Consider the following 72,089-nt stretch of genomic DNA (forward strand, 5'->3'; position numbering starts at 1 on the left):
TATAAGGACTCCGGTCTGCTGCAGTGACAGTATTAATTCCAATGGAGCTCTTGGCCGGGAATGTGGGAGCCAAAAGGCTGATTAGCTCATTGCTGAAAGGCTGGCAAGCATGCTGGTTCTTGGCCTGGCCCCAAAAGAATGTGATGTGAACATTACACGCCATTAAGCTGACTCAGAGAACAAATGACTAAGTTTCCGATAACGAAGGAGAAGATTTTGGCTTGGCCATTCTTCATTCTGATGCAACCTGAGTTTAATGCATCGTGAGGAATGATTCCGGCCCAACCCAAAGAAAGTATCTCTGGTGTGGTGTGTGTGTTCTCAGCCAGTCTGGCCTCATGGCAGGGGCGGGGTGAGGAGAATTTTATTGCCTTTCTAATGTTCTACCAGCCATTCAGAATCCTCAGTGAGCAATCTTCTTCAATATCAGGCTATAAAATAGGTGATTCTGTTTATAGGAACTGTGCTATTTAAAGACAAGCTAGTTCATTAACGTCACCTGCCACAGTCCTGAGCTTTATGGAGCAACTCAAATATGGCCCACAAACAGAGGAAAATCTTCATACACCAAGAAAATGAAAGACATTAGAGGGTAGAGATCACCTAACCACACTCTGAGGGCATCAGAAAATAAGTCCCCTGGCAGGAGAGATCAGGGTTCTCCCAAATGACCCAAAGACTAACAATTCCATGTCACTGTCCTCAAGTGCATTATTCTTTCACTCTGGAGACTGTGTGTGGTGGGATGGGAGGGTGGCTGATGATGGCATTGAGACAGGAAAGCCGAAATTCAATATGCCCTCCCTCCACTGTACCCCAGCAGAGATCTCAACCACACACCCCTCCTCCTCACCTCACCCAGTTTCCAGAAAGAGACACAGGCATTCAGAAAGTCCAAAGGCACGCACAGCTTGCCATAGTGGGGACAAGAAGCCAGGTCCCTGACTTCATTTCTACCCCCAAGGAGCGGGGGGACAAGATCCACTCCCGACAATGACAGTGTTGTCCTGCAGGCACTTTTGCTCTGAGACAGGACATCTAAACCAGATGACCTGGGAGGAGCAGTAACCACTAACATGCCAACATGCTATGGTCAACGACACCCCAAGGCCCTGCAAATTCCTGTCTTTAGAAAGATTCAATCATGTTTAACATATTCTAGGCCACAAATCAGAAACTGAAACGTATGGTTTAAATTTTTTTCTAATGATGGTCTAGAAACTAAAAGGATATGCAGTTAATCAGAATTCCCTACTCCCTACTTCCTATAAGAAGCAGCTTTACTGTTCTTTCCATGAAGAGCCCTGGAAGCAGCCTGAGTTCCCACGCGGGAGAGGTGCTGAGACAGAGCAGGGAAGAGCACAGGGCACCCTCCCCCCAACCCCAGACACATGAGCCCCATGTCCCCACACTTCCACAGGGACAATTCCTTTTACATATAGCTCGCCCCGCCACAACGACCTCCCCGGGGCCTAGAGGCAGGCTTCTCTACCTTCGTTTCTCCGCTGGCCCCCAGTCAATGTGAGCGAGCCAGCTAACAAAGTGCTGCTTCCCGACACCAGGCCATGAAGGTACATTTCTTTCCAGAGGATCTAACCTGCCCTCCTCCGTGGCCAGCCCCCCTTCCCTCTGGCACAGGGCCCTCTGCACAGCTGCCCTGTCCCCTGTGCCGTCCATCTTCTTAGGCAGATCTCAGTTAGGATCTTGTCCTACCAACCTTCTCTCCCTCATAAATTCCTGAAAACACAAACAAGCAAACAAACAGAAACCTTAGGATCTGAAAAACTATCTACACTACCTCTGACCTCCTTCTTAGCACCTAGCACAGAGGTCCAGACGCCCTAATAACATCAGTACTTAATAAATGTTGCTGACTCACAGAATGGTCCAGGTTAAATCTCTCATTACAGAGCAGAACCTCCTATAGGGTTTTTGTCTTGAAAATCCAATTCTGATGTCAATTTCTAAAATTATTTTACTACATTAAAGTTGAAATGAATCCTTCAGACAATTTCCTTCCAAAGTCAGTCTTTCTGTTGAGCCTACTTTCCTATTAACTTCTATCTAAAAACAAATAAACAACTTACAAACAAAAAAACCAAAAAAAACAAAAACAAACTCAGTCTTCTCCCTTATTCAGTGTTTGGGGACAGCTAAATACCTCATCAGCATTCTGAGTTCTCACCAAACCTCCTGTATCTCTACTCAAGCACCACAATATCCTATGACACTAACCAGTCATTCTCAAACTTTTTGGACTCAGGACCCCTTTCCTTTCCTCAAATTATTTAAGTGGGTTCTGTCTGTTTTGACATTTACAGTACATGAAATTAACACAGAGAGATTTCAAAATTATTTATTCAGTAATTCATTTACAATGAATAATAAAGCCATTACATAATGATAAAAATAACATTTTTTAATAAAAATAACTGTATTTTCCAAAACAAAAATAAATCAGGGAGAAGAATTTCTGGAACTCTTTAATGTCAAGATTAATAGAGGACAGCTGGATTGTCATATCTGTTTCTGCATTCAATCTGTTATGATGCATTGTTTTGGTTAAAGTATGTAAAGAATACCTATCTTCATACAGACATGTGGCTGGAAACAGGAGGAGCATTTTATAAGTTTATCAGATTACTGTGGACATTCTTCTTTGATAGAACATCAAAACTTGACAAGTGGTCATTTCTTAAAGGTTAGTTGCAATGAGAAATCTGAAACTCTATCAATAAACTTTTAAGACTGTATTACATTAAAACCCATTATCTATCAACCTTGTGCCTTGAACAGATAGTTTGCCCACACATAATTGTTTTAACACATGTTTTAGTCATTTGGAAAATACTGGTCCATTGGGTTATGCAGATCTCCCAAATGTTAACACATTTAAATATATAAAGCAAAAAAAATCACATTTGTTGATAGTGACCACTGAGTTCATCCAGAAATATCTTTAAGTATCAGAAAGCTGTCAAGGCCACCATAGCAGATACAAATTTTCCAAAATTCTAATTTTTGACTGAAAACTCAAATTTTATCAGTTGCAACAAATACAAGCAGTTATCTCCTTTGAAAAGGGACAGGCTCACTTAGTTCAATTTTCAGACACTGTCTGCCAAAGGCACAAGTCTGAATAAGCACAGTTTGTAAGTTATTCCTTAATGTAAAAACAGTGCTCCATGAGAAGAGGAGCTAGTCCAGCTCCCGATCCAAAACCTGCACTGGCGCTTCTCCTCAGAACAATCGCTGCAATTCCATCTGTAGACGTGCCTCATGCAAGCTTCCAATTCTGTCTCTCAGAATATCAAAAAGACGTGCTCAAGATTTCATAAAATAATTCTTACTGCTTCCTCAAGGACAGTGTTAAATGACGCTGGCTTTTTAGAGCTAGTGGCAGCAGTAAAGGACACTAGGACTATTGGCAGAGTTTGCAGCCCCGCCGCGATGGCGCTTAGGCGCCAGCAGTTGTACCCTCTATTGCTTTGTGTCATCAGCTCAAATGTCAACACAATGAGAAAGGAAATAATGGCTCAGTACCCTTATGAAAACAGTTTTGACCTCACCAACCCCCTCAAAGGGCTTCCAAGCATCTCGAAGGCCCACAGAACAGAGCTCTCAGGGGCATCCCGTAGTGCTCCAGAGCTACATGGATAACACATTCCTGAGCTGGAGTCCCAGGCAGGCCTTCAGGGGCAAAGCAATGCCTCTACCACACCTGGCCCTGAGCCTGACCATTCTGGGGCTTCATCACCGAGAGCCCCAGGCCTACTCATCAGAGAGTCCTGCCCTTTCAGGGCAAAATTCAATCCTCTGTTTAGCAGGGACTGTGACTCCCTCACAGCTGGACATTCCAACTGATGTTCTGTCTAGAGGGTGCTGCAGGAACAGTGCAGAGCAGGGGCCTGTCTGAGGGGGTATGCCCACCTGAATCCGATCTGACACTGGGCAGACAAGCCCCACCGAGCACCTCAGCCCCAGCATCAGAGAGGAGGTGGGGGGAATTCTGAGGCACCACAGTGCCTGCCCACTGACCGGACCCCACATCCCACTCCTCCCACACACTTACTTCTGAGCCTAAAGGAAGGGAGGCCTGAGAGCCAGGCTAGCCTCACAAAATCCAGTAAAGCATAGAGCCTAGCCTCAACCATGCTCTGTTGTCAACATGGGAGAATCTCCTGGGACCCTGCACAGAGCACCAGGCAGTAGGGACACTCTACCAACTCTAGGGCATCACTGTTGGCCTAGGAGAAGCTGGCCCAGAAATACACGTCCAGAGGAGGAGAAATAAATGATGGGTGCCATGTGGGACATGTCTAAGAGCAAGAGGCCCGTGGGGATCCACCTGTGTCAGGGGAAAGGCGGAGTGCCATATGGGGGCTGGAGCCCAGGTTTGGGAGCTTCAGGAGGTAGGGAAGGGAGGTGGCCAAAACAAGGTCACAGATGCTCACATGGACGCTCATTCCTAGGCCCTGAGATGAAAAGCAGCTTTACACACCTTCTCTCAATATCAGCCTCCATGCTAACCCACATGGATTAACACCCACATTTGAAAAGACCATTAAACCGAAACTTTCAGATTCCTAAGTGGACCTAGAGAAGTGTGGCTACCTCAAGATTAACAATTTTTTAATTAGCAAAACAATCTGCTTCAGTATTATCTGTGTAATTAATGAGGTAATAAAGTCTAGAAAATGCAGCAACAGTTTAATCAAAAGGAGTTATGAAAGACATTGGTAAGAAACATAGTTCTGTTATAAAATCTCCTATTTTTTTAATATCCTATGTTTAAAATTCCATGAAAACTCAAACAACTGTCTGGGACACTAAATACTATTGACCCTTTCCTTGAACATGGATTTGAATTGCGCAGGTCCACTTACACATAATTTTTCTCTATAAATACAATATAGCACTGTAAATGTATTTTCTCTTCTTTATGATCTTTTTCCTTATGATTTTCTTAATCTTATAATTTTTTTCCTCTACATTACCTTACTGTAAGAATGCAGTATATAATACATATAACACACAAAATATGTGTTAATCAACTGCTATGTTGGGAGTGCCTGGGTGGCTCAGTCAGTTAAGTATCTGCCTTTGGCTCAGGTCATGATCCCAGTGTCCTGGGATCGAGTCCCGTATTGGGCTCCTTGTTCAGCAGGGAGCCTGCTTCTCCTTCTGCCTCTGCCCCTCTCCCTGCTTGTGTGCCCTCTCTCTGACAAATAAATAAATAAAATCTTTTTAAAAAAATCGACTGCAATGTTATTGGTCAGGCTTCCAGCCACCAGTGAGCTATTAGGAGTTAAGGTTTGGGGGAGTCAAAAGTTATACAGAGATTTTCAACTGCTAGGGAGGTCAGTCAGTGCCCCTAACTCCCATGCTGTTCAGAGTTAATTGTATTATGGATGATTATTACCTGTGTCATACTACAGATAACTATAAACTGCACTCTCTATGAAGTATGGCACCTTTGGACTGTTTCTTAATCACTTAAGGATAATTATGAAGAGCTCAGAACTCTCTGGAAAAACCCAACTCAGTAAAAATCACACAGCAACATGCTCACTGACCCTCTTCTCTCTGCAATGCTGTAAATTTTCAAGGTTGGCTTAGGTACGTTATATTAGGAGCACTTGGCCTCAAAGGATGAACTTAGTGTGCTACATAAATTATTAATCCCATCAAAGTACTTCAGAATGAAATAATAATGCCTTATCCACCCAGAGAGTTTTACTATTAAATGTGCCTGCATGTCAATCATCTCATTTCACTTCCACAGTGGCCCCAAGAAAAATAAATATAGGCCAGGTCCTCACATCCCCCTTCTTTCAAAGCAAAAACAGACTCAGAGCAAGAGGAGGGCCCCAGGGTGCCAGCTACCACATGGCAAAGAGCGGTGCCCTTGTGAGTCTTCCACATCATTGCAACTTGGATTCAAAATCATTCCTTCATCAATTTTATTTACCTTATTTATATACCACCTTATTCCCCCCAAAATTGAAATGTCTTATTTTTCCATCTTGTAAGAAATCAGAAAAGTCTTGATTTTCCAACGTGAATACAGTTAAACATGGGAAAGATGGACCACCACACTATGCCCTTGTGAGGATGTCGGCCTAGAAAGCTGCCAAAAGTGTACAGCTTTATTTCCAAGCGGTCAAGAAACAGAGAAATAGAAAAGGGGTCAAATAATTCCCAAACTAAGAGTTTAGATCAGAAATCTTCCTCTTTTAAATTCTCTATCATTAAATACATATTTCAACAGAAATGAATTAAGACCAAAATGGGTTCTCTTAAGAGGGGTGATACCATAATAAAAACCATTGTCAGGCAGCTGGTAACAAAGAAGCCCTGTTTCATGGATTGCAGAGCATTTCCTATGATCACCTGAAAGCAGATCGCAGCTCAGGGAGAAGAAAAAAGAGGGTGCCAGCAGTTGGAGTGACTGTTACCCACTTTACGGGTAACATAATGTCATAATGTCACATTGGAGAAAGAGACGACCATAGGCAAAAACTGGCCAACTTGAGAGAGACAGGAAAGCATCTAGAGACAGTCCAAAAACATGGGGTCACTTAGTGGGAAAAGCCACCCTTTCTGCACCCCAAGTGTAAGATAAAACGTGGAAAATGTCCTGAAAATCAAAGGCCCACAAAGACTCCTCAATTAAGAGAGGACTCAGCTGTATACACAGATCAGATTACAGGGCTTCTTTCCCACCCATAGCCATGCCTTCAAGACAACCCTAAGTAGAAAGAGACACAGGTACAAGAAAACAAACATATGAAATAGGCTGGAGGATCAAGACTTGAACAGAACTCTGGATCTAGTTATTAACACATGGAACTCTCAGAAGCACAGAAGAGAATTTGGGGGGAATTGTACTGCCAAAGAAAATTGAGCCTAAAATAAAGTCAATGACTGTCAAACCTCAGGTCTCCAAACTTCCACAAGCAGAAAGCAAGCTATGATTACTGTGCAGCCCCCAACCCCCAAGTTAGACATTCTCCCCAAGGCCCCAGCAGATGTGTCCATGGAGGACAAATACAAGGACACAACAGCCAGAAGTTCTTCCTGCCACACTCCCAGAGCAGAAGTGAGTGAATCTGACACAGAACATAGTGGGACCAAGATGGATCATGACAAGACCTTGCCATCATCACATTAGAACACAGACAAAGCATGAACGTTGTCCAAGCCGAAAAACACCAGGCATGGCCCTCTCTTGGCTAGTGTGAGTGACAGCTGCTTTCTTACCAATCACAATTATCCGCATTCTAGCCCAACCTCCCTAGATAAGAGTCATTGAGATACTCATAAAATGCTCCCACTTACTGACCTTTCTTGGCCCTTCCCTCAAATCACTCAACCAAAACCCAAAGTCCGTAACAGGTTCTTTCTAGCACTGTCTGACCTCAAAGCCCCATGGTTCCCCGTGGTGTGTGGTCCCAACCTGCCCCATCATAGGCTCAAGGTGAGTTCCTGGTGGCCTTTGATTACCAGTCACTGACAAGCACTTTCTTTCTTCCTTTCTTTCTTTCTTTCCTTTCTTCCTTTCTTCCTTTCTTTCTTTTTAAGATTTTATTTATTTGAGATAGCGAGAGAGAGAGAGAGAGAGAGAGAGAGAGCACAAGCTGCAGGGAGGAGCAGAGGGAGAGGGAGAAGCAGACTCCCGCTGAGCAGGGAGCCCGACGCAGGGCTCACTCCTAGGACCCTGAGATCACAACCTGAGCCAAAAGCAGATGCTTAACTGACTAAAGCCACCCAAGTGTCCCATGACAGACACTTTCATAATACTTGCTCACGGGGTGTCACTCTTGCTCTGGACTAAGGACTAATTTATCTTCTATTCCCTCCCTGTCAAAATGGAAGGTTGTTTTAATTGCACTTGTTCCAGCTCAGCTCCACTACTGTACAGGGTTAGCAGCAGGTAATATGTGTGTTAGTTCAGTCACCAAACCTCATGAGTCACATCTGGACTTGACTGTCTCCCTGGGAGAGTGTATAATGGTTACAAAAGTAGGATGTGCATGGGTATTTTCGTGGCCAAGGAGAAGACTGAGACAAAAATGACTGTCCACCAAACAGCTGCCAGCCATTGACTACACTTGCCAATTTCACACTTGCATTTAGGTGGGGCCATGTGACCAGATCTCACCAGTGGAATATACACAGTTATGATACATATCATGTCCAGGCTAACATGGGTAAGAACTGTGTGTCTCCTCCACGCTGTACTCCCCATCTGCCAGCTGGACAAAGGAAGTTCAGGCCCTAGAGGATGCTACCAACCTAGCGGATGGCAGAACCAGAACTATATGGAGCCAGAGCCAAATCATCATGCAGAGGAAAGCTGATCACTGATGAGGAACATCCACAATGGGCTGCTACTTTAAAGAGAAATAAATTTTCTGTGCAAAGTCCCAACATTTGGGAGATGCTGAAATTACCCTTAATAATCCAGAAATTGGGGGCTAGAGGCACAGAGTAAAAGCATGAATTGGACTCTCAGAAACCAGCCCTCAACTTGTGTTAGAACCACAAAGATCTAAACCCTAATGGTAAGATGTCCTGAAAAGCAAACCAGCCCTCCCAAGAACCACAGACTGATCTAAGGTTGGCCTTAGAATTAAGATGGCTCCTTTAAGACTGAAGAACCCTAGAGGTAACAAGTTAAAAGCTCCCCCAAAATGATACAATCATCCTAGGTCTCAAATTATCCCTCAAAATAACTCTGCAAATACAATGTCTAGCACACGCAAAGAAGTAAGACACCACAAGTAAGAAATAAAAGAAGTCACAGAAAAAATAAAAAAAGAAAAAACAGATCCACAAAGACATGAGAAGTTAGAATTACCTAACATAGAGTATTAAAAAAACTACACCTGCAATAACACAAAAACAAACAACCCCTTTAAAAATGGGCAAAAGACGTTAATAGATGTTTCTCTCAAGAAAATATATCAATGGACAATAAGTACATACAGAGATGCTCAACATTACTAATCATAAAGGAAATGCTAATCCATACGATAATGAATATCACTTCATACCCATTAGGATGGCTGGTATCAAAGAAACAGAAATTAGCAAGTGCTGACGAGGGTGTAGAGAAAGTTGGTTCCCTTGTGCACTGTTGATGGGTAAGTAAAATGGTGCCACTACCGTAGACAACACCATGGTGGTTCCTCAAAAAATTAAACATAGGATTACCATATCATCCAGCCATTCTGCTTCTGGTTATAACTCAAAAGATTTAAAAACAGGGTCTCAAAGAGATATTTGTACACTCATATTTATAACAGCATTATTTCAAAATGGCTAAAGCATGGAAGCAACCCAAGTGTCCACTGACAGATGAATGAATAAGAAAATTGTGGTATACACATAAATGGAATATTATTCAGAATTAAAAAGGGAAGAAATTCTAACACATGTTATGACATGTATGAACCTTGATGACATTATACTAAATGAAATAAGCCAGTCACAAAAAGACAAATATTATATGATTTCACTTATATGAAGTACTCAGTCAAAATCATAGGGACAGAAAGTAGAATGGTGGGTGCCAAGGGGGAGGAGAGAATGGGGAGTTAGTCTTTAATAGGAATAGAATTTGAGTTTTACAAGAAGAAAAGAGATAGATGGTGGTGATGGATGAACATTATGAATATATGTAATACCATTGCCACTAAACTGTACATTCAAAAATGGTTAAGATGTTAAATTTTGTTATGCATATTTTACTACAATTAAAAAATTGGAAAAAACAACAAATAAGCAAAAAAAATGACACTTACTATGGCCAAAAACATAAATGAGAGCTAAGAAGCTATAAAAAGTAACACAGTTTTAAATTTGTTAAGGAAAATCTAGAACTAAAAAGTAAAAAAATCCCGAATGGGTTTTTTAGCAGAGTAGGTGCTACTGAAGGGAGAACTGATGAACTGGAAACTAGGTCAGAAGAAAATACTCAAACTAAAGCATGGAGAGATCAAAATCTGGGAAACACAAAAGAGAGGGCATGAGAATACATCATGAAAAATCTAATAAACATTTCATTACAGTCCTAGCAGGAAAGAATAGAGAAGATGAGCGGAAATAATTATCTGAAGAGAATGACAGTGAATTTTCTAGACTTATGGAAGACCTCATACCACAGTTACAAGAAGCCAACATACCATAGGCAGGAATATATGGAACTCAGTGAAACTACAGAAACCTAAGGTCTGTAAGAAAATCCTAAAGAAGCAATAGGAAATGCACAGATTACCTCCAGAGGCACAGTTATAATGACTACTGACATCTGAACAGAAAAAACAAAAGCTAGACACTCCAACAGGCTGAAAGAAAATAACGCCAACAGGAAATTCAATATACAGGAATTAGTCTTTCAAGAATAAAGGTGAGAGGGTGATGTCAGTGACAACAGCAAAGTAAGGACCTCCAAAAATCCCCTCTTCCATAAAAGCAATGAAAAAAATAGCAAAAATTGTCAGATTCAACTTTGTCAGAAATCTGGGAATTTAACCAAAGGCTTACAGCAATCTGGGGAGCATTTGTTAAAGGAAAACGGTTGAATCTCCATAAGAACAGCACATCTATAGTGTTTTAACTTTCCCTATTCTCATTTTCCCCCAATGCCACCTCAGTTCTATAGCTGTCTTAAAACCCAACAGCTTGCAATGACAGTGAAAACCAGCAGTCTGGCAGTCACAGAAAGGGCCGGAACAGGATTAGAACTCTTTCAAAAGCCTTATTCCTGGAGAACTGTCATTACTTGACATGGCTATTAAGTTCCACTTGCAAGGACGTCTTTATTTGACCTGAATCAGAGTAAGACCAGTGTGAAAAGCATTTTCCTCAGAGGTGTATGTTAAAACAATTAGAATCAATTGTTTCATTTTATAACTACCTGAGACAGTAGACAACAGGTGCGGCAAATAATACATAAACCCAGAGCATAATAGAAAAAGGTGGAAAATGAGATGTCTATAGGGAATTTGAAGAACTCCACCATATTCCTGGAAATCTAGAAGGTCACATGTATACGTAGAGCTGTGCACATACTCAAGGTTATATGAATGCCCAGGAAAGACCTGAGACAACTATAAGCACACACACTGGGCTGACCTTGAGGCTCTGTACAAGTGGGAAGTAAAAGACTCAGGCAGAGCTGTAAAGTGCCTGATTAAATGTTGAAGCATACCCCAATATACACACAGAGCTCCTTGGGAAAGTCCAGGAGACTTACTGATTCCTGGCATTTAAGGAAATCTCTGTCCAATCCTTAGCAGATCACAAATGAGTGGAAATACATGTCACAGAATACAGACTTTGCAGAGTTAGTTCAGGAAAGTCACTAAACAAAACAACAAAAACTACTACAACAAGCAGAGGCACCAAAAATCCCAGGGGAGAAAGGAGAATCAAATTTTCAGAGTTGCCACATGTATTATTTAAAATGTTTAGTTTTTGACAAGTCATTATGAGACACACAAGACAGAGACAGACAGACAGAGACAGAGAGACAGAGAAAGAGACAGGCAATATGGCCCATAAACAGGGAAAAAGCAATCAATAGAAACTGCCCCTAAGGAAGCACTGACATTGGACTTACAAGAGAAAGACTATATATAACCTATTTTAAATATGTTCAAAGAATTAAAGGAAACCACATCTAAAAGATTAAGTATGACAATGGTGTCTCATCAAGTAGAGACTACTAATAAAGAGACAGGATATAAAAAGGAGCTAAATAAAAATTCCAAACTAAAAATTATAGTAACTGAAATGACAAATTCACTGGAAATATTAAACAGCATATTTGAGCAGTCAAGAACAAACTGGAGAACTTGAAGATAGGTCAACTGAAATTTTCCAGTCTAAGGAATAGAAAGTAAAAAGTAAGAAGAAAAATGAACAGAGCAGGTATTGAGCCCAATATCTCTCCCCTATAATACAGCCCATTGTATAAAGTGAATAAAGTCTTCCTTACAAAAAGGAGAAAAGAACAGAGCCTCAGAGACCTGTGGGACACCATCAAGCATACTAAATTTGTATAACAAAAGTTTCAGAAGGAGAAAAAAGAGAGAAAGGGGTATAAATTTCAGAAGGAGAAAAGAGAGAGAAGGAGATATATTTGAAGAGATAACAGCTAAAAAAAAACTTCCCAGATTTTGGGGGGAAAAAAATTACACATCCAAGAAACTCAATGAACTCTAAGAATAAACTCCAAGATGACCATACCTAGACACATCATAATCAAGCTATTCAAACACAGAGACAAAGAGAGAATCTTGACAGCAGCAAGAAAAGCAGCTCATCATTTGAAAGAAATCCTCAATAAAAGTAATAGCTGATTTCTCATCAGAAACTGTGGTAACTAGAAGGTTGTGGGATGACATATTCAAAATTATAAAAGACAAAGACTGTCAAACAAGAATTCTACATCCAGCAAAATTACCCTTCAAGAGCAAAGGAGAAATTAAGACATCTTCAGACAACAAAAACTGACAGAATAAGCTTCTAGAAAATCTGCCCTACAGGAAATACTAAATGGACTCCAGGCTAACATGACAGGATCCTAGACAGTACCTCAAATCCAGGTGAAGAAATAAAGAACACCAGTAAAGGTAAATACAGAAGTAAGTAGAAAAGACAGCATAAATATAATATTTGTAAGTTTTCTCCTATCTTAAACAAAAGAAAACTACACAGGGCAATAATTATAAATCTGTGTTGATGTGCACAGAATGTATAAAGATATACTTTGTATGACAACACAAATATAGCACAAAGTGGGGGAGGAATGGAGATATACAGAAGCAAAGTTTTGATGTACCACTGATATTAAATCAGTATGAATCCAAACTAAACTGTTACAAGTTGCTAATACTAAGAAGCCCCATGTAACCCCAAAGAAAATAACTAACAAAAAATAGCAAAATAAATAACAAATTAAAATTGCACACTAAAAAATATCTATTTAATACAAAAAGTAGTAATGAAGGACAGAAAACAAAGAGACATGACATATAGAAAAAAATAGCAAAATGGCAGGAATAAATCCTATCAGAATTGCATTAAATGTAAATGGATTAAACATTCCAACTTAAAGGCAGAAATTGTGTTGATGGGTTTTTTTAAGTTTTTATTTGAATTCCAGTTAGTCAACATATAGTATAATATTAGTTTCAGGTGTACAATGTAGTGATTCAACACTTCCTTACAATACCCGGAATTCATCACAAGTACCCTCCTTAATCCCCATCACCTATTTCTCCCATACCCCCACCCCTCTCCCCTCCGGTCACCATCAGTTTATTCTCTATAGTTAAGAGTCCATTTCTTGGTTTGCTCATTTGTTTTGTTTATTAAATTCCACATATGAGTGAAATCATAGAGTATTTGTCTTTCCTGACTGAGTTATTTCATTAGCATAATACTCTCTAACTCCATCCATATTGTTGCAAATGCCAGATGTCATTCTTTTTTTTTTAATTTGTTTCTTTTTTTTTTAGATTTTATTTATTTATTTGACAGAGAGAGAGCACAAGCAGGGGGAGTGGCAGAGGGAGAAGCAGGCTCCCCACTGAGCAGGGAGCCCAATGCGGGGCTCTATCCCAGGACCCTGAGACCATGACCTGAGCCAAAGGCAGAAGCTTAAACGACTGAGCCACCCAGGTGCCCCAATGTCATTCTTTTTTATGGCTGAGTAATATTCCATTGTATATATATATATATCACATCTTCTTTATCTATTCATCAGTCAATGGTCACTTGAGATGTTTCCCATACTTTGGCTATTATGCTGCTTAAAACAAAAACAAAAACATGATCCAGTTATACATAGGCAGTATACAAGAGACACTTAAATTCAAAGACACAAACAAGTTAAAAGTGAAAGGATGAAAACATGTATACCATCTAAACAATAACCAAAAGAGAGATGGGGTGACTATACTAACATCAGACAAAATGGTCTTTAAGACAAAAATTGTGACTAGAGACAAAGGACATTTTATAATGACAAAAGGGTTGATTTATCAAGAAGTATAACAATTATATATATATATGTATCTAAAAACTGAGCCCCAGAATGTATGCAACAAAAAATTAATAGAAACTGAAGGAGAATTATACAATTCACAATAATGGTTGGAGATTTCAATATCCCATGTTCAATACAGGATGGAACAACAAGACAGAAGATTAGCAAGGAAAGAGAAGATTTTAACAGCACTATAAAACAATTAGATCTAACAGATATCTATAAGGCACTCCATTAAAAAACCAGAAGATACATTATTTTAAACTACACATGGAACATTATTTAGGATAGATCAGATGTTTAATCACATCAAAATTTAAAAGAATTGAAATCTATATAAGTATGTTGTCTGACAGCAAGGAAAAGAAATTAGAAGCCAATAGTAGAAACTTAAGAAATTCACGAATTTGTGGAAATTAAAGAACATACTTCTAAATAAGCAAGGAATCAAAGAAGAAATCACAAGGGAAATGGGAAATACATTGAGTTGACTGAAAATTAAAACACAACATATTCAAAACTTATGAGAGGCAGTAAAAGCAATGATTAGGAATGTATAGCCATGAACACCTATGTTAAAAAGGAAGATCTCAAATCAATAACTTAACCTTCCACCCTAAGGAATTAGAGCAAACTAAACCCAAAGCAAACAGAAGAAAGGAAAAAACAAAGATTAGAACAAAAAGAAATGAAATAGAAAATACAAAGCAATGGATAAAAAATAATGAAACCAAAAGATGATTCTCCAAAAAGATCAATGAAACTGACAAATCTTTATCTGAATTAAGGAAAAGAAAGAGAAGACTTAAATTAGTAAAAATCAGAAATGAAACTACCAACCTTACAAAAATAAAAATGGATTACAGAGAAATATTATGAATAATTATTTGCTATCAAATTAGATAACCCAGGTAAAGTGGACAAATTCCTGAAAAGACACAAACTATCAAAACTGACTCAACAAGAAACAGAAAATCTGAATAGACCTAAACAAGTAAAGACGTTGAGTTAGTAATTGGGAACTTCCCATAAAAGTGCAGGACCAGATGGTTCCAATAGTGAATTCTACCAAACATTTAAGAAGAATTAACACCAATCCCTCACAGACTCTTCCAAAAAATAGAAAAGAACATTTCTCAATGCATTCTATAAGGTCATTATTACCCTGATATCAAAACCACAGAAATCACAAGAGAAAAAAAAAAAAAAACAAAAAACATAGACCAATATGCCTTAAGAATACAAATGCCTTCTTTGGAAAAATGTCTATTCATGTCTTCTGCCCATTTTTTAATTAGATTATTTAATTTTGGGGTGTTGAGTTTTATAAGTTCTTCACATATTTTGGATACTAACCCTTTATCAGATATATCATTTGCAAATATCTTCTCCCATTCCACAGGTTGCTTTTCAGTTTTATTGATTGTTTCCTTCACTGTGCAGAAACTTTTTATTTTGTTGTAGTCCCAGTAGTTTATTTTTGCTTTTGTTTCCCTTGCCTTAAGAGACATACCTAGAAAGAAGTTGCTACAGCTGATGTAAGAGACATTACTGCTTGTGCTTTTTTTCCAGGATTTTTATGGTTTCAGGTCTCACATTTAGATCTTTAACCTATCTTGAATTTATTTTTGTGTTTAGTGCAAGAAAGTGGTCCAGTTTCATTCTTTTGCCTGTTGTTGTCCAGTTTTCCCAACACCACTTGTTTAAGAAACTTTTTCCCATTGGATGTTCTTTCCTGCTTTGTCAAAGATTAATTGACCATATAATCGTGGGTTCGTTTCTGGGTTTTCTATTCTGTTCCACTGATCTATGTACATGTCTATTTTTGTGTCAGTCCCATACTGTTTTGATTAGTACAGCTCTGTAATATAAGTTGAAGTATGAAATTGTGATGCCTCCAGCTTTGCTTTGCTTTTTCAAGATTGCTTTGGCTATTCAAGGTCTTCTGTGGTTGGGGTTTTTGTTTTGTTTTGTTTTACATTTTATTTTATTTTTTTATTTGTTGATAAAAACTAATTTGGTATTTATCAGACTCATAATAAGAATAAATTTTCAAAAATTCACCTAGTAAAATTCCTTAACAAGCTTTCCCATAAAGAATTAAAATCATCTGTGGTGATGACTCACCATAGGCCTTTATTTTTTTTTTCTTGATGTAGTGATCCATGACTCATTATTTGCATATAACACCCAGTGCTCACTGCAATACGTGCCCTCATTAATACCCATCACCGGGCTACCCTATCCCCCCACCCCCCTCCCCTCTGAAACCCTCAGTTTGTTCCTCAGAGTCCATAGTCTCTCATGGTTCGTCTCCCCCTCCGATTCCGCCCCTTCATTTTTCCCTTCCTTCTCCCAATGTCCTCCATGCTGTTCCTTACGTTCCACAAATAAGTGAAACCATATGATAATTGACTTTCTCTGCTTATTTCACTTGGCATAATCTCCTCCAGTCCCATCCATGTGGATGTACAAGTTGGGTATTCATCCTTTCTGATGGCTGAGTAATATTCCATTGTATATATGGACCATATCTTCCTTATCCATTCATCTGTTGAAGGGCATCTCAGCTCTTTCCACAGTTTGGCTATTGTGGACGTTGCTGCTATGAACATTGGGGTGCAGGTGTCCCTTCTTTTCACTACCTCTGTATCTTTGGGGTAAATACCCAGTAATACAATTGCTGGGTCATAGGGTACCTCTATTTTTAACTTTTTGAGGAACCTCCATACTGTTTTCCAAAGTGGCTGTACAAACTTGCATTCCCACCAACAGTGTAAGAGGGTTCCCCTTTCTCCACAACCTCTCCAACATTTGTTGTTTCCTGCCTTGTTAATTTTTGCCATTTTAACTGGTATAAGGTTCTATCTCAATGTGGTTTTGATTTGAATTTCCCTGACAGCTAATGATGTTGAACATTTTTTCATGTGTCTGTTAGCCATTTGTATGTCTTCTTTGGAGAAGTGTCTGTTCTTCTGTGGGTTCTATACAAATTTTAGGATTGTTTGTTCTAGCTCTGTAAAAATGCTGTTGGTATTTTTATAGGGATTGCATTAAATGTGTAAACTGCTTTGGGTAAAGAAGACATACAGACGGCCAACAGACACATCAAAAAATGATCAACATCACTCATCATAAGGGAAATGCAAATCAAAACTACAATGAGATATCACCTCACACCTGTCAGAATGCATAAAATCAACAACACAAGAAACAGGTGTTGGCAAGATGTGGCGAAAGGGGAACCCTGTTACACTGTTGATGAGAATGAAAATGTGCAGCCACTGTGGAAAACACAGTATGATGGAAGTTCCTCAAAAAGTTAAAAATAGAACTACCTTATGATCCAGCAATAGCACTACTAGGTATTTACCCAAAGAATAAAAAAAATACTAATTCAAAGGGGTAGATGCACACCAATGTTTACAGCAGCATTATCTACAATAGACAAATTATGGAAACTGCTCACGTGGCCACTGACTGATGATGCATAAAGAAGATGTGATATATATACAATGGAATATTACTCAGCCATAAAAAAGAATGAAATCTTGCCGTTTGCAATGACACAGATGGAGCTAAAGAGTATAATACTAAGCAAAATAAGTCAGAGAAAAACAAATACCATATGACTTCACTCATGTGGAATTTAAGAAACAAAACAAGCAAAGGGACAAAAAAAGAGAGAGAGAGGCAAACCAAGAAACAGACTCTTAACTATAGAGAACAAACTGATAGTGACCAGAGGGGAGGTGGGTGGGTGATGGAGATTAGGAGTGCACTTGTGGTGGTGACTACCAGGTGAGGTATGGAAGTATTGAACTGCCACACAGTACACCTGAAACTGATATTATACTGTATGTAAGGTAACCCGAATTTAAATAAAAACTTCTTTAAAAATTTTAAATGTAAAAATCCTCAACAAAATACTAACAAACTGAATCCAGCAATATATAAAAAGGATTATCTACCATGACCAACTGGAATTTATCCAGGAAATGCAAGGTTGGTTCAACATACAAATATCAATTGGTATAATGCACAAAATTAAGAAAATGAAGGACAAAAAAAGTATGATCATCTTAGATGCAGAAAAAGCATCTGACAACAATACCACTCTTTTATGACAAAAACACTTAACAGAATAAAAATAGAAGGAAACCTCCCAAACTAACAAGGGACATCTCAAAAGCCCACAGCTGACAACATACTGAATGGTGAAATACTGAAAGCTCTCCCCCTAAGATCAGGAACAAGATTAAGATGTTCACCCTCCCCAGGACAATGCAACACTGTACTATAACCAAGGCAATTATAAAAGAAACAGAAATAAAAGGCATCCAGATTAGAAAGGAAGAGGTAAAATTATCTATATATGCATATTATATAATCTCATATATAGAAACTCCTCAGGAATCCACTAAGAAACTATTATAGCTAATAAATTCCATACTTATGGACTGGAAGACTTATATTGTTAAGATGGCAATACTCTCAAATTTTTCTACACATTCAACGCAATCCCTACAAAAATTCTAGCTGCCTTTCATGCAGAAATTGACAAGCTAATCCTAAAAATCATATGGAAATGCAAGGAACCAGGAATAGCTAAAACAACAGAAGAACAAAGTTGGAGGACTCACACTTCCCAATTTCAAAACTTACAATTCAACAATAAGACAAACAATCCAATAAAAAAATGGTCAAAAGATTTGAACAGACATTTCTCCAAAGAAGACATGCAAACAGCCAGTAAGCACACAAAAAGGTTACCAACAGCATCCGTTATTAAGGAAATGCTAATCAATACCACAATGAGATACCACTTCACGCCCACTAGGATGGCTATAATCAAAAAACTGGAAAATGACAAGTGTTAGTGAAGGTGTGAAGAAATTGGGACCCTCATACATTGCTGGTGAGACTATAAAAAGGTGCAACATCTTTGGAAAACAGCTTGGCAATTACTCAAAAAGTTAAACATACAATTACTATATGACCCAGCAATTCCACTCCTAAGTATATACACAAAGGAACTGAAAATATGTATGTATACAAAAACGTACACGTGACTTTTCATAGCACATTATTCCTAACAGCCAAAAAAGTAGAAACAACCCAAATGTCTACCTGTACGGTACTGATGAATGGAGAACTAAAATGTGATATATCCATACAATGTGATACCATTCAGCCATAAAAATGAAGTACTGATACACAATAGAACATGGATGAACCTTGAAAATGGTATACTAAGTAAAAGAAACCAGACATGAAAGGCCACATATTTATGATTCCATTTATATGACATGTTCCTAATAGGCAAATCCTTAGAGACAGAAAGTAGATTAATGGTTGCCAGGGACTGGGACAGGGAAGAATGGGGAGTTACTGTTAATAGGTATGAGGTTTCTTTTTAAGGTGATGAAAATGTTCTGGAATTATGTAGCACTAGTGGTTGCACAACCTTGTAAATATACCAAAATCCAATGAAGCAGAAACTTTATATTTTTTTAAAATTTTATTTATTTATTTGACAGAGAGAGAGAGGGAGAGCACACAAGCAGGAGGAGCAGCAGAGGGAGAGGGAGAAGCAGGCTCCCCGCAGAGCAGGGGGAGCCAGATGTGGGACTTGATCCCAGGAACCCGGGATCATGACCCAAGCTGAAGGCAGTTGTTTAACCAACTGAGCCACCCAGGCACCCGAATCAGAAACTTTAAAAGGGTGAATTTTATAGCATGCAAATTATATCCCCCCCCACAAAAAAATAAATTAAAAAAATTTTTTAAATAAAAGTGAAATCAAAATAGTTTTAGAAAGAAAAAAACAGGGAGCGTATCTACTACCAGCTGACCTGCAATAAAGAAATTTCTAAAGAAGGCTCACTCTTCAGGCAGAAGGGAAGCAACCCCAGAATGAAGGTCAGAAATGTCAGAGAACAATGAAAAGCAAAAAATGGACAAAGTTGTGAATAAATGTAAATGAACACTGATGGTACATTAAATAACAACACTGTTAATATTAGTATTTCATAGAGTTTAAAAAGAGCTTACAGAATTAAGACACACGATAATAAGCACATATACATCTGGAGAGGGTGAATGGAGTTCAAGTGCTCTATGACACTATAATCTCTGCACGGTCCAGAAGGCAGGTATAACTGCATTATCTGGATAACTTAATAACACATTATTTAATTTACATAGTAACCACGAAAAGAAAGAAAAATAAAATATAACCTCCAAAAAAGTGAAGAGAGTATAAGTTGAATGATTTTTAAAAATCATAATACTGTTTTAAAATAAGATAGAAAAATAAACACAGAACATGTGGGACAAGACAAATAAATAATAAGAGTATAGACTTAAATAGATTACTAATTATATTCAACATAAATGAGTTGAATGTTCTAGTTAAAAGACAAAAATTATCAGACTGGATGAAAAACAATCTAATTGTTTGATTATTTTGCAAGATACATACTTAAAGCTTAAGAAAACAGTTTTGAAAGTAAAATGATAAAAAAACAAAGATATTATGCAAATATGAGCCTAAAGCAATCTGTTATGGCCATTTTCATATTGGCATATGATACCATAGGCAAAGATTCATTACTAGAGATAAAGAAAACCACTGTTAATAATTAAAGTCTCAGTTCTTCAGGAAGACCTAACAATTTTATATTTGCATGCCCCTAATAGCAGGGACTCAAAGTATACAGATAAAAATTGACAGAACTTCAAAGAGAAATAAGACAAATCCATAATCATAATGAAACTGGGTAATTATCTTAGTAATGGATATAACCACCAGACAAAAAAAATACTAAGAAAACAGAAAATGTGAATAGTATGTTATAAGTTAGCTGAATGGAATGTATAGAACATTGAACCTAATTCTTTTCAAGCACACAGGAATGTGTGAGAAAACTTATAGTCCATATTCTGGGCCATGAGGCACATCAGCAAATTTCAAAGAATTAAAATCATAAAGAGCAAGATTTGGGGGCAATGAAATTGTGCTGGAAAAGAATAAGAAAATATGCGTATGTTTGGAAAATTTTAAATATTCTTCTAAACGACCTATAAATTTAAAAAATCATACTGGAAATTAGAAAATATAACTGCCTTCGTCTCCTTGGGCTGCTGTACCAAAACACCATAGACTGAGGGGCTTAAACGATGGACATTTATTTCTCACAGTTCTGGGGGCTGGGAAGTCTGAGATCAGACAGAATGCCAGCATGGGAGAGCTCTGGTCAGGGGCCTCTTCCTGGCTTGTGGATAGTTGTCTTCCTGCTGTACCCTCACATGGCAAGAAAGAGAAAACGAGCAAGTTCTCTGGTCTCTTCTAATAAAGTACTAATCCCATCACACTCATGACCTCAACTAAACTTAATTATCTCCCAAAAGCTCCATCTCCAATACCATCATATTGGAGGCCAGGGCTCAACATATGTATTTGAGAGGGGCACAATTTGGTGTATAGTATATACTAAACAATAAGGAAAATACCTCAAATCAAAGTCCGTATGATACAACTGAATCATTATTTTATAAGGAAATGTATCACCTTAAATACACATATTAGTAGGGGGAAAAAGCTGCAAATTAATAAACCAAGTAGTCATCTCAAATTGGAGAGAAAACAGCTACGGAAAAGGAAAATTACGGGCCAATTTCACTCGGAGACATGAATGCATGAATCTCAGGCAAAACATTAGTCACTGAAATTTAATCAATATATTCTAAGAATAAGCTAATATGAACACGTTATGTTTATACAGTGGTCATCTGTGAGTGACAGAATGAAATACTTTTATTTTGCTTTTGATACTAATCTTTATTTTGCAAATTTTCTAAATAAATACTCATTTATGAATCAGGAAAAATATTTTCAATATTTTTAAATTAATAATTTTCTGCTGATCTCTCATACTTATGAAGCCAACTAGTTCATAAATGGCAAGAAGAAAAGAGCAAGAGGTAGCTCAGAAAAGCCACTTAATTTGAGTAATCACAAGGCTACAAGACCTACTGCGTCTCAGTGTCTCTATTTGGTTGAGAACAAAGAAAGGATGGATAGGAGTAGAAACGGATGTACAAAGGTAGGGATGTGATAAGAGCAATTCGCAGGCTTTTTGCCCAGGCACTAAGGGAGCGATCTCATACACAAATGTGTCTATAAACAGAATCCATACTGCACTTTAATGAATAATTTAAAAGCACTTTGCAAATAGGGTTAAGAAAACAGGAACCTAAAATGCTCAAAAATCAATAGTTCTGTCCTATCCCAACCTGGTGAGTTACACAAACAGATGTTTGAGCTTTATATCATTTTTTAGAAACACTGGAAGCTGGGGGGCACCTGGGTGGCTCAGTCAGTTAAGTGTCCGACTCTTGGTTTTGGCTCAGGTCGTGATCTCAGGGTTGTGAGACTGAGTCCTGCATTGGGCTCCGTGAGTCTGCTTGAGATTCTCTCCCTCTCCCCCTTCTCTCCGCCCCGCTTGCACTCTCTCTCTAAAATAGAGTAAATAAATAAAATCTTAAAAAAAAAAGAAACATTGGAAGCTGGATGGTTAAGTATCAAAAGGTTTAAAAACATCTACAAGCTCTGACCCAATAATTCTGCCTTTAGAAACTTGTCCTTCATAAATTATCAGTGATACAAACAATGATTTTGGTATAGGTTATTGATTATTGATCAAAGCATTATTTATGATGATAAATATTTTAAAGCAGCATAAATGTCCAACTATATTCAATCAATTGGGACATCCACTGGAATAGTATGCAGCCATTTAAAATCATGTTTTATAAGACTATGATATGACACAAGAAATTCTCACTATCTAGTACAAAGAAAGAAAGCTGTTCATAAAACACTATGGAATGAATCCCAACTTAGGATATTCATATCATACCACACATAAAGGTAGAAAGACACAATGGCTATGGTCGTGTAGTAAGATTATGAATGTTTGTTTTGTCCTTTATACTTCCTGCTTGCTTCAATTTTTCTACACAAAACATGTGTATCACTTTCAAAAATAGAAAAAAGTTTCAAAAAATAATTTTTAAAAATTGCTTATCTCAACTAGATTCAAGTACCCTTCATCAATCCAAATCTACTTCTAGTAAGGGTAAAGGGGAGGTCAATAAAGAACTGATACATTAGTTTTCTACAGCTGTATAACAAACTGAGCAACTTAAAATTTACATTTATTATCTCGCAGTTTCTGTGAGTTAAGAGTCTGAGCAGGTTTACCTAAGTTCCCCGCCCAGGGTCTCACAAGGCTGCAATCATGGTGTTGACCAGGCTATGTTCTCATTAGAAGGCTCAAGTGGGGGGAAGAATTCCCTTCCAAGCTCACTTGGGTTATTGGTAGAGGTTGTTTCCTTTGCTGTAGGACTGAGCTCCCCTGCTTCTTACTGGCTATCCCTAAAGGCCACCCTCAACTTCTAGAGGCCACCTGAAGTTCTTGCCATGTGGGCTTCCCCAGCATAGCTGCCACCAAACAGAATCTCTAAATGAGTTTCTAGCAAAATGGAATTTTATATAATGTAAAATAATCAAGGAAGTGACATTCCATTACTTTTCCATATTCTATTGGTTAGAAGCAAGTCCTACTTCAATAGGAAAAGATTATACAAAGGCATGAATCATGGGGATCATGGTGAGGCCATCGTCATACAGTCATACAGTCTGTCCACTATATCTAGTCTCCCAGGGCAGAGCCCAGGCAAAGGAGGGAAACATGTGCTTGCATCTGAAGGCTCTTCTCATCAACTGACTACCCATAAACAAAACTGAACCCTGCTCTCTCTCCACAGCTGGAGCAGAATGGTACTGTAAGAAGTGAAGGGAGAGTTCATCATGAGTCAGAGTTAACACAGAGAATTTAAGCAGGGAGGTGGGAACTGTGCCAGCCCTGAAGGATAGTTAGGACTTAGATCCCTGGGAAGAATAAGAAAGGGAGGCTAGACTAAGGAGAGCTAGAGAGACAGAATTTCCAAGGCGGGCTTCTGGAGAGAGTAAGTAGGATGGTTTGTTCACAACAAATATAAACCAACATATTGGTAGTTTCACATTCTAGTCAGTCCCCTGATGACCAACATACCTGCAGACCTTGCACACTTGTAAAACTTCAAACAAGACCTAGAGAGGAACGCGGTTTGAGTTTTGGCTAACTGTGCAGTACTGACATCAATTAACCTCCAGAGTTTGGTAAATGTTACTAATATTTGTCCTGAGCTTCTGGGACATGGAAGACTCAACCTCCCTGCTCCATTTGAAACTAAGTATGGCCAAAAAGATTCCTCCTGGCCAACAAAATGTGAGAAGAACGGTACTGCAACCCTTCTAAAGCGGTAACTGCTGGTGTAAGACTCTCCATGTTCTAAAAGGATCCAGATCCAGAATATTTAAGAATCAATTTTGCCAAACTTCCAAGGAACAAAAATCCTTCCCTTTCAGAAACTATTACAGGGAAGATGAAGCATCACCATGATACCAAATCTGAATAAGGGCAACACAAGAAAAGATTAATATTGGTCAATACTTCTTAGGAAAATATATGCCAAAACTGTAAATGAAATATTACTATACTGGATCCAATAATAATTTTTTAAAATAGTCTGTCATGACAAGGTAATGTTTATCCCAAGAAATCAATGATGGCTTAAAAGTAAAAGATCAAAATATTTCATCTCAGTCACAACTTATTTTTTTCTTTTTCTTTTATTTTATATAAAGATTTTATTTATTTATTTGACAGAGACAGAGAGAGAGAGAGAGAGAGAGAGAGAGAGCACCAGCAGGCAGAGGGAGAGGGAGAAGCAGGCTCCCCGCTGAGTAGGGAGCCCCATGCGGGGTGATCCCAGGACCCTGGGATCATGACCCAAGCCAAAGGCAGACGTTTAACTGACTGAGCCACCCAGACGCCCCATCAGTCACAATTTAAAAAAGAAAAAACATAAAATCATCTAAGTAGGTAAAGAAAATCATTTGTTAACATTCAAAATCTATTAATGGTGTTTTAAAAATCTTTTATCAAACTATTAGCAGAGGAGACCATCCTTAACCTAATAAAAGGAATCTACCAAAAAACAGGAGCAAACTTCATATTTAAGGCTCTAAAAGTATTGCCTTTAAAGTGTAAAACAGCATTAGCAGAGCCCTATCATTCTACGCAACTTTGTCTAGTGTCCAAACGATGGAAATAAGACAAGAGATAAATAAAAGACTTAAAGGCTAGGAAGGAAGAAATGAAATTATCATTATTTACATGGAGAAATCAGAAACAGATCCACATGTTTGTAAAATTTTGTGTTTCAAAGGAAGCACTGCAGATCATTGGGGTAAGGATGCTATTCAATAAATAGTACTGATACAACTGGTTATGCATTTGGAAAAGTTTTAAAATTATATCTCTACCTCACACCTCACACAAAAATAAGTTCCAAGTAGAATATAAAAAGCAAACATTCAATTTTTTATAAAGATGAGAATACCCTATGACCTTGGGGTAGCAAAGAATTTCTTAAATAAGACTCAATAACCACAAACCATAAGGAAAAGATTAATAAATCTGACTACATTAAAATTAAACATCTGTTCATCAAAACAGCATTTTTAAAAGGATAAAAAAATAAGCATAAATAGAATCCAGAATATATAAAGGACTTCTAAAAAGCAGTAAAAAGGACAACCCAGGTAACAAATGGACAAACAATACACAAATACAATTTATAGAAGAGGAAACCTAAGTGGCCCCTAAATGGATAAAAAATCCTCACACTTACTAGTAATCAAGAAAATGTAAATTAAACAGTGAGATATTTCACACAAGTTGACTAACAACAATTAAAACATCTGAAGATGCAAGGGATTAGAGAGGCTGTGAAGAAATAAACCTTTGGAAAATACTTTGACGACACGCCTGCGACTGGAATTGGCCCACCCTATGACCCCTACAATCCCACTTGTACATGTAGACCTGAGTGCCCAGCACAGAGAAAAGGTGGGTCAGCAGGAAGCGGCAGTAAGCAAGGGTAGAGATTAGACAGACTGCTAGGAGAAAGACTTCAGATGGGAGTTAGGCCAGGAAAGAGTATTAAATGCCAGTCTGCCCAGGAGATGAAAGTAAGCATCAGAACCAAGCTCACCTGGGGCAACTTCTTCCCAACAGCAGCTACATCATTTTGTGTTCTACTGCCTATATCTGATCATGTAATTTCCTCTTTAAACTCCGCCAGCTAAAACTTTCTAGAACAGTTTCAACTTGTGTCAGGTTCCTATGGCTGCTCTAACAAATGTCCACAAACTCAGTGGCTTAACATAACAGAAATTAATTATCTTTCAGTTCTGGAGGTCAGAAGTCAGACACAAGGTCTTACTGGGCTAGAATCAAGGTGTAGGCAGGGCCGTGTTCCCTTCAAGAGGCTCTGGGTGAGTATCCATTTTCCCACGTTTTCCTGCTTCTACAGCTTGCCCACATTCCTTGTCTTGTAACCCCTTCCATCTTCTAAGCCAGCAATGACGGGTCCTCTTCCTCATTTCACATCACTCTGACACTAGCTCTTCTGCCTCCCTCTTCCATATTTAAGGACCCTCTGATTAGTTTGGGCCCACCCAGGGAAATCCCGAATAATCATCTCCTTGTTTTAAAATCAGCTGAGTAGCAACTTTCATTCCATCTATTACCTTAAATTCTCCTTGCCATGTAACATAACATATCCATAGGTTCTGGTGATTAGAATGTGGAGAGCTTTGGGAGACCATTATTCTGCCTGCCACACCACCTCCAGTCAACTCTCCCCCACACCTCTGAGTTCCAACACTTTCACAATGCCATCCAACCTTCACCACCACACATTCTGTTCTCCAGTTACATCAACCTTCTGGTCTTTTTGTAATCAATTTTAGACCCATCCATGCCCAATTACAATTCGCCCTTCAGGTCTCAGCCCAAGGCCACCTCCCTTCTGAAGCCTTCCCTGATTCCCAGCCTAAATGAATTACCCCACTTCAACACACCAACCCAACTTTCTGTGTATCCAAATTGCAGCACTCCGTGTGGCCCCCTGTAACCGTCAATTTACATGTCCTTTTGTCAGTCCAAAGTAGAGCCCTTCCATGATAAATACTACGTCTCCTTCCCCTGTGGGTTTTCAAATCACAGCACAGGGCCAGGCAAAGAGTGGGCACTCAGAGAGTATTTCTGAAGTTTAGAGGCAGAAAGAAGCTGCCCTGGGTTTCCCTCAACAAAACGGGTTACTCTTTCACAGAGTAATGTGAGTTAAGTGCACAGCTGATGGGGCCAAAGAACTAGTTCAGATGCTAATAGCAAAAACACCTTAACAATTCACTGCATAGTTTGATGCACAATTTACAATCATGTGGAAGAATCTCTGTACCCATTATTTCTTATTGCTAAACTGTGGGGCAATTCTAAAGGAACTGACAAAAATTAACCTCAAGAGAATAAAGAATTTATCTAAAATGATTTACAAAGATTTCCTCAAAATTATAGAAAAGAGAGTAGATGTTGCTCCAACACAGCAGAAATGCCTGGCAACTGACAACTGCCCAACAGCCCTACCACATACGCAGAGGGTTCCAGTCCCTTTCTGCGAAGGCTGAAAAGCACCACATGAGTGTGAGGGGTGCTACAACTGACCTTGTTTAGGGAAAAACAAATTGCCTCTATGTACAAATATATGTATACATTACAATAAAGAGCACATTTTTAAGAGGGTGGTTGTTTAAGGAAACAGGATCCCATTTAATTTCAATGATTTGTTACTTGATGTCCATACTACAGCAAGAAAATTCCCACATGCTGAGACTAAGTGAAGGAAAGGAAATGTTGAGTCGACACAATTATCCACTTGAAAAAAAGAGACAACATGCTCAACTGTTCAACTTTTCTTTAAATGTGTAAATTTTGAGAATGATTTTATTTTTTTAATTTGAATGCGATTAGTCAACACATAGTACATCATTAGTTTCAGATACAGTGTTCAACAATTCATCAGTTGCGTATAACACCTAGTGCTCATCACCTCATGTGCACATACTCCAAAAAACCCTCTCACACTGGAAAGGAAATTTAAGACAAAGAAACTGAAAAAGAGGACCTGTGTTCAGCACCATGGACAGCGGGCACACAACCTTGCGGCAGTCCCAGCTACCAGGGCTGAGAGCTCAGACATAGCCTGGCCGCCCCCAAATCTACAGTATTCATTGCAATGTTTAAGTTGGGACTGATTCGAATACATTAGAGGGTATTTTTCTTTGTTCTGGCCAACAAGGACCAGGCTTCACCAAAGGGATGTACAATTCCCATCTACCAAGATCTGCTTCAGTGATCTCTGTTACAGTAAAGCCCTGAGGTTTCTGTGAAAATAGGAATGACTTTGCCACTGACACATGGCAACCAGTCCAGGAGCTGGCTACACCTCCAGGAATGAAACTGTTCAAACTGAAACACAACATCCAGCCTTGAATGGCTACATTGTTTCAAGGACCTCACGACACAGCCTGCTCTCAGCCTCTCTGCAACCACAGGGAAAAAGATAACTTCCTTTTAAACGTCTGGCCAAATGAACCCATGTGTTGAAATTTTCACCTAATTACCTTAAAAATATAATCACAAAGTTGTATATCTTCTCCAATGCTGAGTATTAATAAAGGTATCTGGAAAAGTGATATTCTGAGGTCCAGTATCACCACTAATCAGCACTACCTACAGCAACACCAGTCACAAAGCCCTGAATTCTACACCGGATGCCCAATCTTTCCAGTGAGAGGGACACAACTTTCCTCCTTTTACCATCAAAGCTTTTTCAAAACCTTAAAATACTGAGTATCAGCTAAGAATATAATGAAGTCATGTAAGTTCCAAAACACCGGCAATGAACTTGCACTGTACAGACAACAGCATCTACGTACGAGTGAAGAATAACAGTGCTCGCAACAGCAGTGCTCTGGAGCATCGGCGCGGCAGGGAGCGCACGCGCCTCTGAAGACCCCGGGACCGCGGGGGGATCTCCGAGTCTGAAAACGCCAGCCGCAACTTCTCCAGCTGCTGGGATGGGAGGCTGGGCGAGGTCTTCCCCCTTCCCGTCCGCCGCCCCTCCGGGGGGCCGCTGGGCTGCGCACAGTCTCTCCGCCCCGCAGCGGTGTCTCTGAGACGCCTGAAGACGAGGCGCCGTTCTGCGCACGGCGGGGCCGGGCATCGGTTCCCGTCGGGGGGACGCACACCTGCGGCCAACATCTAAGCCAAGGCCAAAGCGCGGACCAGGGGCCCCACTCCCCGCGGACGCAGCCGAGGTCCGGCGGGAGCGGCGAGGGCCCGCGCCACGGGAGCGGCCGGCACTGCAGGGTGCGTGTGTCGCCGTCCAGGGTCCAGCCGCGCCGCCCGACGGCCCCTCCCGAAGCGCCGCACGCCGCCAACCCCGCCCGCGACCGGCCGCGCTGAGCTCACGGCGGAGCCGCGGAGGCTCCGAAGCCCGCGCTGCGCTCCAGAAAGGCAGGAGGAGGACGCGCAGACCCGGGCCGCCCGACAGCGCACTTTCGGCCGACTTTCCAATTCGGGAGGAGCCGGCACTACGCTCCCGACCCCGCAGCAGCAGCAGCGACACGCAGACCCCGCCGCGTGCCCCCGCCGCCCCCGCGGCCGCGCACCGCCGCCCGCGCGCGGGGAGCCCCGGGAGGTCCCGCCGCCCGCGCCCCTCGCCGCCGAGGCGCCGCGCCCAGCCTGACGGCCACCCCGCGCCGCCGCGGGAGACGCTGCCCGGAGTCCGGGCCAGGGGTCAGCCGCCCAGCACCAGCGCCCGGACCCCGCGGCCAGCAGCGCCGTCCCTGCCCCTGACTTCGGGAGCCGCGGGGCGGCCCGCGGGCGGAGCGCGGCCGAGGCCGTGGGCGCCCCCGGGGCGGCGGGGCGCACGCGCGGACCCCCGGCCCCGGCCCCGCGCGCCCGCCCCGCGGCCGCCCACCAACTTGGTGGGGCCCCGGCGGGGCCCTCGGGCCCTCCCGCCCGGCCGGCGCCAGACGTGAGCCGCGCAGCCCCCGGAGCCACGCAGGCAAAGTTGGCGGGGCTCCCCCGGCCCCCGGCCGGCCCCTCGCTCAGGCCCCGGGCTGCGACCCCAGTCCCTGCGCGCGACCCCGGCTCGACCCCTGGACCCGGGCCAGGACCCCCGCCCCCGGCCCCGCCCGCGACCACTCACCTGTCCGCGGAGGAGGGCGTGCCCGCCGGCTGTCCCGGGCCGGAGCCCGGGGTGGGGCCGGGATGGGGGGGGAGCGGGTGACGACGGGGCGATCGAGGCGGCGACAGAGCCTGAGGCGACCGAGTCTGAGGCGACTGAGGCGGCGGGAGCTGCTCCTCGCGCTCCAGCCGAGGCGCTGCGCGCGGCGCGGGCCCACCCCCTCCGAGACGCTGACCAATCCCCCGCCGCCCGCCGCCGCTGGCCCCGCCCCCCGCCCAAGGACTGGGCCTCGCGAAAGCGGGCGCGGCGGGCCAATCGAAAGGAGGAACGACGACGGATGAGGCCAATCGGAACCCGGGAAGCTCTACGGAAAGAAACCAATGAGCGTCGCGGGGGGTGGGAGGGAGGTGGTGAAGCAGGACCAATGGTGATGGGGGCGTGACGGAAATTAGGGCGGGGTCTTGGGCTTCCGAGTCACTGGTCGTGGGCGGGGCCGCGAGCCTGTCACTGGGCAGGGGCGGTGCCAGACTTGAGGCAGCGCCCAGGGTGGGGCGGGGCCATAAGTGAAAGGGGCGGGGTCTCGGGCGAAAGGGTCACTGGCTGGGGCGGGGGCAGGGGCGGGAACCACAAGTGGGCGGGTCCTAGAACTGGGGCGAGGCCACAAATGGGGCAGGGTAAGAGGCGGGCTAGTAGCCGGGGACGTGGCCTGGGGGGGGGGCTCCGTCGTAGGTGGAGGCGAAGCAGGGCCACAGTGGGGCGGGGAGGGGACGGGGAGGGGACGGGGGAAGGGGGAGCGGGTCACTGACTGGGGGCGTGGCCTGGGGCGGTTCCTGGGAGTGGCGGAGGCAAGCCCTGGGAAGGGGAGGAGATATGGCGGGGGAAGGGCAGGTCCCTGGAGCGTCGGGGGCGTGGCCTGGGCTGGGACAGTGAAGACGGAGGCGGGGCCAAAGGTGGGGGTGGGAAGGGCGGGTCCCTGGAGGGAAAGGGGTGGGGCGTTGGCCGGGCGCTTCCCAGGGCTAGGCGAGGATGGGGAGGGCGGGGAGGGGAGAGGGAAGGTAAGGGGCGGTAACTTGCCGTGGGCGTGGCCTGTGGCGGGGACGGGTCACTAACCGGGGAGTGGCCTGGTTGCTCTCGGCCGTGGGACCGGCCCAGTGGACCTGGACCTGGGCCCTCCGCGGCCGGCGCCCTCCCCCTCCTCTCTCCGCAGGTCTCGGAGGCGCTGGGCAGGGGTCCTGTAGCAGTCTACATAGCGGGCAGTCTCCCGGCCTGCGGGGCCTCGTCCTGAGACCCCGCCCCTCTCGGGCCGCCGGCCTTGCCCAAGTCGCCCCGCCCCGGGCGAGCCTGCCCAGCACCTGTCCCCGCCCCTCAGCAGGTGCCCGGCCTTCCTGCCGGCCTTGGAATCCATGTGCCAGTCTGCGGGTCCCGACGCCCCGGACGCGGCTGCGCTTCTGCCTCGACGTTCGCAGGTGCGTGGCTCAACACACCTGCCCGCAGGTGACCCAGGAAGGTGACCAAGACCGCCTGAAGAGCTACTAGGCTCTCCTCAGGGGACACAAGGCCTCTCCTGTTTTTACTTTATTATCCTTTCTTGCCTACCTCCTGGCCTTCGTTCTGCTTTATTTGTATTACGGTCACTTCCGTGCAGCTGAACCCTTGTGTCTCATCTGTGCATTTGGGGCCTGTTTTTAGCAAAGATTATTTCTTCCAGTGCAGCATCGCACAGCACGAGCCAGGTCACAGGCACCGCGGCGACCTCCGACTGCGCAGGAGTGACCCGCGGGGCAGCCAGGCCTACAGGGGTCCCGGACTCCCTACCCCGCACCCCTCGGGGAGCCACGGGAAGGAACTCGCCCTCGCTCGGCCTCCTTAGGCCTCCTTGGGCCTCCTTAGCACCCGGAGGGGTCAGCTGGCTGCCAGGGCAGGGACTGGGGGATGGGCCTGGGGATGCAGCTGTGACGCTGGGCGCCCGTATTGGTACCGTTTGCCCCTAGCCTGGGGCAGGAGGCATTTCCCAGGCTTCTCCTTTGTGAACCCTACTCCTTCGTGGGCCACTGGAAGCCCACCCACTGAAAGATCACCATTATGACCACTTCTTTTTGTAGGATCCTCGCCCTGGTACACAAAGGCCCCTTTGGGCGTTCAGAGACGGGCGAGGCTGGGCGACACTCAGACACGAGGCAGCAGTCCATACAAGCATGGGGGGGTCGGCAAGAGCTGTGTCTCATTTGTCTTCACATGTCACTTGTGTATTCAAAGACAGCCTTTTAAAAAGAAAGGGCCCCAGACTTCAGGGTGAGAGGGTGTAGGTGGGACCCACCCAGAAGGGCGGGAGCTCTGGGGAGGCAAGAACACAAACAGCATCTGGGTCACGAGTCCTTCCAAAGAAAGGGGTCACAGAGGCAAGGGCCACCGCAGCAGTGTGGACAGCAGCTGTCACTTGGAGCAGAGGGACATGCTCAACCGTGTGCTCTGGGAGGACCGCTCTGGGGGTAGGAAGTCGGAGGAGGCAGAAGCCCTGACTGGATCTCACAGTCAGGGTGAGGGAGCACGGTGCTGGGAAGTGAGCAAGAAGGAACAGTGGCAGAGCATCCCGCAGGACGGGGACCCGGAGACCGGGGTTGCAAGGATTTATCACGTCCGGACTACACGGCTGTGGCTATCTCCCTCACCTTGACTCTGTGGGCAGAGAGGATGGAAGGACCCTGGGGTCTCCGCTACCAAGGCCAGAGTGGGGGGGTGGGGGTACAGGCAGAGCAGGTTCAGTCCACCCCCGAGATTGCAGGCTGCCAGCCTCGCGCTTCCCCATCCTCTCCAGGGGCCCTCGTCCCCTCAGCTGCCTTCATTGCTTCCTGAAAGACACAGTTAGTCATTAGGGAATTAATGATAGTGTTTTTGGGACAGCATGTTGGACCCTAACAACTTTCAATTATTTCCAGTTCCTGCCAGCCCTGGGAGGAAAAAAGCAGCTCATCTCGTGCCTCCGCCCTTGACACACAAGACAATCCACGTCTGCTGGTGTATTATCATATGTTAGCAGATCTCTGAGAGCCAAACTGCAGACCACAGCAGCTGGGCCGGGGCCTGGAGCAGGCCTGGGCTCCTCCCCCTAAGCAGGACCAGCCTGCCTCGAATTCCCCACACACTGTGCTCCCTGCACTTCCCCTTCATTAGCACCGTGTGTGCGCTGTTCACCACCCTCTCAGTCGCTGTCACTGCGGTCCTTCCCGTGAGGAGTGCACCCAGGGGCCCGCATTTATAAATAACTCCATGGTGTCTTGTTGGGGGATACAGAGAGAGAAGAGGCTTGTAATTATCATCTGCTTGGAATGACGTCAGACCAAGCCCTAGGAAGCCTCAGAGTGCCCGGCCTTCCTGATCGTCACTCACACCCCACCACCAAAGAGTCGAGGGTGGCCTCATTATCTCCGGCCAGAGCATGGCAGGTGGGGGCAAGGAGCCTTCCCGGCTCCATATCAGGTGGCTAACAGGGTCAGGAAAAGAGTTGCACAGAAAGCAGTCCCAGTGGCCAACTGTGTCTGAGTCTTCCGGAGGAGCGCAGGCTCCAAGGCGTGACCGCACGTGGCACCCAGCACCCGTGGCTACAGAGGTCCCCTCACCTGCTACGGAGAGAGGTCTGGTGTGGCATGCGGGTGTCTGCAGGCCTGTGGGAAGACTTTGCCTCCAGTCTGGGCCTGCTTTCTGCAGGGAAAGCTCGCATTGTCATCTCAGCCACCCCTTGCGCTCAGCCTAAAACACAAGGACACTACCTGGGGACAAGTCGGCAGCCTAGGGAACCACCGTTGCTGCTAAAACCGCCTTCACAAAATGCTGAGGCAGGACCAGACCGCCAGGGGCTGGTCCGCACAGCTGCCTCTGTCTTGTCATAAAGCACGGCCTTGGGGGCGGCAGGGCTGGGTCAGCTGAGCTCAAAGGAGATTCTATGATGGCCAGAGTGGTGGAGTGAAAATCGGAAAGTGAGTAAACCAGTCCCCGCACCAGCTGCCCTGGTCAGGGAAATATACCCAACGCTGCAGATGTAGGTTCCTCCCTTGTGATGTGGGAATCGAAAGCTGTGCACCTGACCTTTCTTACCTGCTTGCTATTTTATTAGGCGAGGCAATCAAGGGGGCTCCTCTCGTAACCCCCTGGCTGAAGGAGCAGCTCCTAACCCGTCACGGGCCACGTCCCTGGCCCGTGACTGGGACGGGGGTGGGAGGAGGTGAGGCTGCACCTGCACAGAGGCAAAGCACTAGCCAGCTGGGCTTCTGAGGTGCCCCTGCCTGGCTGGAAATGTGCTCCAGAAGGAGAGGTGAGCATGCATGGAGCCTCCAAGACAGATGTGCGGGAAGAGGAGAGAGAGAGAAGCATGCCCATTAACAGCGCTGCCGCCCACCAGGACTCACAGATGCTTTCTCCTGTGGGGCTGGCAAACTGACCCACACTCTACAGCTGCCCTGCGTCCTGAGCCTGTCCTGGAACCGCATGCTGCCCTGCTCTGCATTCCCGTTTAGCCGGGCACACCCCCGACAACAGCCAGCAGACTGCTCTGTGGGTATGAGGGGCTGGGGGAAGCAAAAGCTGTCCTTATGGTGGACACGGAAAGTTACCCCCATGCTGGGAAGTTGGGCTCAAACCACGCATGGCAGCCGTGGCTCTGACCCCAAAGGATAAACATGCTGGGGGTGAGCAGAAGTCCTGCTGTCACCTGCCGGGACACTGGCTTCCCTGGTGGGGCTCCCTGCTTTTAGTCTGTTACAGGCATGGTTGTACTCCAGGGTCTGCTTGTGGATGGGGGCCTGGGTTTCGTCCAGAGTGTTGTTATCATTCCCAGGGAACTGGAATCACTGACCTATGTCCTCTCGGCCCTTCACATGAAAAAGCAAGTGAGTCACAGCTGCCCTTGACTGCATCTCCCAGTTCAGACAGCAGGCTCTGGAGCCGATGCGCCACTGCCAACAGGGAGAGAGAGCGGAGCTCGAGACAGAGAGGGGGACGGAGCCAGAGCCAGAGAGGGGGACGGAGCCCGAGACAGAGGGGGGGATGGGGCCCGAGATGGAGAGGGTGACAGAGCCCAAGCTGGAGAGGGGGACAGAGCTCGAGACAGGGAGGGGGACGGAGGCAGAGCCAGAGAGGGGGACAGAGCCCGAGACAGAGGGGGGATGGGGCCCGAGACAGAGGGGGGGACGGGGCCCAAGACAGAGAGGGGGGAAAGAAACAGAAAAGGAGGAACAGAGAAAGGGAATGAGACTGAGAGGGAGAGACAAAGAGGGGGAGAGAAACAGAGAGACAGGCTGCTCCTTGTGTGGGCTCCTGGCCGGATCTCTGGGACCACCCCCGCACACACTGCCAGCAGAGCATGGCACACATAAACCTTTATACGTGCAAGGTCTCTAGTGTTTCCTGTAAGGCAGAGAGGTGTGGCTTCTTCCTTCTCTCTCACAGGAGTGCGAGCCCTTCGACCTCAGGAAGACTCCTCCCAGTGAAAGTGGCAGCAGAAATCCCACCTCTTCCCACGGCGCCTCCACGGAGGCTCTAGAGTGAGAACTGCTGTCTGTGTTTCAGTGACTCCCCACCTCCCCACCCTGCACACCTGTTTGGCCAGCAGGAAGAGGCTGGGAGGGCAAAGCAGAGCTTCTAAATCCCTGACCTGAGGGAGGATCCGCCAGGCTACGCGGCTGGATGCAGGGGTGCTTATGGATGCCTGGCTTTGCCAAGTGGATCGAATGCTCCTCAGTGGACTCCTGCAGTGGCTGTGTTTCAATTAGGGTCATGGGCAAGTTTTCTGTTGACATAAATAACCTCAAATTAACATCAGTGGAGATGGATTTAAACACACAGAATATTCGTGCAATAGCAAGAGTGTGAGGGGGCAGGCATGGCTTAGCTCTTCCCACGGGAGGGTCCTATCTCCTTAGAACCCCAATTTTCTTAGGGTTTCATCCATGGCATCCTTCAGCAACTGCACAGCCTTTCAGCTTTATTGGTTTAGTCCCTTGCTGGCAAAGACCTCTGATGAGAACTTTAAGGTGGAATTCAAGAATGTAAGTGTTGAGAAGCCATTAATATGTAAATTATGGGGCTCTGAGGGCTGTCTGTAGCCCTCTCCCAATTGCCCCCTTCACCACTGCCTCTGTCGGGTCCTTCACACATGCTATCCCAGGCCAGTGGGGAGCTGAGGAGCTTGCAGACCCATGAACAAAGGCAAGGCAACAAAGCAAATCATCGAAAGCTCTCGGGTGCACTGCACCTGCCACTCCCCCCACCAAGATGGGGAGCCAGGGGTCTAACACTAGGCAGTGTGAGCAAAATCAGAGCAGTAGCACCTAGTAGGTGTGTTGCAGACGCAGCTTCCTTCCCCCCAACCAACCCAACATCCAGACCAGCCTGAGGTCAGTCCCTCTGCGCCGTGCTTGGTGACCCACTCATAGACAGATGGTCCAAATCACAAAACCGCAGTGGAGAAGAAGCACGTCCCCACAGCCGCCTGCCCTGGGCTGCTGGACAGGCTGACTCTCACAGCAGTCAAACCTCCCAAAATGCAAATTAAAGGTGCTTGGTTGCACTAAGAATACGACAAACTCAGGAGCTAGGCAAATTGCCACCGTGTCTAATGCTAGTGGGCCCACGGCTCCATGCTGCGAGTTTCCACAGAGGGGCACGGAGGTGGCAGTCTGGATGAAGCTGGGGAAGTTTGAAGTGTGTTTGCAGAGCACTTTATATACGGTAGCACACGGCTGAACAGGGCTGTGGGCCTGATGGCAGCTGAGACGCCAGGCTGAGAGAATGCACCGCTCCCCCCACGAACCAACCACACAGGCACACACACACTCTGAAGACAGTGGCCAAAACTAAAAACTGATGCCTGTCCCTGCCAACCCCTGTCCATGTGGGGAAAGGATCAGGGTGGGCAGAAGTCCTAGAAGGCTCTGCCTTATCAGGACGACACTGTTCGGGAGAAGAGGTCCCCCACCTCTCTCCCCTCCACCCAATGGAGGAGACGCTCTAAGACACTCACTCACTGGGGCCAGGCGGACAAGAGGGACACTGACACTTCAGAAACCGCCAGTGCCCACCAGTGTCCACCAGTGTCCCCCCTGCGTGGGACAGGGTAAGAGACCGCAGGAGAGTGGGGTACTCATCCCCGCCACATGACACGGACCAGGGCTGGCTCCTCAGCTCCAGACCCCTGAAGGCAGGAGGCGAGCGGGAGCATGCTGACCAGCGGGACCACACTTCCAGGGTGCAGCACGCCTGGAGGAAAGGACGCCCCTCCGGTTCACTGGGCACCCTCCTGGCTGCCTGGGAAAGAGCGTGGATGGAAGGCTGGCAGGAGAAGAGCTGTGGGGCAGACCAGTGACCTCAAACCCCTTCCACCTCCGAAGAAAAGTTATTCGTCCTTACAGAAGTTGATAGATCCTTCAGCATGGGCTTCCCTGCCTTGTCTCCCAGCACCCCAGTGCTTAGGGAGTTCCCAATCTATTGACGTACTGTCCGCGGAAGATAAAGATGGCTGCAAATTCTTTGAAAATGTGACATCCGTGCTCCTTCTCCTTGAAACTAGGTGGGTTCTTTGACCAACAGAATAGAACAGAGGGGATGCTGTGCTAGTTTCTGGGGCTAGGCCTCAAGTGGCTTCCAGTTTTTCTCTCTTGGAATACTTGCTCTCGGGAAGCCAGCCAACATGTAGGAAGTCCCACCACCCCGGACGGCCGTGTTGTGAGGAACCGCAAGCTAGACCCATGTCGGGGCCGAACACAGAGAAAGAGGCATCTGCAGCCCCAGTTCTCACAGCCTTCCGGCCCAGGGAAGAGGGCTCAGATGGTGCCAGCCTTAGCCACCGTATGACTGCAACCACATGAAGGCCACGCGGGGCCTGCCACCCCCCAAAGGGTGAAAAAAAATTATAAATCATGGTTTGAAGCAGCTACGTTTTTAAGCAGTGTATTGTGCTGTAGGAGACCATCAAACAGGATTCCACACAACATTGTTTTCTACCAAGAGACCTATTTCAAAGTAAAGAAGGTATGAACGTCGGCACATGACCCTGGCTTCACAGCTGTTACCCTCACCCCATCACCCAGAAGCAGCGACCTAGTAAGGAGGGTGGGAAGGCGTGTTAATGGCTGAGCTAAGGTGCCCACCCTGGGCCAGAATCCCGCAGGATTCAGTCACTGTCCCCCAGGACGCACGGTTTGTGCTGAAGCGATGGTCCGTGAGTGGCCCTGGGTCCCCAGCACCTTGAATACAAGCTCCAGGAGCCGCAGAACAGAGCATGCTCGCCCTGTCGCCGCTGTTCCCGTGAGCCCCAGCACGATCGGTGCTTCCTCTCACTGCAGATACCGGCTCTGCGGGCTGGGGTATCCCGGTCCCTGCTTGGGGGGACGTTTCTGCCTACGTCTCCACCATACTGGAAGCCACGGTTACATTCGGCTACGTCAGGCTTCCCATGCCTGCGGTCGAGCACTCGGGGAGCCGACTTACTGTACTGCTAGGTAGTCAACCCCAACTCCATGAAGGGCGAGGCATGCTGATACTCACTGGGGACGGGACAGAAATGTCTGGAACTGGCAGGTTCACTGGGACACTTCCACGTCCATGCCAAGTGGTAAACTCTAAGTGGACAGTGGCAGCACCCATGGCCCATCAGAGGCAAGGCAACCGCGGGACAAACACATCAGACCAGCCAAGCTTCGAGCTGGGAGAGACCAGCCCGAAAGGGGGGTGGAGGAAGGAGTATGATTTCAGCCGTGGGGCCGGTAGCAGGGACCACTGCTTGGCTGGACAACCTGTGTTCTAACCTTTCAGTAGACGGCAGCTAGATAACATCATGAAGGATCATGCTGCACTGCCCTCTCAGGAAGTAAGTCAGGGCATCTGTCCCCGGGCCAAACGTGCATGGCATGCCCTGGGATGGACTCACTTGTGGGTCTCGTCAGGTCGCCCGGCGGGAGCAGCTCTGCCAATGCGAGCGCCGGAGCCCGAGAGCTTCACAGAGCGTCGGAGCCTGATGACGACAGCTTGCGGCGAAGGGAGGGCACAAAAGGCGGCGGCGTTAAGAGGCTCTGTCCCGCGTCCGGCCCGATGGCGTCCCCGCGGCGCGCGGAGGCGGTGTGTCCCGGCGGCCCCGCCCCCGGGCTCTGAGCACTGGGGGGCTGGGCGCGTGCGCGTGCGCGAGGGCGCGCGCCGGAGGCCGGCCCGGGGCTGTGCCCCAGGTGCGCGTGTCCGGGGACGGCGGCGGCCGCGGCCCCCGGACTCCTGCCTTTCCCGGTCGCCGGGGGCTTCCCGGTCCCTTAACTCGCCGCCTTGTCGGGCTTCCCCTGCGCGCAGGTGTGTGCGGCGTTGTCCCGCACCTACGGAATACGATTCCCGTAAGTGGCCTCCAAAGAGTGGGCCAACAGTCGAGCCAAGAGAGTGCTCAACTTCGCGCTCCTGTTGTTAAAGTTTGTTACTGATTCATAGCTTGGAAGTGTGTTCTGAACTCTTTCCCTGCTTTAAAATTGAGGTTTTCTTCTGATCAAAAATAAAGCCAGCTGTCCGCGATGTAATTGACCCAGGACCGACAGAGTTAGCTGTGCCTGCTCCCCTCAGTCGTAATTGTTGACCGAAAAAACTTGACTTCCAATGCCTGCTGTTGGCCGGAAGCCTTACCGGTAAAGTAAACGGTGATGAACGCGTTTTGTATGTTGTGTGTATAACATACTGTGTTCTTACGATAAAAAGCTAAAGAAAAGAAAATGTTAGAGAGGAGCTCATGAGTTAGAGAAAATGCATTTACAGCACTGTTATGTATATTTATTGGGAAAAACCCCCGTAGAAACCCATATTATTCAGGGGCGCCTGGGTGGCTCAGTTGGTTAAGCGACTGCCTTGGGCTCAGGTCATGATCCCAGAGTCCCGGGATCGAGTCCCGCATCGAGTCCCGCATGGAGCCCCGCATCGAGCCCCGCATGGAGCCCCGCATGGAGCCCCGCATGGAGTCCCGCATGGAGCCCCGCATGGAGCCCCGCATGGAGCCCCGCATCGAGCCCCGCATGGAGCCCCGCATCGAGCCCCGCATCGAGCCCCGCATCGAGCCCCGCATCGAGCCCCGCATCGAGCCCCACATCAGGCTCCCTGCTCGGCAGGGGATCGACCTCTCTCTCTGACCCTCCCCCCTCTCATGCTCTCTCTCATTCTCTTTCTCCCTCTCTCTCAAAAAAAAAAAGTTATTCAAGGGTCATGTGTCTTGGCAAATAGATTTTCTGTTCCAAGATGGAAATGCTACCGGAGTAGTGGTGTTCTTGGAGACCTCCTTCTAACCCACCCCAGTAGGTGGTCATTTCCTTAATGCTCCTTGAGAGTCGGTTTGGAGGCACCTTTATCATGGGGTCACTTCTCAAGAGGAGACTCACTCTAAAGAGTCCCAGCGGCCCCACTGGTTCCAAGGTGCAGCCCCCTGCAGAACACCTGTCTCTCCTAGCATCCCACAGTCCGTCTTCTTGGAAGTTGCCCAAACTGCTTCCTGGCCCCCTTCAGACAACCAAGGACGGTCAGAAGTACCTGCAGACAAACTGAAGTCTCTTCTACTCCAAAATCCCACCTTAATAGGATGCTTCCCAGTCCAAGACTTTTCCCCTTCTACCTGATAAAACTCAATTTCCTTTCTAAAACCCTTGAAAGTGACATCAGAAGGGCTCCCTTGCTGCAAGTTGATGGGTAAACAGCCTTTATTAATTTTGTCTTGAGGTCGTTTTGTTTGTGATAGTTTGAGGTATTTATTTCAATGACTTTTATTTTTTACTTTGAAGATTTTATTTGGTCCTTTTTCCTATCCATCTATTCTTATTTCATTTCTGTCTTTTGTTTCTTACTTTCAATTATCTAAGGAGAAGAAAATGTTTTGACTGTTGACTTGTTAACTTTCTTAGCATTGGGTTTCTTCACATGTCCTGGAATTTAGGTTTGCGGGCAGCGGGCAGGAGATAGCGGCTCTTCCCCCTTCCCCTCCTGCTCCTCACCCTTCCCTAGTCAGTGGCCTTGCCATCGCTTCCACCTTCAGCCCAGAACGGGGTCCCACGTGGCATGTCAAGGCTTTCAATAACAGGGAGAGCATGTCAGATGCAGGGTCTGCAGGCAGTGGTATTCATTCTTGGTCTTCAGTTTGGGTCTCTGTCTTTGTACTCCTAAGCCCCCACTGTGTTCAAAAGCCCTAGGCAGCTGTCAGCAACAGGGTTTTGTTGGTTGTTTGGTTTAGTTTCCTACACCACGTAGGACAGCCTCACCCACGCCTGTGGGGTGAGCCCCTTGCCCACTCCGGTGGCCAACTTCCAGCCCCAGAAACCAGCCGACAGGAGCCACTCTCACCTCTGTTTCTGGTCCAATAACTTTGGTGTTTTCGAGCCCTGCTGTGTCTTTTTGTTTTCTGTTTCCATAATTTATAAATCCATTATGACTATGTGTTTGAAGCAATGTGTTCAACATAAACTTCTAAATTCTAGTCTCATCTTGACTATTTTCATGTATTACCTTCTCCATTTGAAAACTTATTTTTAAAAAAGTTAATATTCTTGAGTAGTTGCTCCAACTTTCTGGTTCCAGTTTGCTATTTCGCTGCTTTTTATGTGGCTTGAATACAGGCCACTTTGTAGACACCCCTCTCAAATGACGCCGTGGCCTCCTATGTGCAAAATGAACTTGTGCTCATTCTTTTCCTTACTCCGACTCACTGCGGCAGCTGACATTCACCTCTTTCAACAGCTGACATTTGTTACACCAAGTGCTCGACCACACTCCACAGAGGACACTGTTAACACAACAGCTCAACCACACTGAAGACTTAACATTGTAACACCAGGTCCTTACATGTTTCCCTTCTGTGATAACTTTGAGACAAATCCTCTGGCTCTCCTCGATTAACTCACTCTCTCCTGGATAGTTCTCTTTCACAACCTACCCACTTTAAATAAGAACCCCTCCAGTCTTTTTTCTACATGCTGACCTCTCCTGGCTCCATTTCTGCATTGCTAATTTAGGTCAGTTTAGCCAAGATTCTTCATTCCCATTCTGTGCCCAGGTGAGGGATGGGTGTGGTGGGGATGCAAATATAACTAAGACATGGCGTCTGCCCTGCAGGAGGCTCTTCCTGGGCAGGGAGGCCAATCTGCAAACTGCTGGCTGCAACTTGGGCCACAGTGGAATGAATACGTGCGTGTTGTAAGCCTAAAGTTCCGTTAGGGTCTTTGCAGGAGCTGGATGGCCTGCTGCAGCATTCAGTTGAAGAGTTTACTGGAGGAACTGTTTACAGATGTGTGGGTGGGAATAAAAAACCAAGGCAGTTGGAGGGACTTCTGGGGACAGGTAGATGGGAAACCGTTCTCACCTCCAGGCTCAAAGAGACCGGAAGAGGAAGAGTAGTACTGGAGCCAAGGGGAGCCCAGGAGCCAGATGCCCCCCCAACCCCTACCCAGAGATGCTGAGGCTATAAAGCCGGGGTCACAGCACACTGCTCACAGGTAAAGTCTACCTGTCATCTGTTTGGTAAAGATAGTTTGTTTAGACATAACCATGCTATTTTATCAACATATCATCGATGGCCGCTTTCAAGCTATAATGGTGGAGTTGAGGAGGCCCTACAAAGCCTATGTGGCCCTTTACAGGCAAAGCTTGCAACCCCTGTTACGGAGGCCCAGGGCCTTGCTAATATCTGGGAACGGCAGGGGGGCATGCCCGGACAGCGCAGGGATGGACTGTTTCTATGGGGACAGCACTTCCCTTGAGCAGTCCCTGAAGGAATAATGAGAGAAGGCATAATAACACGTTAATGGAGGGGACTGGAGTGACAGAGAATACTTGCATAATCTTTAGGAAGGCATGGAACGAGTTTTCAAAAAAAGAACAGATGGAGGAAAGAGCAAACCAATAAGATGGTAGAGTTACACCTGAATGTCACTTCATGTACATTAAATGTAAGCCTACTAAGTACACCAATAAAAAGTCAAATTTTCAGATTGGACTACAAACCAAATCCAGATATATGCCTGAGGTCTAAGAGGCCTCATATGGAGAAGCAGAAAGTGAAAGGATAGAAGACCATGTGATCACTGGCCATAATGACGCGTCGTGAGTGTCCCTCACCTCCGCAGATGAGGACCCCGAGGCACACCATGGGTACGCAGCTGACCTGGCTCACAGCCAGAACTCGAACCCACGCTCCAAAGGCCATGTTTAGCCTCTGAACCAGAGTTGCCAGCTGAGCGAGAATAAAGAGAATACTGACCGCCCGAGCTTGGACATAAGGCGAAAGGAGGCTGGCATGTCATTTCTTCTCACGTAAGGGTACAGGCCACCCGAAGACTGGGAAAATGGACTTCATTCAACTGACTGCTATTTAGTAGAGGTCCCCAACTTAGTGAAATTAGACATTTGCGTGAAGGTTTTTGCCGGTAGAGAAGCAAATAATTTCGGTCCGGGAAGAAAATAGAACATCAAAGGATATAGTTTATTGTCCTTTACGATATTAACCACTTTTGTGTCTAACTAAGTGACCTGATCCTAACAGCTGTGAATTCTAGGTCCTGAAAAACTCTCCGAGGCTGTCTTAAGGTCCTACTCACCCACAGTCAGCTAGCGGGCGATACAGAGCTAGAGCATCTCTAACACGAGACATTGCAGGAGGCATGGGGCAGAGTCAGCCCTGGCGGCAGCTAAGATCTAGAACCATCTGATGCACTAGAACGTACCCCCGCGTTGACTCGAGCCAGCCATGGAAGCAGCTCGAGAGCCTGAGCCAGTGCCCCCACAGACTAGAGCCCCTCTGCTCCGACCCGTGGACCCCGTCCACAGGCAAAACCCGCTCCGGCATGAGGTCCGGAGCAAAGCCAACTGCACACCAGTTCTCTCATCCGATCCAGCATCATTGCCAGAGTGAGAGCCAGCCCGAGATCGAGAGCCCCTTCTCAAGGCAGCTCAGTGCTGCTGTGGGAGGCTGTGCGGGGTTTCCTGTGAAAGTCACAGGGACAGGCGATGGGGATCAGCACAGGGTGATCACCCTGGCAGGGTGGTGATCTTCTCTCCTCCTGCTGCTTCGGCACCATCTGCAGATGGAGGACTGGCCACTGCAGCGGGGCTGGTCACCACTGCAGGGTTGACGGGGCTCAGAAGCAGCTACAGACCCAAAGCCCGCTCCAGAGCTCGAGGCATTTCCATCTTCTGCTGCGGTGCCTTTGTCGGGAGCTCGGGAGCTGGAGCCAAGTGCGCCCCAGTGTGGGTAAGCCCCCTGCCCCTGCAGCCAGCTCCTGCCCCCGCTGCACAAACACAGGGGCGCTTGCCAACTAGCGAGCTAGAGCAGACGCTCAGACGTGCGCCACGCGAGCATTACCTCCACCCACAAAGCCAGAGCCACCGCACACAGCAGCCCCCGCACCGACTGCGGACGACGGCCCCCCCCCGGCGGCAGCTCCCGGGCTAGAGGCCCCTCTACCTGCTCGCCTGGACCAGCTCCAGTGCAGCAGTCCTCTCTGCTGCCGGTTCCTCCACCAAATTTGGCAACAATGCCAGCCTGAGAGTTCACTGAGCCCTGGAGTGCATTCCAGAACCAGCTTGAGCCCCACCACCGGGGACGGAGCCAGCTCCAGCTGCAGCTCCAGCTCAGGTCCCGGGCTGGTTCCACGGAGGAGCCGGGGGCATCCCTGGCATCGGCCGTAGCTCCGGCCCATGGCTCGAGCCACTCTGCCGAGGTCCACCTGTCACCGAACCTTTTTTTTTTTTCAAGAGAAACTTTTTTTTAGCATTTTATTTCTTAGAGAGAGGGAGGGAGCGCAGAAGCAGGGGGTGCAGCAGAGGGAGAAAGAGAGAGAGACCCCCCCGCTGAGCAGGGAGCCCGCACCAGGACTCGATCCCAGGACCCTGAGGTCCTGACCTGAGCCGAAGGCAGATGCTTTAACTGACTGAGACACCCAGGAGTCCCCACCCTTCACCCTTTTCTGTTACAGGTTTTATGATTTTTACATTTAACAGTTAACATTTAGATTCAGTAAAAGTTAAGCTTCCGTCACTTTCAGCTGTACCATTCAAGGCTACTTCCTCAGGCTCCTGCATGAGCTCAGGCTTGGGTCAGGTTGACCTGGGTTCAAAGCCACAGCGGAGCCATGTCACAGCCCTGGGACAGGCAAGCTCCTATGCGAACTCTTGGAATCCTGCCCGCGGCCATGGCGTGGGGAGGGGTAACTTGCCAGTCTGAATGCCAGGGGTCCCCGTGATGCACAAAGTGCTGCCATGGGAACCTACATTCCAGAAACAGCCCCCTGCCCAGCTCATTTCGTTGGAGATCCTCGAACCAAAAACATGTTTGCATGTTGCATCCCAAAGACCGGAGGCTACAGGCTGAGGAAAGCAAACTGTGCAAACACTCCCTCGCTGGGGATGTCGTGTCAGGGCTCCCCGACGTCTCTGTCCATTTGGCTGGAAAGACCGAAAGGAGACACCAGGAGGCCCAGGGCCAGCCACCCAGCCCCACAGGGTCTAATCGATGTATGCAGCCCCAGGTCCCCTCCCCGTGTGTGCGTGTGTGTGTGTGAACAGGGGTCATGTGGGGCGGGCCAAGCCGTTCAAGAGCAGGCTGATGAGGGGTCAGATACCCGGGGGACAGGTCATGTTCAAGGTCAAGGCTGGGTGGGTGGGACGGGGTGTGGGGGGCTGCGCGCTTCTGCCTCAGGGTTTATCCCGATGGCCCTGCGGGGATGGCTCAGTGTCCCGCGTGCAGGGCTGTGCACGCACAGGTGTGGGTCTGATCTGGGAGCAACAAGGGAATGGGGCAGGGGGACAGGGAGGTTGGCGGGGCAGGGCTGTGATGCCTCTGGGCCGGCTACCCGTCCCTGTCTTTGCAGGCCACAGATGAAATGGGGACGAGGCTGGCAGACACTTCCTCCTACTCCATGAGCTGGGGCGTGACCCCACAGGGGTCCCCAGGAGCAGGGGCTGGGGATTGTGGGGGAAGGCCTCTGAAACCACCCAGACCACTGTCCCTGGTGGTCATTGACTGGATTGTGCTCCAGGAGCCGGAGCCCATGGAGGTCAAGCCCGAGGCTGAGAAGCTTGGGGCTGGGTGCCTGTGGGTGTGTGGGGACGGGTCGGGGCTGGCCCCACAGGGAGGAGCCCCAGAGGCTGGTGAGGGTCCAGGAGAAAAGACTGGGCTCAGAGGGCCCAGCGGGTGGATGGCAGGTGGGGAGACGCCCCAGAGAGGGCTCCTTCCTGGCTGCGGCTTCTCTGGGAGGCCCTGGGCTGGGCTCTGTCTTGCAAAGGCCCATGGAGAGGAGCCATGGGCTGAGCTTTTCTTCTCCTCTCTCAGCTGCTCCACCATCTCAGGAGCTAGAGCCAGGCTCCACCTGTGTCCCTAACTCGTGTGAGGAGCCAGGTGCAGGGGCAGAATCCAAGCCAGTTTCCATGGGGCTCTGGAAACACAGGAACTGTCACTCAGCTCGGAGGCATCACAGCCCTACCCGATGTCCTCACTATCCCCCTGCCCAGCCCCCTGCTGCTCCCAGATCAGACACACACCTGTGCGTGCACAGCCCAGAGTCTCCCAGAGATGCCCCAGGTAGGAAGGAGACCTCCCTGGGACGTCTCCCGGACTGCAGTCCACCCACTGGACGCTCGGAGCCCAGTCTTTCCTCCAGGCCCCACACCAGCCTCCGGGGCTCCTCTCTGTCGGACCAGCCCTGACCCTTCCCCCCACACACTCAGGCACGCAGCCCCGGTGTTCTCACCCTCAGGCTCGGCCACTGTGGGCTCTGCGTGCTCCAGCTGGGTCAGCAGAAGGTGGGCTTGGTGCTCCAGGTCGGAACAGGGCATGTTGAGCTGCACATGGGCCACCAGCTGCTTGAGGCAGGGAACGTCTTTGGCTGACAGAAGTCCTCCGAGACTAGTCCAGCCATGTGCCCAGAACAGAGGAGATGGTCCTGGAGGTAGGTGGGCAAGAAGCAAAGTCAGTGGCCGGGCCTGCCCTTCCACACACCCCCTGGGCAGCCTTGGGGATGCTCCATGCAGAGGTCAGGCCCCCCCCAGCCCACCCACACTGGACATCCAGGCAGGGGCAGGTGTGGCCAGCAGGTGCGGGGGGCCGGCAATCTGCATGAGAGGGAGCCCTCCATCACGGGTGTGAACACCCCTGCCTTCCTCAGGGGAGCGTGCCCCACGCCTCTATCTGTCTGTGGTCCCTCCTATTGAACTGGAAACCCAAGGAGGGGGTGGTGTGGGTGCAGTGTCTGCTCTGTCCCAGCGCTGGGGAATCACAGAGGAACTGTAGAAGTCTGTGAGGGAAGAGGGAACCCAGCAGGTCCTGGGTTGGGGCTTGCTGCGCGGAGCCCACTGGCTCTAGCTCTGCAGGGGGAGCGAGCGCCTGCTCCGTGTCCGGGGAACACCCGCAGCTGACTGTGGAGCTGGGCCAGCTCGGATTTTGCATTGGCTCTAGCTCTGGAGTTGGTGATGGAGCCGAAGTTCCAGCGGGCTTACTCACACTGGGGCGCACTTGGCTCCAGCTCCCGGGCTCCCAAGCTCCCAGCAGTGGCACCGCAACAGAAGATCAAATGCCTCGAGCTGCGGAGCGGGCTTTGGGCCTGTAGCTGCTCCTGCATCCACGTCGACGGTATAGTGGTGACCAACCCCGCTGCAGTGGCCAGTCCGCCATCTGGAGATGGTGCCCAAGCAGTGAGGACGCACGGTCCCTGCTCGCGTGGGGCTGGCCGGAGTAGAGGTCAAACGAGGACTTCACAACCCAGGGGAGTGTCTCTGATCAGGTGGGATCAGGTGCCGGGAGCAGCGGTTCAGGCCCTTGCCCCTGTCGGGCACCTCAGGACGGACCTGTATGGGGCACGAGGTGAAGGGCATGCAGGATCCTTGGGCTGAATCCCCCCGTAGCCATTACCCCCATGTAGCCGGTCCCGTCACCGCCCCGAGTTTTGTCATCCATGAAATGGGCAGGGGAGGAAAGCCGTTCGTGGGTTCAAGAGCCTTATCCAAGTGCGGAACCGGATCTAGATCATCTCTGGAGGGGGATTCAGCTCTAGCACCTGCCCCAGAGCTCGAGGCAGGTCCAACAGCGATGCGAGCTGCAGCTCCCGAGACTGGGGCAGCTGCAGCTTCACCTCTCACGCCAGCTCTGGGATCAGAGCCCGGTGTGCAGCCTGAGCAGCTCCGACACCAGCTACGGAACTCGCCAGCCAAGGGCCAGCACCTTCATCATCACACCCTCGCCATCGTGCACGAGGTCAGGAGAGGGGCTGGGGAATGAGAGGGTCCCTCCTGGGCAGGTCACCCCGTGTGCTTTGGTCACTCCATTCAGAGCTTACCCTCCCCACCCCTCCCACAGGTCACAGCCCCGGGCGTCCCCACCCCTGCTTCCCAAACAAGGCTCAAGGTGGACAAGCAGACCATGGATGTTGGAATTCGAGACTTGTACCTTAAACACTGTATACGTGTTGACCCACAAACTCCCCTTTATGGATTCTGTTGCAAATAGGGGATTATGGACACGGGTCTTCCCTTCAACAAGCTGGGATTGGGCTGCCCACAGTAGGTGATGGGTGCACCTGCAGGCTGGGATGGGTGCTGCGCACTGTCCTCCCAGACAGGGGTGCCGTCACCCTTTCCTCCAGGGGACCTCCGCTTCCTCACGTTCTCCCCAGGGCTGCTGGTCCCCAGACCAGACACCTGCCCGTCTGAGGGTGACCAGCGCTGCCTCCATAGAGTTTTTTGTTTTTGCCAGAGTCCTTACCTGCTAGCTCCGCTTCTTTGACTCCCCCCGTGCCTGTCCCCACTTGGACTTGCATGCGTGTGGTCTCTCCCTGTGGAACCCAGTGACTTGGAGCGTGGTTTGGACCAGAGTCCGCTGAAACCTTTCTCTGGCCTTGGGTTGTGAGCAATGCATTGCCTTTTGGGGTGTGTCTTCCAGCTTTCTGCATTTCCCTGGTTTCTGTGTGGGCCACAGGAGGAACCAGCCCTGTCCTGTCTGGGGTCAGGCTGAGGTGTCCCAGCAGGAACAGGGGTCTCGGCCCCAAGATTGTGCCCATAATTCCTAAAGTGGCCTCTCTGATTACGTCTGATCTGTAAGCCCCAGGCATTTCAATATCGAATAAGGGAAATTCTGTGTCCAATAAACACAGAAGGAAACGAGTTCCCTTTGAAAATAGGGGGGCAGACACAAAGGCCCCTATTGTGTGATTCCACGTACAGGAAACACCCAGGAAAGGAACAGAGAGAGAAAGCAGCTTAGGGGTCGCCAGGGGCTGGGCTCGGGGAGAAATGGGCAGGGAGGCCTTCTGGTTCAGGGTGTCCTTTGCGGAAGCAGATATTGTGCAGCAATGTTCTGTGGTGCGGTGGCACAGCATTGGGAATATAATTAATGCTGCAGACTTGTCCAACAGAAAACAATTAATTTTATTTAAAATAAATAATAAACAGCGTAGAGGATAAGGAAAGATAATATAACAGTTAATATGTACCAGAGAGAAAGAACACAGGGGGAGGGGATGAAACAATCTGGCGGGGCATCAGGGTCGGGTGATGGAAATAAGGGGAATTGTACAAGGGGCTCTCCCCACGAGGATGTGGGCTCTGGCTGTGGTTCTGGGAGCCCTGCAGGAACAGGAGGAGGGGCAGGGCCAGATGGAAGAGCAGAACCAGATACAAGAGCAGGGACGGGGTCCGGATGCACGGTAGGAGCTGGGTCATGGGCAAGTACAGGAGCACAGGCAGGGCCAAGGGAAGGGCCCGTGGTGCTGGAAAGCAGGGGCAGGGGCAGGAACAGGGACCCAGGCAGGGGAAGGGGCATAGGCTCTGGCCGGGGCAGGGACAGGGACAGGGACCCAGGCAGGGGAAAGGGCATTGGCTCTTGCAGGGGCAGGGACAGGGACACAGGTAGAGGAACGGACAGGTGCAGGGGCAGGAGGTGGGTCATGGGCAGGAATGGGTGCACATGCAGGGGCAGGGAAACGGGTAGGGAAAGGGGAAGGAGCTGGGTCAGAGGCAAGCACCGGAGCAGAGGGAGGGGCAGGGGAATGGACTGTTGCAGGGGCAGAAGCCGGGACAGGGGCAAGAACAGGAATACAGGCAGGGGCAGGGGAAGGGGTAGGATCCAGGGCAGGAGCTGGGTCAGGGGCAAGAACAGTTGCACACGTCGGGGAAGGGGCAGGTGCAGGGGCAGAAGCCGGGACAGGGGCAAGAACAGGAATAGAGCCAGGGGCAGGGGAAGGGGCAGGATCCAGCGCAGGAGCTGGGTCAGGGGCAAGAACAGGTGCACACGTCGGGGAAGGGGCAGGGGCAGGGGCAGAACCCGGGTCAGGGGCAAGAATCGGAGCACAGACCGGGGCAAGGGAAGGGGCAGGCTCCAGGCCAGGGGCTGGGTCAGGATCCGGAGCAGGGGCAAGAACAGGTGCACAGGCAGGTGCTGGGGAAGTGGCAGCTGCAGGGGCACGAGTAGGGGCAAGGGAAGGGCCATCGGCTCTAGCAGGGGCACGGGCAGGGACAGGGACATGAGTGGGGGCAAGATTTGGGTCAGAGGCGAAAACAGGGACACAGGCATGGTCAGGGGAAGGGGCAGGACTTGGGTCAGGGGCCAGAACAGGAGCACAAGCAGGGGAAGGGGAAGGGGCAGGTGCAAGGGGAGGGACGGGGTCTGCAGCAGTGGCACATACAGGAACCCAGGTAGTATCTGGGTCAGGGGCAGGGACAGGGGCACTGGCAGGGGTAGGGACGGGTCAGGATCCAGGGCAGGAGCGGGGTCTGGGCAAGGAGCAGGGCCACAGTTCGGGGCAGGCACAGGGGCCCTGGCTCCGGCAGGAACAGTGGCAAGAACAGGGGCAGGCTCTCCGGGCACAGGTTCTCGAGCAGACCCTTCCTGGTCGGCGTCAGGCTCTCCGTGGGCAGGTGCCGGGTCAACTGCCGGCTCCTGGGCTCCTGCTGAAGTCTCTGCAGGCACCACCCCTCCCTGTAGAGCTGCTGAGGGAGTTGGAGCCGGCTCTAGCTCCTTAGGTCGTGGAACATCTGTGAGAGGAGAAAAGCTCACCCCCGTGCCTGCTCTCCGTGGGTATTTGCAAGACAGAGCCCAGCCCAGAGCCTCCCAGAGAAGCCGCAGCCAGGAAGGTGCCCTCCCCGGGACGTCTCCCCGACTGCAGTCCACCCGCTGGGTGCTCTGCACACAGTCTTTGCTCCTGGCCCCACACCAGCCTCTCGGGGCTCCTCCCTGTGGGGCCTGCCCCGACCCGTCCCCACACACCCACAGGCACCCCGCCCCAGGCTTCTCAGCCTCGAGCTCGGTCTCCGTGGGCTCCATTCCTGGAGCACAATCCAGTCAATGACCACCAGGGAGAGTGGTCTGGGTGGTGTCGGAGGCCTTCCCCCGCAATCCCCAGCACCTGCTCCTGGGGACCCCTGTGGTGTCACGCCCCAGGTCCCAGAAATATCATGGCTGTCTGCCAGCCTCCTCCCGATTTCATCCGTGGTCTGCAAAGACAGGGATGGGTAGCCGGCCCAGAGGCATCACAGCCCTGCCCAGCCAGCCTCCCTGTCCCCCTGCCCTGTCCCCCTCCTGCTCCCAGATCAGACACATCTCTGCGTGCCCAGCCCTGCACGCGGTACAGTGACCCCCGCTCCAGGGCAATTGGGATAAACCCAGGGCAGAAGCTCGCATCCGCACACACCCCGTCCCACCCAGCCACCCTTGACCTTGAACAAGACCTGCCCACTGGGTATCTGACCCCTCATCAGCCTGCTCTTGAATGGGGTTGGCCCACCCTACATGACCCCTCTTCACACACACACACACACACACACACACACACACACACACACACACACACACACACGGGTGGGGACCTGGGGCTGCACAGGTGGATTAGACCCTGTGGGGCTGGGTGGCCGGCTCTGGGGCTCCTGGTGTCACCTTGTGGTCTTTCCGACCAAACGGCCAGAGGCGGTGGGGAGCCCTGAAAGGACATCTTGAGACAGCATTTGCTGGGCGCGCTTTCTTCCGTCGGCAACCTCCGGATCTGGGAACGCAGCACGCGAACATCTTAGTTTCACTATCTGCAATGTAATGAGCTGGGCCGGGGGCTGTCTCTGGAATGTGGGTTCCTGGTTACCTGGGTTCCAAATTCTGATGGGCTCTGTTGTCAGGGAAGTGAGGTCACCATGGCCGGGGTCCCCTCACCCAACTTCCTCCTCAGACAAGAGCCCCAGCCGCGAGGGCCCCTCCCCCAGCTGTTCAATGCTGACCCCCCCCATGCCCCATCTATACAGTGACACCCTCCCACCCCACCCCACCCACAGCCCACGCAAGGCCTGGGTGCAGCCCTTGTGTGAGGACACAGAGCTGGGTTCAGCCTGGGCTCCTGCGCGTGCCCAGGGCTGTGACCCTCGACAGACCCTGTGCAGGCCCTTCTGCACTTGGGGTTTGGCCCCTTGACATGCTTCACTTAGCCGCTGAGGCAGAAATGCAGTCCTGTGCTGAGCCCTTCCTCCCAGCCTGCTGTGGCCTCGCCTGCTGTGGCCTCGGCGTGGCCGTGAGACGAGCGGGACGTGGCCGCCCTCGGTGGGAGGGGGACAATGGCAGCAGAGCCGGCACGAACCAGTCACGGACAGTCACCCCCCAAGGCGGGCGCAAGCTGCGGAGACCCCCGCCGCCCAGCAGGGCCGGCCTGCACCACCTGACCCCATGCTGCCCAGACGGGAAAGCTAAGTACATTCATGTCGGTTCATAGCACAGAGATCCTGTGGGTGGTCCTTACGTGGCAGTAGCTGACTGATGCCATTCTACTGTGTTCTCCTCGGGTGGCCCTAACCGCACCAGCGAATTGCATCGCCAACTACATACTGGTGACTCCACGTGTCCGGCTCCCACATCTCTCTGTCCTCTGAACTCCAGCCCCCCACGTGGCATCTCCGTTTGGGGGTCCTGGGCTCCAAGCTCAGCCCCCGAGCCTGCCCGGGGCTCCCTGTCCTCGGACTGAACCTCCCTCCACGGCCTGTGCTCTCCCCCCCCCACCCTTCCCTCCACTTCCACCACTCTGGGGTTTTTCACAAGTGGTCTCCTCTTCCGTGGAAGCCCACCCAACTTCCCTAACTACCTCTGTGCCTCAGCTCTCTTCCGAATGTCCCTTCCTCCGAGAAGCCCTCCCTGACCCCTCCTGCTCCACCCGGCGTGAGTCAGACCTGCCGTTGTTTTGCACTCTCTCCAGACACTTTCCCGAGTCTGCGGTCGTGTGAAGGGCGGCTGCGCTGGTGCGAGCCTGTCCTGGCATCAGATCTCTGAAACTGAATTTGCCAGTTTGCCTCTCTCCGGCAGCTAGCACGTGCCTGGCATGTCACGGGTGCTTGGAAATGTTGGGCGAATAAGTGGAAGACTTCCTGAGGAAGTGTAGGACGTCAGGGCCCACGGGGACTGGTGGCAGACGCGCTGTGGGACGCATACAGAAGGACGACATTGGTCCAAGAGCCGTGGTCTACTTCCCAGCAGAGAAGTGTGGCAGACTCTTTCCCCCACGTAATCTGGAGGGCGTGGGCAGAATGGGTCCGGTCGGGCATCCTCCTGCCTGGCCAACACCTGCCCTCCTACCGCCTTCCTATCCCCATCTCTCCAAGATCATAAAGGATCCCGCTTGGGCTACGGCCATGGCCCCAGACTTCACCCCATCAGTGGCCTGGGGTATTCCAACGCGTCCCAATAGGCCATTGGCTGTGCAGACCTGCAGTCTTGAGCGATGTTCCCGGGGTCAAGGGGGACCGCGGGTGGAGCCGCGAGGGGACAGGTGGGTGGACGCGGGCTCTCAGGGCAGGATGGTGTGGGCACACGAGGCTGCAGGAGGGAGAGAAGCACTGAGCTCTACGGGATGGATGGGGGCCGGGCGTGCTGTTGGCCTGCACGGGAGGGCCCGTGGCCGTCTGTTACCATCTTTGGGAGAACAGTCACACCGTTTGCGAGCTCCAAAATCTCCCATATGTCTACGAATTTTTTCATGCTCGGGAAGCTGGACCTGCTCTGTCTGCCTGCAGTTGAAAGCAGAGTCACAAGGTCAGAGTCCCCAGCTCTGGCCCTCTGGGGCCGTCCCCGAGCCCGTGGCCACCGCAGCGCCCTCCGAGCTGGCAGGACAGAGAAGCCAGTGTGCTGCCAAGGGAGGGGGCAGCAGGCGGGTGATGGGGAGTGTGCCTCTGTCCCCTCTGTGCTCCGAGGTAGGGGGGTGTCCCCAGTGCAGCCCCAAGGCGGGCACCACACAGGGCCACTTGGGGAGGCCCCTCTGCTCACAGGACCCATGGGCCGGAGCCTGCTGACCCTCCCGCTGCGCTCCTGGCCACGCCCTCCTCCACGGAGACTCCACGGGACCCCTCCGACCTCTCCGATGGCTGTCCTGCCGGCCTCGGTGCCCCGAAGTGGGTTTGTGCCCCTTCCCCCCACCCCTCCCTGGACAGCAGCTCCCGCCCACCCTCCCTTCACCACCTCCCCCTGCTGCCCCGATCCTGCCCTCAGCCCAGGGGGTCCCCTGCCTCCATGCAGAGGGTCAGTCCCACTCCGGGCCTGTTGCCCTCTGGGCTCCGCCCGTGCACTGGCCGCCCCCACTCAGCCCCGTGGCAGCCACACCAGAGACCCGCCCACCCGGTCCCCCCGTCCGGGCGCCGCGCTCCGCCCGCCCACGTGGCCACCCGTTTGCTGTGTGTGTCCCAGCCCTGACCTCCTACCTCCCACTTCCTGCCAGCCCGCAGCGCAAGGGCCGTGACAGGAACGGATGTGTGTTCGTGTCCCCCTAAATTCATCCATCAGAGCCCCAGAGGGATGGTGTGACGTCCCGGGGTCTTGGGAGGTGTGTGGGGTTAGCTGGGTGCTCATGATGGGGTCAGTGCCCGTATAAGAAGAGGAAGACACCGGAGCCCTCTCCCCGACACTTGACATAGTGACGAGGCGGCCATCTGCAAACCAGGAATGGGGACCTCCCCGGAATTCGCCAGGTCGGCGCGCTGAGCCGTGAGAATCAATGTCCATCGCGGGCGCCCGTGCGGTGCGGTCTGTGGTGCTCTGTCAGGGAGCCCGAGCTGAGGCAGGTGCTTCCATACCTTGCCCTCCGAGCTTGTCGCCCCTCCTTCCCCCACCTGACCCGCAGCCCGCACGCCCCCTCCTCAGATTTTTCCACTGGACTCACTGAGGAGCAACAGGGTCTTAGAGGTCCGGCCAGCCCGGCCCAGGCGCACGTAGACCACGCCGTAGCTGTAGTCGGTGGACAGCACGTGGAAGCCCTCGACCCCCTTCCCTGGACCGGAAGAGAAGCGTGGGGCCGCCCGATCAGGCCTGCACAGCAGGGGCAACTGGGAAGGGTCAGGAGTCCCTCCCACACACCCAACCACCTTCCAGGCCTAGGCTGCGGGCACTTGCATGCTTGTGCGCTCTGGGACCGTGGCCTGCCTGCCCGCCCCGTGGGCCGCTGTCCATCCCATCCACCCAGCCCTGGGACAGAGGAGCGGCCTCTCCCGGGCCTGTGGCCGTGAAGCCGGGGACACGCCCACCCCCAGGTCTTTCTCTCCAGGCCCGGGCCTTCATACGCACAAGTATTCCTGAACATCGCCTTTTTCCTATCTTTCCGCAGAATTAATGTGTGTGACTGACACCCCTGTGACCTGGGGGGGGGGGGTGGTGGCGGCAAGGCAGGAGCCCTTTGTTGGCTCTGGTTTCCTGGAATTTTCCAGTTTGGTGCAGGGTCAGTGCCACAGCTTAAGGGAAACCCTCGGAACACCCACTCTCTGCCGAGTGCTCCCGTGTACGTGGTGGCCTCTCCCAAAATCAGGCCTTAATTTTTAGGGGCAGGAAGGGTTTCAGGGCCGCAGAGATGGTCTGTCAGATGTGCAGGTGATCGTGGGTCTGGCTCCCCCCGCCCCCGGCTCCCTTTCCCCTCTTGACAGGGAGATGTCTGGGCTGTTTGTGGTCAGGGCTCCGTGAAGAATGTGCTGGGCCCCCTCCCCGGTCCACTCACTGGCTGAAGGCAAGGACCACCTTCAGCTGGCCCGCTTTGTGGACCTCCAACATCGATGCCCCCATCTTCCTCCTGTCTCTGCCTGGCAAGAATCTCTGGCCCTCAGAGGCGACACCCAGAATGTACCAGAACCCTGAAAACTGTGGAGAGCGTGCTGGCGTAGCTGCCCGTGCCAGGCTCCCAGCCGGGCCCTCAGGAACCCACCGGACACTGACATTGGCCTGAGGCCCGGGCCGGGTCCAGCACCCACAGGTCGGCGCAGCCCCTGCACAGGGCCCCGGCTGCCCCTCTGGGCCTTGGCAGGCAGGTGCCGGGTGTGCTGGGGCCCCGAGGGCTGGGCTGTGCTTACCATGTGCTGGAATTCCCTTCCCGTGAAAGGCCTCCCCCTTCCTTCCAGCTCGGCCCTCGGCCCCATCGCTCTGACTTCCTGCAACAAACCCACATTCCTGGGGAGTCAGTTCCCACGGCCACCTCCACTAGAACCTTCCACCTGCCAGCCATCTGGTTGTTCTGGAACACGCTCTGCTCGTTCGGCCTCTGCCCACCTAGCATCCCCGGGGCCCTGAGGCAGCACCTGCCTGCGGCCCTCGGCCCTCCCTCCTCTTGCGTGGCCACCAGCTCCTCAGAGAGAGGCCAGGGCCTGAAACTCCTTCCGCCCTCGCGGCACTGCCCCCTGTTCCAGGATGGCCCTTTGGAGATTTTCAGGGAGTGATCTTCCAGCCACCACACACACTGCATGCCTGGCCCCGGTCGGCCTGGCTGTCAGCCTTGGGGAACGCAGGTGTGTGGCTCACCTTGTTCCAGTTGAGGTTGTGGGACTCGCTGGGTAGCTGTTCCTGCGGCCGGCACCCCGTAGCAGGCATAAGCACCAAGACCATCACACACGTCAGCCTCCCTGGTACCATTGTCACCCTCCTTCCTCGGCCACCGGGGCACTGAGTTTAAGTCTCCCCACCCCCCTGACCCTGCCGTGGGCGTCCAGCCAACCCAGAGCCTTGAGCCAGCCTGGGGTGGGTCAATGTGGGGGGAGAGGGGCTTTGGGACACAGGCGGGCGGCCTAGGGGCTCGGCCTGGCGGGTGCTGCCTGAATTTGAAGGCCATCGTGTTCCCCTGTGAGACCCCTGGGCCTCCCATCCTAGCCCCCGAGGAAGAGAGGCAAGCAGCCGGGAGGTGTCCCTGTGAGTCACTTCATAGAGATATTTGCACGTGAGAAGCAGGACCACGGTGACGATGGGGCACAGACGGCACCAGCGTGACAGCAGGGCTCTCCGTCCCGAGCAGGTGCTGACGGACAGGGCTGCTGGATGTGTGGGAGCGTGCCCACCCCTAGCCTGCAGGCACCGCCCCCCTCCGTGAGTGATGGGCAGCCCCCAGCCCAGCTTCCGCCACGACGTCAGGCACGGCCCCACCAGACCACAGGAGGAGCCACAGGCTCGGTCCCTCTGGAATCCTGCCCCCTGCCCTGGCCCCAAAGCCCCAGGCCTGGGAAAGCCACACTCTTGTGCCCTGGACACTGTGGCACCCCAGCCGTGCACCCTGGTGGGCACCCACGCCCACTGCATCAGCCCGCACCTGTCTAGACCCCCGAGGGTCTGCTCTAACTCAGACAGTCCTCCCTCCAGCCCAGGGACTGTGGTGACCTCTGCTTGCGGAGCAGCTGCCCCCAGCCCAGCCCCCACTCAGGAGCCAAGACCCACGTCCACGTGCCCCCCACCCAGAGCTGGTTCTGGGCTGTATGGCCCAGCCCTCGGTGAGCCCCACGCCCACCTCCTCCCCCTGCACCGACCGGAGCCCCGAGAGGGCAGCGCCCCGTCTGACATTGCCGTCCGCCCTCGCACACAGGTGAGAGGCATCTGTAGGGCCTTGTGGGATCGATTTATTTGGAACTGCCGTGAGTCCTGAGAGCAGCCCGCCCCACACCAAGCTCCCAGGCGGCTGAGCAAGGAGGCCAGCGCCTGGCCAGCCTCACAGGACTCGGCGGGCACAGTCCCACCGGGAGGTCGATGCATTCACTGAAACCCAAGCAGAGCGTTGCAGGACCCAGATTCACCTCGAGGGGTGTCAGCCCCGTCCCGGTCCCCGGGCCTTTTCGGGGCAGAGCTCTGGGGTGTAGGATCTGGGGTGATGCTCAGGAGGACAGCTGACCTGGAAAGCCTTGTGCACACAGGTGACTGGGGGGGAAGAGGACTTGTGAGGGTGGGCACCCAGGACACACCGCGGCCACCCCGCTCTGCCCACGGCCTCGCCCGAGCCGGGGCCGGCCCTGCAGGCCTGGCTTTGGGCAGGAGCAGGGGACTCCGTGTAGAGCTCCCCACCCCCACCCTGCCTGACTCCCTAAGGCTCGGAGGGACCCCGAGACCCACAGAAGTCAGCCAGGGGCCCGTGGGCATCGGGTGACACTCACGGTCCGGCCTCAATGTGGCCTGCTGCTGAGACAGGAAGCCCAGGACTGGCTCCACCTAGCAAAGAGGCGCAGGGCCTCCTGGCTGGCCAGCTCTGTCCGGCCTGTGGGGCGGGAGGGGAGCCCTCACCACGTGTGCCCCGTGCCCCAGCCACCCCTCCTGCAGGGGGCCGAAGGGCAGGGATGCTGCTCTGGGACCCTGGAGGCCCGGGGCTCAGCACAGTCAGCGGGAGGTTGCCCAGCGTGGCCGCCCGTGGCAGGGAGTTCGTGGGGCCGGCCCGTGGTGTCCACCACTTACTGTATAGCTCCACGGTGTTGAACGCCTCGTCCTTGAACTCTAGCTGGGTGAACACAATGGCGTAGTCCCTGAAGTTGGTGCCCAGCCCCCGGTAGTCCAACACTCCTAGGCCTAGGAAATACGTGCACCCCCCCAGGGCGGAGCATCAGACCTCACGAGAGGCCCCCCCGGAAAGCATTGTCCCATTGACCCCAGAGCCAGCACACAGAGGGCCTCAGGGACAGATGCCCGGCGAGTGCCTGTCCCAACTCATGCCGGGGGAACCCTCCACCGATCATGTCCCCTCGGGGGCACCACCCCCGACGGAGGCCCAGGGTCACCGCGGGGCACGCCAGGGTGAGCCCTCTGTCTTCCAAACTCTGATAATGAAATCTTTTTAACATTAAAAAAAAAAAAGAAAGTTTTCCAGTGTGTGTCTTTCAAGGATGCCAGCGTCTCATCTAAGCTCTCACAACTGTCGGCAAGCAGTTGTTACTAGTGTTCCCTTAAAATGCTTTCAGTGTCTGAATTATTCTGGTGTCAGCCCTCCTCTTCCGTTCCTGATTTTAGAGTCTTTGTGCCTCTCCCCTTCCCTCTCTCTGCCCCACCGCACCTTCTGGGTTTGGTCAGTCAGCTAATGCTTTATGCACTTGTGATGCTCTTCCCAAAGAACTCGCGTTCGGTTTCACTGTTTTGTCCTTTTCTTGGTATTGTAGGTTCTTAGGGTCAAAATTTAAGCACTGACTTGATATTTTTTCTATTCCTATCCAGGCATTTACCGTCTAAGTTTCCCTCCAAACAGGACTTTGGCTCCGTCCCATGAATGTTGGCCTGTGGTACTCTCCTTTCCATGCAGCTCAGCAGACACGTCTCGGCCCCGCCGGTTATTGAGAGGCCTGCTGCTTCGTCCGCACGTGGTTGTGGGGCTCCCGAAGTGCCTGGTCGCTGCCCTTCTCACCTCGCTCCCTGTGGTGGGAGCGCGTGCTTCGTGTGAGAGTGATTCTCTTCAATGCTTCGCTCCTCGTTTTGTGACCGAGCACTTTTTGCACCTTGCAGGATGTTCCGTGTCCCGCTGAGGACGGTGTGCATTTTGCCGTGTGCAGCACTGAGTGTGGTGGGTGCTGTCGGGCGGTCTAATCGGTGGGTGGTGTAGGATATCGAAATCTCCAACAACACCTGGAGGATGGACCATTTCTCCCTTCAGTCGTACCCGTGTTTGCCTCCTGTGTTTTGGCGCCAGGTTGCAAGGTGTGTGCAGGATTGTGCATGCTGTTCTATCTTCAGCACGGTCCTCTAGTGCTCGTTTCAGCACCGTTATCTCAGACTCGAAGGAAAGGGGGTGCTCGGCGGAAAGAGGCCCTGGGGAGACCTGCCTACCTCTGGGATCCGTGGGGATGTCCGGGCGATATGCTGCGAGGGAGGAACGCCCTGCCCCCCTCCCTGCGAGTGAGAGAGAAGCCAGTGTTGGATCAGGTCGTCCAGATGCTGGTGGGATGCTCAAACCACCTGCCAGAGGGAGGCGGCCTCCACGGAAGCTGATGTGAATCACACGCGAGGGACGTGGGCAGGTTGGGAGGAGCAGAGCGGAGTGATCCGGGTCCCACGGCTCTTTTCCAGGAAGAACACAAGGCTGCTCACGTCGCACCATGGCCTTCCTCCTGATACCGCCCGACTGGGTCCTCTTCGGGGAAGAAATGTGGACCCCCGACCGGAACTTGCAAGCAGCCGCGGCTGCAGGGAGCAACCTGTCCCCCGGCCGGCAGCTGTCCCCCACGCCAGCACCCCCATCGTCGTGAATGGACTGATGAGCTGCCCCTCCACACACACCCTCCCACTGAACCCCACCTTGTGGGGAGCTGCCCTCTCCCCACTTTATGAACGAGGAGCCATGTAGCTGGGGAGTCGGAAGGCCAGCGGGGAAGGCGTGCTGTTAGCTTCCAGAGGGAGAAGATTTGAGAACTATGGAGTAAAGGCCCGTGGCTGCTCTCCCGGGGCCTGGGGACAGGGCCGGGATTTGCTCCCTGGGGCAGCCTCTGCTGTGCTGTCCACACACAGGCCCCCCGCTGGCTGCTGGGGGGGGCTTCCATGCAGCACTGTGCGCAGTGACGCCCTCCTGCCACCTCCGTGGATCGGATGTGTTCCCCGGGCTCTGGGGGTAACTGCCCCTGGCCCTTCCCAAGCCCCTGCAGCTGCGCCAGGGAGCTCTGGGCTCCCCGCGGGGGCCCCTGCTCCTGCTTTGCACGGGGATGGATGGAAAGCCATCCCTGGCGCACCCTCCTCAGCAGTGGCCTTTGGTGGCTCTTTCCACAGCCCTGGCTTCCCGAGCCTGAGAAGCGTGATGCTAGGGGTCAGGGAAGCGGGGGCCAGGTAAGTGGGGTGAAGGCAGGGTCACGATGCCTGACGGCCTCGGGGACTGGCTGTGTGCCGGGGGCAGTGGGGGCTGCTTCACGGGCTGGTCCCGCACCTAGGCTGAGGCCTTGGTGATCTGGGCCTCAGTCTCATCCCCCCGCTCTGCCCAGAGCGGCCATGCCACTCCTGTGACGTGTCCCTGGGAGGACGGACCCCCACCTGTCTGGCTTCAGCCTCGACCTCTCCTCTGCCCTCCCACCCCCTGCCTCCAGGGTCACCTGTGTGGCCCACTGTGACCCCCTGCTCTGCCCCGCTCCTGCTCTCAAGTCCCTGATTTAGTGAAAGTCCTCACCTTCTCCCAGCCCAAGCCAGGAAACAGGCAATCCTCCCTGCCTCCCCCCGCCCCCCGCACTGCTCAGAACAGACCGGCCTCTCCTGCCTCTAGGTACCTGTCTGTCCCCACGGAGTATCTGCGTTCCCTGCCCTGCTCTGGGGGAGGCCCCGTCGTCTTTCCGGTACCTTCCAAGCTGTGTCCCTGTCCTCCGCTGCACAGAGCCCATCCTCCTTCGGGAGCCAGAGTGATCTTTCCAGAACAGACCTACGAGCCCCTCTGGGATCTGTTCCCCTAGTGTCAGCCACCTGCTGTGGGTCACAAACCACCCAGTTCGTGGTGGGAGATGTCCCAGCCACTGACGCACACAATTCCCCAGATCCTGGGGGTGACTAGGCTCAGCTGGGCACTTCTGGCCCAGCCCTGTCCTGTGAGTGTAGACGGAGGGTGCCGGGCTCGGGGGCAGCTTGAAGGTGTCCTCCCATTTCCAGGGTGGATGCTGGCTCTGGGCTGAGAGCCTGCCTGGGGCCTGCCCTCGGCCTGTGCTCCTTCTCAGCCTGTTTGCCGGTTCCGTGATCAGTGTCTCCAAGACGCACACGGTTGTGTTGATGAAGTCGCTTCAGAGGCCCCACAGCACCCGCGCCGCTGCACAGGATTTGTTAGACCCTCAAGAGCAAGGCCAGCTGGGTACAGAGCCTGGGGAGGGAGACCCCCTGGATGGGAGGGGCCTCAGGCGCAGACATGGTCTGGAAGCAGCAGCTGCTGGGTCTCAGCTCAGGAGCGCGTGCAGACACGGGGGTACAGCCTGCGGGGACAGCTCCTTCTGGAAGGACCCAGAAGCTTGGGCACCTGTAGCAGCTCCCCAGCCCCACTGACCGGGCGCAGCCACCTCCCTGCAAACTCACATCACGCTATGTGATTTTCAGGATGCTTTACCCCTAGCCAAGGTGCTAACACCCCCGGGAATACATTCACTGAAATTTCCCCCCCTCCCCTTCCCTCTCTTCCCCTCCCTTTCTCAAACTTAGGGAAATTTAAGGTAGACAAGGAAGGGCGGGCTGATTGAAAACTCAGCGGGTGCACGATTGCCAGATTCTTTTCCTCTCCCTGTTTCTGAGATCTCGATTTGGAGCCCACAGATTATTCTCTGTCCCTTTCTCTCTCTGTGCCTTGCATTTCCTGCTTTCTGTCCCTTGCCCACCAAAGAATGTGTGAGGGGGGCTTGTTCCCTCCCGGGGGAGGGCCCCCTGACTTTGCTGGGAAATCCCTGCTCCCACTCTGAGGTCCAGCAGGGACCAGGTTTGCTTAGGGTTGGAAGGGATTTGCATAGGTTTGAGTTTGGGTTTCTTGCAAGTGTGAAGTGCTTCTGGGAGGAGGGTGCAACTGGTGGGCCCCTGAAGGCATGGGGCGGGGGATGGTGAGGTTCCAGGTGGAGGTGGTGAGCACCAGGGCCCTTGGTGCGCTCACCCTCCTCCCAGCTCGCGCATCGCCATGCTGTTCTCTTGTGTTCCCGGAGGAACGATGTCCTTGCCCTCACCCCTTGCCTGGCCCCCATCATCTGGGAAGGGACCTGCAACACTGACGTCCTGAATGAGCAGTTCTAGCTCCAGATCTTCCCCATGGGACTATCGGTGTGTTGAGCACAGAGTGGGGGGACCCCGTCCTGGGGATTAATGCGAAAGTGCATGCATTCAGCAGTCTTACTGGGCTCTCGTGGGCCCGGTGAGGGGACAGCACCTAGCTCCTTCTCAGGAGGCTGCCCGTCACAGTGGGTGACAGCCCCCGCCTGCTGCCACTCCCCTCGGACAGACACAGCCCTGACCCCAGGCCGCTATCTTGCTGAGTCAAGGGGCAGAGCACCCCAACAACGGGGCTTCCGGGGAGCCCCCCCACCAGAGAAGTGGAAGGGGGTCACGTGTGCCCTGTGGATTGGTAGCGAGGAGATGCCTGTCGGGCTGGCCCCTCCTGTGTGTCTCTTAGAGGATGAGGGTCATGAGGGCACAGCCTCAGACAGCACTTGGGTCAGACAGCACTCGGTGCCAGAGCCCAGGCCCCTGAGAGGGAGCTGAGCAGTGAGGCCCTGGGACTCCAGCGGAACCAGGAGCGCGCTGGGCATGGCTGCCGGCAAGTGGCCTGGCCCCTGGGAGCCTCTGGAAGCTGGGGCTGGCCACAGCATCGGCAGTCAGAGCTTCCTTCCTCCACAGAGCTCGCCGAGGCCCGCAGGATGGCCTGAGGCCCGTGCAACCCTTTTCCCAAGCCATCGCAAGGGAGGCATTCAGCCCCATGTGCGGGGGGACTAGGAAGGGCCCAGGTCACCTCAGAGTCGTCCTCCAGGTCCTGGAGAGCAGGGACTGAAATCACCAACCAGACCCTCACGGCCCAGGGTCCGCGGCCAGCGCCAGTGGCCCTGTCCCAACGCTGCCCGCACAGGAGGTCCTCATGCGTCCCCCTCTGGGCCGGGAGCACAGCCCCGGGGCGAGGGCAGGTGCCGGGCTTGCATGAGGGAGCCCTTGCCGGCAGCATCCTTGAGGGAAGCGGCCGTGAAACCACACTCACAACGACTGGGCCCGGCCTTTCCCCTGGTGACCTGATCCGGGCCTGCGGGTTGTGTGCCTGTCCCCTGTTTCAAGGCAGTGGCCGCCTTCCCCGTGTGAGCCCTTGACTAAGCTGCCAGGTGTGGGGCAGGCCCAGGGAAGTAGCCTCAGTGCCTGCTCCAAAAAACCAGACTCAGAGGGCTCACCACACTTGCCTGACGCTGGGGGAGCTGCTGTCCCCACGGTGGGGAGCAGGTAGACCCCTCACAGGGGGACCAGCCATGTGAGGGCTTTGGACTGAGGGAGGGGCATATGTCGACCTGGATCCAGAAGCTGACCCCCTTGGATTCAAGGCTGGGGCCTAAGCAACCCCCCTCAACTCCCCGGGTCCTCTTTCCCCTTCCCTGTCCCCGGGCTGCACCTGATGCCCAGTCTGGGGGAGTTCAGGGTGACCCCTCCTAGGAATACCAGTGGTAGATTGAGGACCTTGTCAGCAAGAGGCTCAGTAGCCTTCACGGGGGGACCTTCCAGGGGGTGCAGCCAGCTGTGGGGACCAGCGACAGCCCACCCAAAGCAAGAGGGGCAGGTGGCTGGCCCTGCTTCTTCTAGCCGGTCTGTTGGGCAAAGGAACGAGGGCTGTGCCCAAAGGAGCTCCAGTCCTGGCAGGTGGGGAGGGGACCCGCAGGGGGCGGCCAGGGGAGGGCACCTGCAGGGTTTGCCCGGGAGCTCAGCTCGGGGCAGTGTCCCTGGCTCCAGCATGCTGACTGTGTGGCTGCATGGGTTTCCAGCCTCCCAAGCCTCGGGCTCCCGTTTGTAAGATGGGGTGCTGAGGGCCCCCATCTCTGGGAGCGGAAGGGAGGGAGGGCCCGCCGGCGGACTCGCTCAGGACAGGCCAGGAGGGTGGCTGTGGCTTAACGCAGCCCGGGGCGTGTCCCAGTGACGAAGGTGAACACGTGCACGGCCCCGAGCTCTGGGGTCCTGCCACCAGCCTCTGGCAGTGACCCTCCTCCCGCCCTGTCCCCCGTCCCTGTAGCTACGTGGTCTTCCTGGAGCCGTTCCTGCAGCCGGCGGAGAAGCAGTTCACGGCGGGACACAGGGTCACCTACTATGTCTTCACCGACTGGCCGGCTGCTGGGCCCGAGTGCGGCTCCCGGAGGACCAGAGAGTGCTGGTTTCAGGTCCCCGGGGCTCCCTGCTGGCAGGATGTGCCCATGCACCGCATGGAGATCAGCAACTTCTCGCAGCGGCTCTTCCTTCGCAAGGTGCACTACCTGGTGTCCGTGTAGTGGACATGAAGTTGAGCGACCACGTGGGCGTGGACAGCCTGTCCCCCCTCTTAGGCACCCTGCATCCTGGTTTCTCCAGGGTGACATTCTAGGACTTCAGCTACAAGCGCGGACAAGGTCCCAGGGGCACACCCCAGGGACCCGGGTGACTTTTACTACGCAGGAGGCTTTTCTCGGGGTTCGGTGCCGGAGGTTCCTCGACTGACCTCAGCTGTCACCAGGCGATGGTGGTCGACTGGGCCAATGGGATCGAGGCCCTGTGGCATGACGAGAGCCACCTGAACAGGTATCTTCTCTACCACAAGCCCACCAAGGTCTGTCCCCAGAGTACCTGTGGGACCGGCAGCTGCTGGGCTGGCCCGGGGTCATGAAGAAGCTGAGGTTTGTGGCTGTGCGCAAGAATCACCGGGACATCCGCAACTCGTATGGGGCTGACCCCGACTCTGTCAGGTGGTGCCACGCCGAGCGGAGCCATCAGAGCAGATTCCGACCTCTGTCCCCTCGAGGGAGTCTCTGGAGCCCGGCACTGCCCACATGGCCATGTTCAGAGCCCCTAGCGCCCCCGCTCTCAGGAGGTCTGCTTGGGGGCCCAAGTTCCTCTCTTTGTGGTCGGTGTGTTTGGATCACTTCTGGGTCATTTGTAGCTGTGAAGGGGTCCAACGTGTATGTTGGATGTTTTCGGTGTCAATGCTGCAAATAACTGGAACTGCACCACAGAAACCCACATTTCAATTTATATTTGAACACCTGCAGAGATGGAGACTCCCCTTCCTTGTACTTTTCTCATATTTATATTTCAGGGCTCCCTTCTGCTGTCTGTCCGTGTTGGCCCCATCCATCAACTTCGCTGACACTCTACTACTGATCGACGCAGCTCAGCACCAGGACGGCTCTGGTGGACGGCTGACTGCACGCGCGGTCATTTACCAGCGCTCACGCTATGACAGTTATCGGCCGACTACACCTCCTCTCCACTTCAGCAGCTCATTTCATCAATAACTTATCTCATGGCCTTTTCCCTTTTATCCAGAAGACAGCAAAACAGAAACATTAAATAAAACGTTTTCACAATATTTTAAACTACTTATTTATTAGTATTGATGGCGTAACTTTCAGTGTCCTGGGTGAAAGGGGTTTTAACTTTAAAGGAAGATACAGAAATCGTAAGGTGACTGGTAGAGGGAAAGAGGTGAACAGCCTTACAAAAAAGCCCATGACTGCTCACAGGCTGTAGTCACCCAGTAAAGAGAGGGCCTAAAACTTCCACTGTGGTGGCTTCTAAGTTGCTTAGATTCAGAAGACAGAAGCAGAAGATGCTGGCTGAGTTTTCTGATATCTAATAGAACCTGTTAAAAATCACTTATCCAGGGGGGCCCGGGTGGCTCAGTAAGTGAAGCGTCCAACTCTCGATTTCAGCCTGGGTCACGATCTCAGGGTCATGACACTGAGTCCACGCTTGGCGTCTGCTTAGGATTCTCTCTCCCTCTGCGTCCCGCCCACCTTTTCTCTTCCTCTCTCTCCCTCCAAAACAAAACAATCACTTGTCCAAAAAGCAGCTGAAATGATATGGTTATTTAACCGTGACATTGTTCAAGTAATTTCAAATGGTTAAAATAAACTATTAGATATTTATAATTAAAACAACAAAAATAAAACTGGATAGTGATGGGGAGGTTGTACATACTGACAAATGTTTGAAAGAGATTTACTGATAGCTTCAAAAATGGAAATATAGACTTGAAGATTTGGCAGCAAACCAGCAGACATGGCCAACTTGTACCCCAGCTCACGGGGCGCGGCTGCACCCTTCCTCACCACGGGCTCACACACAGCTTCTCTTCCGGGTGCACTCCAAATCCACACAGCACCTACGACACTGAGAACATTCTTCCAGGGACCCCTGACCTCAGTAAGTGTTTCGTCTAATGATCAGAGAAGCAAATGAGCAAAATCCGAAGGAGTAAAACAAGTTCTGGGAGACACATGTAAGACAGGGCTGACAAGTAACCCAGACTCGAGATTCTAAAACAGAACCCACACTCGATCCCTTGGGGCACACCCAATGTCCTACTCTAGAAATGAGATGGAGTGGTTTCTGTGAAGGTGAGAGGGACGGGGATTCAGCTGGAAATGAAAAGCAGGTACCACCTGCAGTTCAGGGAAAGAAGACCCGTAGCATCCAGAACAGTCTCCTTTACAAAGCAGTATACTAGCTCTGTGAGTGTAATTGTCTTTTCTGCCATGACGGGGATCCCTCTGAACCTCAAGGACCAAAGGACCACAATTACAGAGACCCCTGGGTAGGAGGGGGACAACGTGCCAGGGAGAGGAATTCGGAGACATGGGATTTAATACAAGTCTACTTCTCTGGGGCCTGGCTCCTTTAGAAAATACCTTCCAAAGATCGTTATGGGGAGAAACTAACAGAACACTCCAAACTAAGAAGAAATAAATAGGGTATCTACTTTCTTGATTAGAAACTGTTCCACACTCCTCACAAAATATACAGAGACATACATGCATAATAAAAAGTCATTTCTCTCTGAACAAGAAAGTTACTAATATATACTGAGCATCTACTAAGTGCCAGTCCTGGCCTATATATATTTGAGGTCCTGTTGGACAGTCGGTAGGGAACATGCCCCTATTTCAAGCTTAGAGGTGCACTGCCCTGAGGTCTCACCGGGACAGGCAGGATGAACGGCACAATGCCATCAGGAGGCCCATCTGACTTCAAAACCCTCTGCTGTACAATCACATAAAATTCACCAGAGTTGAGGAGTGAACACTCTGAACTGTTACACAAACATCAAACATTTGGAGTGCTGGTTGTTGTTCAGACATGTTTCTTTTTTGTGACTTGGCTGACCTAATTCTGTGAAGTCCACTTACCCTGTAGCATGCACCACCCCTCTCCTGTCCCTGACCAGATTTGTATTCCTGGCTCTCTACGGGCTGCTCCTGGCCCCACACCAACTTCTTCTTGGTCAAAAGTGGTGTCTGAACTCACTGAGTCAGATTTTCACCCTTTACCACTGGATACATGTGGCTTAGAGGCTATTCTCCCCAACTGGGAAGTTGGTTCTTGATTCTGCCCCTAGTTCAGTCAGGAATGGACCAGCAGCTTGCAGGTGGTCTCTGTCCACGCTCCTGGGCCCACAGCCATGGTTCTGGCACACGTACAATCTTCTAGACCAACGGGGAGGCATGCGATTCTATTTCTAAGCTCAGCTTCACAGGAACTACCACTAGCCGTGCGCAGTACACCCAGAGACTGTGCTCAGGGCCCCTGAGACAAGCAAGGCTTTGGCTTTGCTGATGGATGTGTGTCCTGGAGGCCTTTTCAAGACCGTCTCACTCTGACCACTCCTGAGCAGAGCAGACTAGCACATGCACGCAGTGTAGAGTGTGATTCTGTGGGACTCCTTTAGGCTGAATCTTTCCCTGGTTCTGGCAATAAAGTTTCTCACTGGACTGCTCTGTCCTTTGTTGGTACGTATCATGGATCCTCCCTTTGAACGACAGACCACCAAGCTCTCCGCTGTTTTCACCACCTCCCGTAGGCATGAACTGGAGCAAGGTCTGCAAAGGTCTGGGCCAAGACACAGGGAATGGAAGAGGACAGCACCCAGCCTTATCTGGAGGGGCCCCTGCTTGCTTCTAAGTGGGCGCTGGGTTAGGGGAGGAGTTGTGGCAGCCCTTCCGGCCCTACAAGCTAGCCGGTGGGGCTGACCAGCTGGGGCTCCATTACTCCCAGACTGTCAAAACGGGGCAGTGCTCCTGCCTCTGAGTGGAAGCTGGTGAGCAGAAGGGAGGCCCAGTCCACCAGGCCTGGGGAAGTGGGCAGCTAGTGGACACCCCTGCAGGGGGACGCCCTGGCCTTAGCCTGGCAGCAGCAGGGACATGGAGCCAGCCCCTGAATTCTTGGCTGCACTGGCAGGAGCAGAAGCTTCTTCCCCACGGAGGCAAATACCACAGAATCAGTTTGTTCTTACTGAGAGCATCTCTGAAGAATATTAATTAGTCTCAAAAGATACATAACTGAACACTTAGGGATTCTCTTCAATGAAAACAAAAAAGTCCTCCAGTGCTTTTCAACTAGGGGTGATTTCCCCCCTGGGGGGCACTTGGAAACTTGTGGAGACCCTGTTTGTTTTCAAACCCGCTGCTGGTATCTTGTGACCTGGGGCAGGAGTGCTGCTCAGCAGCCTACGGCAGGTAAGACCAACGGCCCCAGTGAAGAGCAACGTGGCCCAGAGTGTCAGCCGCGCTCTAGGAGAGGCTCCTGTTCCCGGGGCACAGCAGGAAGGGCCAGTCTTGGGCTGAACACCAGCCCTGCACCTCACTCACCGATGCTCCCTGCCAGTTACCTCGCCCCACTAAAGCTTCCATCTGCACGGGGGGAGAAAATCGCACTGACTTCAGACTTGCGTTGTAAAATTTAGAGGAAAATCTACTGAAGTATGCCAGTGAGAGCCGTATGTCTGGAACTCATTTAGCGACCTCTTTCTCAAGTCTGGGGGACTAGTGAAGGTAGAACGTATCTTCACCGAGCCCAGTCCAGGACACCTCTCACATAACGTCCTAACACTAAAATGGGTCTGTGCAAACCCACATCCGTGCTAGACGCATTTTCCCTTGAGCGCTCTGTTAGAAACTGTAGTCCTGCACATACCACGAGCGTTTTCTTGCTCTTACTACTTTTCTCCGCCAGCCAATGTACCTTCAACTAATCACAGTTCAGGATCTGGAATGTGCCCCACGCAAACCCTTCACCAATGACACTTCCAACCCTTGGAGCGGCTCTCTGCCGTGGTGCTGCCAGCAGGATTCTAGGCGCCTCCACAGAAACCAAGTCACTTTCCCAAGGCTCCAAAAGACAGAGCGCTATGAAATGACTTCTGAATCATCTACTGTATCAAGAGAAGACTTACCCAGGAGACCTTTGTCTGATTACATGTACTTTGAAAGATATATCTAAATACATAAATAAATTTTGTTATGCATTACTTGCCAAAGGACCTAGCACAAGGAGAATATTTTACAAACTGGTTTCAACTAAAAAGGAGAATAGGGAAATTTGTAGTGGATGTTATTTTACAGTTAAACAGTTTTTCAAACTTGATTTTTTTTCCTCTTAAAATATATGCACGTTTATACATGTGTGTGTATGTGCTTATGTGTGTTCTGATTCAAAAGTAACCGCATACAGATCGGATTCTAGATTCTCTCGGACACATACTTTGAGATGTCAGTGCCAACAGCTCTGCTCTAGGTTTGCTTTCTAACATAGAAAATAAGAAGGGAGAATCTCTAGAGACTCTTATATTTCAAACATTCTGTTTCTAAAAGTGAAAGTAATACCTAGGTTCTGTAAACTTATTAAACACTGGAAGCAATACAGTTGTCTTTCTTTAAAGAAAAAAGGACATCTTCATGTTAAATAATTATATGCTGCTTTAAAAATTTAGGGGCAGGGCGCCTGGGTGGCTCAGTTGGTTGGGCGACTTCCTTCGGCTCAGGTCATGATCCTGGAGTCCCGGGATCGAGTCCCACATTGGCCTCCCTGCTCGGCGGGGAGTCTGCTTCTCCTTCTGACCCTCTTCCCTCTCGTGCTCTCTGTCTCTCATTCTCTCTCTCTCAAATAAATAAATAAAATCTTAAAAAAAAAATTCTTTAAAAAATTTAGGGGCAATAGACATATTACTTATTTTCGAGTACAGTTCACATTACTAACTTCGCAGTAACTGACAGAATTAAAGAAGAGAGAATGAACTGTAGCAAAATCAGAAGTATGGCCAACTTGCCATGTCTTACACACACCATATCTAATCATGTTTAACAGCAAGCACTAGCTACAACTGAGGCCAGTGAAGGCTCAGCAAAAATGAATTATTAAATTGGTCTGCTTATATCCCGTTACAGACTTCTTATGAATACTTGATTTTATTTTGTATAACTGACAAGAGCTGACAGGAAAGGACAGGTTTAATGACAATCAAATGAAGACCAACTAGACTAGGTGTCCCACAGGAGAGCTGCCTCAAGTGGTGATAAAGTAACTGATGGGACACGACGAGACTGAGCACCGTAGTCTGTCATATACGGTGGTAAGTTATCCTGTAATATTAGTAGATTGTCTGCAACAGCTCATGAATCCAATAGCTCTGAAAGAGATGGGTACAGTATATGCCCAACAGAAGAAAAATAGACATTGACTTCGCATATTTAATACCAGATCGTTTGCCATTAAACTTAATTTCTAAATCATTTATATGACTCAATGACGGCATGAAATTTTTAAGCTGGTGGGAAGATGAATAGCACCAGAGAGAGAATGTGGATGAGTACAGTGTCATTTACCTACCCCTGCCCCACTAACAGGTGAGGCCGAGCTATTGTAGTAGGTCCCAAACACTTAACCTATAAGGTCATCACTGAGGAGACAAGTGAAAAAGATATTGGCATTTATAAGAGATTGGTGAAAATTAGTTCTAAAGCATTAATTTCTCTTAATAGACTAAAAGAACTGTGTGCATTCAGGAGATATTTGATCTGAATTAAGAAACTGATGAAGCAACTGATTAATTGGAATTTAAGCCATCAGTCCCCAGATCCATCAACAGCTTCATCTGCATTCTAAACAATTAGA

The 72,089-nt window shown here is 50.8% G+C and overlaps 1 pseudogene; it reads right to left on the minus strand.

The window, feature by feature from the left end:
* Positions 1-54,125: 54,125 nt before the first annotated feature.
* Positions 54,126-60,026, minus strand: LOC148161934 (uncharacterized; annotated as a pseudogene).
* Positions 60,027-72,089: the final 12,063 nt, after the last annotated feature.

The sequence above is a fragment of the Eumetopias jubatus genome, unplaced genomic scaffold (genome assembly GCF_037043125.1).
Source record: "Eumetopias jubatus isolate StellerSeaLion01/CBP00866 unplaced genomic scaffold, mEumJub1_p1.0 scaffold_36, whole genome shotgun sequence".
Taxonomy (NCBI): domain Eukaryota; kingdom Metazoa; phylum Chordata; class Mammalia; order Carnivora; family Otariidae; genus Eumetopias; species Eumetopias jubatus.